Raw genomic sequence first — 72,089 nt, 5'->3', positions numbered from 1 at the left:
TGGTCCGGACCCAGGCAGCGAGTGCAGATAATGTGACGATCCCCGTCCGGAAGAAGGCCTCGACACGAGGCGCAGGAAGGCATTTGAAACAACGCCTAAATTTGCTCTTTTAGAAAAGTGTCACGGGAGCGAACACTTGATTTTAGCTTGTAAAGGATATGAGGTGATGCGCGCCGGATGGCTTAGCAGAAGGCGTTCGAAGGCGGCTGAAGGCGCCGGCGTCCTCGTAGCAGTCCTGCTGTAGGCTTGTCGACGGCGGCGGCGAAAAGACTCCAAAAATCCGGAGGATCCAGCGAAGAGAATGGTCTTTGCTGAAGGAGATTAAATCTAAAGAACTCAGACGACGGGGCGCCCAATATATAGCCCTTGGCCACGCCCATCTTGGCGGGCTCTGACGCGCCCGGGCGTGAAGCACGCTCATTGGAAGCGTGTTCAGAGTCGCCCCGTCATAGGTTCGTGCAGTTGCCGCAGCACAGCCAATGACCGAGCTGCCTCGCTCACTGCTGTATGCTGTGCAGCTGCAATGCGTTTTACATAAAGACTTCAATATTTCTCGAGAAAAGGAGTTTTCCCATAGCGTAAGCTACTTACGCAATAGGAGAGACCTCTCGAAAGGGAACTGTTCTAGGTTGTGCTGTCGAGTTACTGATGTTATGAAGTGTTAGTGCACCTGTCGCTCATATAATTTAAACTTATAAACTTATTACATAAGGATCATGGAAAGATACCACAGTTGTATCTAACAATGAACAATCATAATGACAAAACAGAAAACATAAAGATCATTGGTTTGTGTACATCATATGATATTTATACACAGGAAAAAAGAACAATAACAAGGCTAAATATCTTTAAATAGTTCTTCATAATACATTAAAAATTGTTTTGTTGTTATAAGTCTAAGGGATGAAACGAGAGGTAAATTCATCAAGAGAAGAGGAAAACTTAAAGGAGAAACTTTTTGGGTATAAAATAAAGAAATTAACGACATATTCAAGAGATGACGATTTTGGGGTTTCTTAAAAAAAATATATCGTTATAAGGATAAAACTGTGGGTCACATTAGTAGGGTTTAAAATATAACAACTTAAATCAACCCTAAATGTATTCACAAAATAAATTGGCAGCTGTTTCTTCAACAATACCACAAGATGAGATAGTTTCATCAATATCTAGATATTTACAGATAGATGAATTAAACGTGTCGTTCATCTTTTAAGTTGTTGCGCTTATGATAACGCGTCGTAGGTCACATGATAACGTCAACATGGCAGATGATGTTCGGATCGCATTCATACTCAACGAGATTTGGCTATAAAGTACCTACTCTTTTAGCGCTCGTTAAGTAAGTACTCATTGAAATTAAGTACCTACTCATTGAGTATGCGATTCCGAACGCAACCACTGGCTCGGCGGTGGCCATCTTGTCCGGAGACACTGGCTCGGCGGAAGTGATGCGAACGGTCTCTGGATCGGCAGACGTGAGGCGAACAGTCTCTGGATCGGCAGAAGTGACGTGAAGCTCAGGCTTGGCAGGACTGACGTAAAGCTCAGGCTCGGCAGGAGGGGATATGGTGGGTTCACGGAGCTCCTCCTCCTCCTCTACCACGCCCACAGTAAACGATGAGCTGCTCAACAAAAGGGCCAAGTCAATAGTGCTCTAAAGTCCAGTGAGGATCATGCAAGGGCGTGAATGAATTGAGTTACCAGTTATGTGCATCCCTGATTATATAGTTCTGTTGTGTTTGTTTTAAGTTTGTTCTGAGAATAGAAATTACTTCCTTTTCCAATATTCAGAGGCAATAAATACTACATTAAGACAAGATAACATTCTATGCTTGCCTGTCAATCATTAGAGCGCCACACTCATAAACTAGGGCTAAGACCCAGAATCTGCCTCTACCTAAATTTACGGTCAAATCCAGGTCTGGTATGAATGAACCGCAGCAGATCAAATAATAAAGCGGATGAGATGACTAAACTTGATTTCTGGTTTGTCTGTCTTTTCAGGATTGTAGATGTCGGTGGTCAGAGGGGAGAGATAAGGAAGTGGATCCATTGCTTTGAGAATGTGACATCAGTCATATTTCTAGCCTCCCTCTGCGAGTCTGACCAATTTCTGGAGGAGAATAACCAGATAGTATGTTTTTATCTCCTTCCCCAAGGAAAGTCAGTTTATCCGGCAGCCATATTTTCCAAAGCTTCCGGGAATCTATTTCAGCCACACTCACATTTAAATAACATTTCAAATCAGCAACAAAATTAAACGTGAACTTTCCCATAAATGTTGTTTCTTATGCTCAAATAGCAGGTGCTTCTGTGGTCTCCCAGCGGTTTACATTTTGCAGTTTAGCATTATGTGATTAATTTACAACAAAACAAAACAATGGCTTTATCTCCAAAATATTTTTTTTGTCTTGCATTATGTTGTGAAATTGAACAGTGTCCATTCATTCTCTGCTAATTCTTTTTTTGTGAATTGGAATGTGTGCAAAGGATTGTGGGTGTTTGGAGGATGTGATGGATAGACTTGATGCATCCTTCAAAATAGGCTAAATTCAGGACGCAGGATCCTTTAAATTGAGACATCCTTTGACGGAGCTTGACGACGTGGCAGCCGAGATATGCAGCCTTACTAGGACGCATCCTTCCGACTGAGAAACAGCCAGCGTATATTTCAAGTTGGTCCAGCGCATTGCATGTGCAGTCCTAAGTGTGAGTCTCAGGACACTGGTTATTTCTATGGCCACCGGAGCTTCTAACGGCAGTTGCTCTTTCTCCCATTGACAATGGCATTTCGAAATTCTGATCAAATAAAGATAATTTTATTAGTCAAATTTCAAGTTGAGTGTATTGCATTGTGTACACTTCACAATTTGGCAAATATAGCTGGCCATTGGGGTAAACTTAAAAATAAACTATAAAATACCCAGATGACCAACTACTTATCCCATAATGCTGTGTGCTAACCAAAAATTAAGACCATAATTCACATGTAATGAGGTGGCAATCCTACTATTTATTAAAAAAAAGTATTCAGCAATCAGTACACTAGTATTCCATTCCAAAAATAGTCACACTCTGAATTGTGAATAACATACTAGCATACTATAACAGTCAGGTTCCGAAAATAAAAACTCCATTCATTTTCTGCATAAGGAAATTGATTTTGAATAGCAGACTTACGGTTGGAGGGAAGTGGTCAAGCGTTTTCAACCCAAGCTGTCACACGGACATCTTTGAAAAAGGAATGCCGTTCCAGACCGGAAGTAACTTTTCAGATTTTGATTAAAGATTACTATGACAAACTTTGTTTTAATTATTCACCTTAAGACCAGTAATGTGTGCTAACAAAGTAAATATTGTCAATTTTGATTTCATGAGGACTTTAAATGCTTATATATATGCATATTTTACAATACATTTAAAATGTATTGTTTTTTAAATATAATCAACATTTGTAAATGAGTAGTTTTATATTTCTCCATCATTTTTAATTCTACTATGCTGTTTGCAATGCTTGATGGGATTGTAGTTCTTTTCCTCACAAAAACAGTTAAGTAGCCTACACAGTCTTGTACCTTTGTATTTTGGTCCAATTTTCAAAAACTTTTTTTCCTTTAGATCAAAGATCATGTTGTGATTCACTTCACTACAGGTTGGCTTGGTTCATGGCTTATAACTCTTTAACAATGACTATTTTAAAATCCCTTTGGGAAAAATGAATGAAAAAAACAAACACTTCTGGAACCAGTGCTGCTGAAAAAGGGCAATGTTGCACTCTATTACCTCTTGTCAGTTGGTTCTCATATGCCTCCTGTCCTTCCTGTGTAATACATCTGTTAATCTGTGTACTCTTCCTCTCTTTGGCTACAGAACCGTATGGAAGAGAGCTTGTCACTTTTCTACACGACCATCCACTCAACATGGTTAGCTCATTCCTCTGTCATCCTGTTCCTGAACAAAATGGACATCTTGGCCGAGAAGATTCAGTTCTTGGATTTAGCAACATATTTTCCTGAATTTGAAGGTATTTTGGTGCACATTAAATTGAAAGGAAAGGCAGCATTATCTGTGTGATCTATTTTCTTTGTTGTACCTGATTCACTCTTCCTTTACCCTCATTTGTGGGTCGGCGCCACCTTCAGGCAAACGTCGGGACTCGGGACGATCAAGATGCCAAGCAGTTCATCAGAGAGTTATATACACTCACCGGCCACTTTATTAGGTACACCTGTCCAACTGCTCGTTAACACTTAATTTCTAAGCAGCCAATCACATGGCGGCAACTCAGTGCATTTAGGCATGTAGACATGGTCAAGACAATCTCCTGCAGTTCAAACCGAGCATCATTATGGGGAAGAAAGGTGATTTGAGTGACTTTGAACGTGGCATGATTGTTGGTGCCAGAAGGGCTGGTCTGAGTATTTCAGAAACTGCTAATCTACTGGGATTTTCACGCACAACCATCTCTAGGGTTTACAGAGAATGGTCCGAAAAAGAAAAAACATCCAGTGAGCGGCAGTTCTGTGGGCGGAAATGCCTTGTTGATGCCAGAGGTCAGAGGAGAATGGCCAGACTGGTTCGAGCTGATAGAAGGGCAACAGTGACTGAAATAACCACTCGTTACAACCGAGGTATGCAGCAAAGCATTTGTGAAGCCACAACACGCACAACCTTGAGGCGGATGGGCTACAACAGCAGAAGACTCCACCGGGTACCACTCATCTCCACTACAAATAGGAAAAAGAGGCTACAATTTGCAAGAGCTCACCAAAATTGAACAGTTGAAGACTGGAAAAATGTTGCCTGGTCTGATGAATCTCGATTTCTGTTGAGACATTCAGATGTTAGAGTCAGAATTTGCCGTAAACAGAATGAGAACATGGAACCATCATGCCTTGTTACCACTGTGCAGGCTGGTGGTGGTGGTGTAATGGTGTGGGGGATGTTTTCCTGGCACACTTTAGGCCCCTTAGTGCCAATTGGGCATCGTTTAAATGCCACGGCCTACCTGAGCATTGTTTCTGACCATGTCCATCCCTTTATGGCCACCATGTACCCATCCTCTGATGGCTACTTCCACCATGTCACAAAGCTCTAATCATTTCAAATTGGTTTCTTGAACATGACAATGAGTTCACTGTACTAAAATGGCCTCCACAGTCACCAGATCTCAACCCAATAGAGCATCTTTGGGATGTGGTGGAACGGGAGATTCGCATCATGGATGTGCAGCCGACAAATCTGCGGCAACTGTGTGATGCCATCATGTCAATATGGACCAAACTCCCTGAGGAATGCTTCCAGCACCTTGTTGAATCTATGCCACAAAGAATTGAGGCAGTTCTGAAGGCAAAAGGGGGTCCAACCCGTTACTAGCATGGGGTACCTAATAAAGTGGCCGGTGAGTGTATACAGAAAGCAGTTAGCAAGGAGAACTCCAGTCGCATTTACTCTAATTTCATCTGTGCCACGCAATACATTGACGGCCGGATACTCCCCAACGTTGTGAGAAACACGATCTTGATGCACTGTTTGAAGGGGTATAAGTATATATAATATAAAGTGCTATTATGAGCCCAGAACACACCTTCAGTTGCACTCACTCAGTCTTGATCTCAATGACAATCAATCTACATTTAAAGAAAGACACTACTATTTTATAAAGCAATGTTTGCATGATCAACGTTTTAACATCATTGATGACAGAGCATGCTTGAAAGAAATGTAATTAAGGTTTTCACTATACTTTTGTTAAAAAATAATATATATTTACATGCTCACACTTTTGGGGTCCATTTGCAGAAGCAGATCTATTGTATAACTATAACCTCATAGCCTATTCAACATACTGTAAAATGAAATAGTGATGCGACAATTTTGAATTTCACTAACATCAATAAGGAAGGTTGGGGAAAGGTTTCTTTATTTGAAAGCTTCCATTGCAATAAGAAAAAAAGGTTATTTTTAATTCATGTATGTGCCGCCCAGTGCCACAAAATATTTGAAAACTGTATTATTATTATTATTATGTACTTTATTTTTATGTGTATTATTATTATTTTTACATGTGTATTATTGTTTACACGTAAACAGGTCCAGACAACGTGTTCTCGTTTTAATTAAGGTATATAACTAATATTTTATTCTAGCTAAATATTTTTTATTGTAGTAACTATTTAAAAGTTGCTAATACCAACCTGTAGTTGCTATTAGTACTGGGTCGATCATGACTGATTTGTTCATTTTAAACAAATCTTTGACTTGGGAACAAGGAGTTAGCTGAGTCCCGATTCAGAGGCTGTATCCTTCAAAAGGGCACAGACTTAAATTATTCGAAGGCCACGAAGGTCTGAATGAGCATTGTTAATAGCAATTGTGACAGCTGCCATTGATGAGTGACTGTAACGTTTGTACTGCACTTTTTTGAAAGTTATATTAAACTGTCTGAAAAAAAAACAGTGTTCACTAAATATGTTCACCATGGTCCATTTCTGTATATAATTAAGAGTATAAACTATACTTCATTCATTCATTCATATTTTTTATTTCATTCTTTTGAAAAGAAATGAAAAGGAGCAAAAAGAAGATAAATGTATAATATCTGCCCCTTATCAACACAAATCAAATTACAATTCCAAGGAGGTACACTTACAACACACATCTGCTTTGCAGCACCTATGCAAAGTCATAAATCAATTATCACATTTTCCTACTAAATAGATGCATTATATTTTTCTATTAGTAATGCTTTTACACTCTTCTTAAAAACATAAAATGATATTGAAGTTTTAATTTCACTATTTAGATTGTTCCACAGACTGACACCCTGTATTGAGACACATCTTTCCTTTAATTTTGTTCTAAACTCAGGTTTCTGAAAGACTTCAGTTCCTCTTAAATTAAATTAACTCTCTTGATGAATCTATTTTGCAATTTTTCAGGTAATGTTTTCAAATGAGCTTTATACATTATTTTTTAGAAGACTATATTCTAATAAGTCGTTAAATTTTAAAGTTTTTAACTTTATAAATATAGAATTTGTGTGGGCCCTATATTCGCTTCCATTTACAACGCGAATGACACGTTTTTGTAATTTAAAGACAGGTTCTATATAAGTCTTGTTTGCACTTCCCTATGCCTCAACACAATAGGTCAGATGTGGAACAATCAATGAATTATATAACAAAATTAAGGCAGATTTATTAACAGATTCGTTTACTTTATGTAACACAGCTATAATTTGGGATACCTTAGATTTAACATAGTCAATATAGAATTTCCATGTCAACTGTTCATCGATAAGAACACCTAAAAACTTAAATTCATGAGTCCTTGCAATCTGTACTCCTTGTACTGTCAATGCTGCATTTAAATCCACATTTATACAACCAAAAGTCATACATTTTGTCTTACTGATATTTAAAGACAGTCTATTGGCGTTAAACCATCTTATAATTTTCCCAAATTCGTACTCTACAACTTGTAATACCTCATTTATATTTTTGCCAGCATAAAAAAAAGTAGTATCATCCGCAAACAAAATACATTTTAGTAACTTAGAAACATTTACTATATCATTCACATAAAGAAGAAAAAGTACTGGACCTAGTACCGATCCCTGGGGTACACCACAATTTATTGGACAATTTCTTGATTTTATGCTATTGATTTCAACAAACTGCTCTCTGTCTTTTAAATAACTTTTGACCCACTGATGAGCTATACCTCTAATACCATATTTATATAATTTAATCAATAATATTTCGTGGTCTAAAGTATCAAACGCTTTTTGCAAGTCCACGAAGTTCTTAGTAAGATCAACATTTGAACTGCTTTAAAGTTTATTTTTACATTTGTGTCATTCGATTTTTGAGTAAGTTGAAACCCAATACTTACGTTTAAAAGTGTAATTCGGCAATTTCTTTCAAAAAAATCCTGTTGTCACTGGCACGATCAAACTATTGTATCCTTCATTGCACGGGAATCGAAGGACCCATTTGAAGGAGCCTTCGAATAGAGTGGTGAAGGGATGATGCATTTTTGTAGGCCAAAACCTGGAAAAGAATTAGCATTCTAGCATTTCCAGTTCCATAATCATCTGGGGTTTTTTTAATGAGTTTTTGGTTAAATGGCAAAAAGAAGGCCTGTGGGCAAAACAAGCTCAAGATGCCTTGAAGTCTTGACTACAAAGAAAACCCTTTTCATTTCCACCATTATTGCCAAGCGGAGGAGAGATCCCCTGATATGATTGTAAAGAGCTTTGGGTGTACAGTAGCCACATATGAAAGCGCTATATAAATGCCTCATTCATTCATTCAAGGGGAAAAAAATATACAGTTCAGTTCAGTAAACAAAGTGTTTCAGACTTTTGTGACATGCCCAAATAGCGGTGCTGTAAGAAATAGCGGTGCTATAAGAAATAGCGACCACTTGTGATCGGATCACTGAAAACGCAGGAAACGGGGCCAATGGGAACCTGCCATAACACAGCTTATAATAGACTTTTCTGCTACATGTATACAGTACAATGATTTTAAATCAACAAAATATGATAAATAATTTAAACCACAGTAAACCTGTCAGGGCTCACAGAACGAACAGACGGAATGGTAAGTTTGTAAAGTGTATTTGTGCAGATGGTAATTCAGTCGGAGATTACAGGTTAGGATTAGAAAGATGTTGAAACATGAAACAGTCTTAGCTGGATGGATAATGTCCTCTTTGCTCTCTTGCAGAAGGATAGGTAGCAGTCACACCGAAGATGAATGGATGGATAGATGGATGAATGGACTCAGGATGATCGGGAAGCAGGTAATGCCGAGTTCAGACTGCACGATTTTCAAAATAATCGGGTCACTGTCACTGATCTGTATAATGATCAGTCTTTCTATACAGATCAGTGGTCACTGTTGTTTTCACACTGCATGACTATCTGGGGTAACATTCAGTTGCTGCTGTGTTCACACAGCACAATGGATCGGCGACAGGAGGTTTCACACTGCATGACTTTACAAAAGAAAGAATTGCCGACAACTTCTGCCTGGTCCCCAAACTACGTTTCACAACCAAACAAACGCGAGAAGTGATAAGGAAATAACGGAAGATCACGCGTGCGTGAGACCGGAGTTCTCGCGCGACACTGAATTTGTTATTAAAAATGATAGCCTGCAAGAAGATTGCGATCCAAATTGGCTGTGCACTGACTTGTAGTGAAAATGGACAAATAAATAAACAGTTTATGCAGGAAATGGTTGGGAAGACGAGGGGAGCAAGGACTGTGTTTTGCAAAGAGAGTTGGGGGTAAATAAATAATTTTGTAAATGTCCTGCTGTTGCTGCTGGTCATGCAAATGTTTGTGCTTTGTTTCTGTTTGATATAATTTTAAATATAGGCCTTTCTATTAAAATACTGGTATTCTGGTCTATAACTCCTCCCCGAACAGCCTGCTGTCCTGTATCTTGCTCTCTCACTGGCTGTCGGTCATCGCCGATGTAGTTTTCAGTCAAAACACTTTTCACACAGCAGGATTGTGAATCGCCGACAGGTCCAGATATTTAGCATGCCAAATATCTCACGGGCGTCGGCGACTCGTGACTGCGTGATTGTCACTCGCGTGAACGAGCACCGATTTGCCTGTGATTTCGGGCATTTGTCGGCGATTTCTCAAAACCTGTCGGCGAGCCAAAATCGTGGCTAAAATCGTGCAGTCTGAACTCGGCATAAGTAGCAGGTAGGTTGACGGAGAGTCTGTGAGTCATGTATAGACGATACCAGACAGTGACTGCAGGGAGAGTGAGTGTTTTATAGTCCATGCTGGTGATGGGACACAGGTGACGGTGATCATGATGAGGATGATGAGGTGCAGGTGCAGGTGATGATGACCGGGAATGCTGGGAAGTGTAGTGAAGACACAGATGAAGGAGGTGAAGACACAAATGAAGGAGGTGAATGTGACATAACTCCCCCCTGTTATGGGGGTGGGCATCCTGGAGTCCGTGACGGGAAGGTGGACCGGGTGCAACTGGATGGACTCCAGGATGGTCCAGGCGGAGCAGGACGAGCAGGTGGCCGTGGTGGAGTAGGACGTACAGGCGGCCAGGGCGGAGCAGGACATGGGCGTGGCCAGGGCGGAGCAGGACGTGGCCACGGCGGAGCAGACGAACCCTCGGGCGTCCAGGGCGGAGCTGTTGGACCCTCGGGCGGCCACGGTGGTGAGGACCCTTCGGGCGGCCACAACGGTGACGGATAGCCCCCCCCCCCCCCCAAAAAAATTTTCTTGGGGAGAACTGACACCGGTTCAGGAACAGACACCGGTTCAGGAACAGACACCGGCTCAGGAACGGGAACAGACACCGGCTTAGGAACGAGTGTGTGCGCAGCCCACTCACACCACATGGCAGCGGCCACAATGGCCAGCGTCACAGTCCATGAGGACTCAGGCATGGCGGTGGCCATAACCGCTGTGGGCTCAGGCGGCGCATACGTGGCGTGAACCGTCTCTGGCTGGACAGGAGTAACGTGAACAGCCTCTTGCTCGGCAGGTGTGACGTGAACAGTCTCTGTGCTGGACGGGACCAGCGGTGAAGGAAGCTCTGGGCTGGACGGGACCAGCGGTGAAGGAAGCTCTGGACTGGACGGGACCAGCGGCGAAGGAAGCTCTGAGCTGGACGGAACCAGCGGCGAAAAGGGCTTTGAGCTGGGCAGGACCAGCTGTGAAGAGGGCTTTGAGCTGGGCAGGACCAGCTGTGAAGAGGGCTTTGAGCTGGGCAGGACCAGCTGTGAAGCGGGCTCTGGCGCAGGATCAGCGGGCTCTGGCGCAGGATCAGCGGGCTCTGGCGCAGGATCAGCGGGCTCTGGCGCAGGATCAGCGGGCTCTGGCGCAGGATCAGCGGGCTCTGGCGCAGGATCAGCGGGCTCTGGCTAGAGGTCTTCACAGGTCCACTTGGATCCAAAACTCCGACGAGTGTCTCGGACACGGGTCGGGTTCGGTATTAGTGGCCTCGGGTCTCGGGTAATTTAAAATAAATATGCTTTTTCCAAATGGACCCGAGAAGATCCGAATTCTTTTAAACTATGTTGGGCATTTAAGAAAATTGAAGTATTTAAAACAACTCTATGACACCGTTCTCTCACTTTTTCCAAGTGAGAGAGCGAATCCGCGCTTCTACATGCAAATGGGCTATAAGCATAAGCATGATTGCCTCCGCATTTATTTACTCAGTTGCTCGCTCCACATAAACCAACCCCTCCCTTTGCCAAGAAGAACTAGTGCGCCATCGTGTGAATGGATGTTTGACTAAATGCAAGTATTTGAATTGTCGTTAAGCCAGGCCTGTCAATCAATTTTAAAAATACGCGACACTGTCAGAAAAGCATGGAGGCGATAACAGAAATAGTGAAAAATGTCAGGGAAAACGAATGGTGGTTCTAATCATCATATGGTCCAGTAAATAACATTATGCCAAATTTTATAGGACGTAATGGGTTACAGTGATGTGTGATTGACATTTTAGCACTTCAGCACGCTTACACTTGCGCGTCTATGTTAAGTGCATTTTTGAGAAACGCAGGGCTGCAGGCTGTGCACAATGTACATGCCGTTTACGTTCGGGTCCAGTCGGGTTCTAAAGGAAATGGCGTCAGGTCGGGTCAGATTCGGGTCTAATTTTATCGGGTCTGGCTCGGGTCGGGTTTTTCTTAAAAAAAAAAAAAAATGCACGTCGGGTACAGTTTTTAGGACCCGAGAAGACCTCTAGCTCTGGCGCAGGATCAGCGGGCTCTGGCTCGGTTTCAGCGGGCTCTGGCTCGGATTGGCTGCACGGAACCAGCGGTGCAGGCTTGGCTGGACTGGACGGAACCAGTGGTGCAGGCTTGGCAGGGCTGGACGGAACCAGTGGTGCAGGCTTGGCTGGGCTGGACGGAACCAGTGGTGCAGGCTTGGCTGGGCTGGACGGAACCAGTGGTGCAGGCTTGGCTGGGCTGGACGGAACCAGCGGTGAGGGCTTGGCTGGACTGGACGGAACCAGTGGTGAGGGCTTGGCTGGGCTGGACGGAACCAGCGGTGAGGGCTTGGCTGGACTGGACAGAACCAGTGGTGAGGGCTTGGCTGGACTGGACGGAACCAGTGGTGAGGGCTTGGCTGGACTGGACGGAACCAGCGGTGAGGGCTTGGCTGGGCTGGACGGAACCAGTGGTGCAGGCTTGGCTGGGCTGGACGGAACGAGCGGTGAGGGCTTGGCTGGACTGGACGGAACCAGCGGTGAGGGCTTGGCTGGACTGGACGGAACCAGCGGTGAGGGCTTGGCTGGACTGGACGGAACCAGCGGTGAGGGCTTGGCTGGACTGGACGGAACCAGTGGTGCAGGCTTGGCTGGGCTGGACGGAACCAGCGGTGAGGGCTTGGCTGGATTGGACGGAACCAGTGGTGAGGGCTTGGCTGGACTGGACGGAACCAGCGGTGAGGGCTTGGCTGGACTTGACGGAACCAGTGGTGAGGGCTTGGCTGGACTGGACGGAACCAGCGGTGAAGAGGGCTTGGCGCTGGACGGAACCAGCGGCGAAGAGGGCTCAGAATGGACGGTCTCTGGCTGGACGGTCTTTGCGGAAAGAGATTTAGGACGGGTGGTGACGGAGACTGTTGACGGTGGTCAACAAAAGCACGTAGTCCAGATACCGTTCAATGGTCATACCGGGATTTCCTGGTGGCATCCATGAATGGAAGTGTGGGTCTAATCCACTCCAAAATAAATCCACCAACTGCTGATCAGTAAGCGTGGTGAGATGGCTGTACTCTATGAATTCCTCTAAGAATGATTCGATCTTACGCCCATTCTGGAAACTGGAACACAAGATCTGACCCGCTTCGTCCATTTTGCAGTCGGTCGTTCTGTCACTTTTTTAGGGTCTGGTATTCTATCAGGGCTCACAGAACGAACAGACGGAATGGTAAGTTTGTAAAGTTTATTTGTGCAGATGGTAATTCAGTCGGAGATAACAGGTAAGGATCAGAATGATGTTGAAACATGAAACAGTCTTAGCTGGATGGATAATGTCCTCTTTGCTCTCTTGCAGAAGGATAGGTAGCAGTCACACCGAAGATAGGGATGGCTGCCGCGAAACAGTCGTTCCGAAGCTTTGCGAGATCCCGGCAGATGTTTCGAAACACTGATTCGAAGCGTGATTCAAAACACCCATGTCACGTGACTATGGCCAAACGAAGCCTCGAAATGTTTCACTAAGTGTTTCATCAGGTGTGATCCGCCGAAACAGCGTTTGATTGACACGGTCGGAAACAGACCACACAATCGCACATCTGTATAAAAGTGAAATCAACGCATATTGACCTCGTGGGTTTTTGTGAGAGGAGTTTGATTTTGAGATAGCGGATTTTTGGTGATATAGTGCGATTTGTTTAGTTATATTTAGGCTTACATTTAAATTTACACAACACATTGACTGATAGGCTAGAGACACAGAGTATACATATTGTGACACATTAATAGATACATATATAGATAGATTAAAGATAGGCTACATATATAAATACATAGATTATAGATACATTTATAGATACATATCTAAATACATAGATTAGATACATATTATATACATATCTAAATACATAGATAGATTGTAGATACATATATCTAATTACATAGATAGATTAGAGATACATATCTAGATAGATTTGGATGGATAGATAAAATGGAGGCTCCCCAGAAGAGATGCCGTACATGTGTGGTGTGGGAGCATTTCCATTTAGAAACCCCAAATAAAGTGAGATGTGTGTATTGTGATCGGCAGCTCGCCTACTGCAATACATCATCTAGTAAAAACACAGGACAGTTTATGGGAACTTTTTGATACTCGTATCCATCAAACCCAGATGATACACAATGCTACAGCTGATGCCACAGTGGAAGTGAAAAAATACATCAACGATGCGTATTTGCCCAGAACTCATGATCCATTAACTTACTGGAAAGAGAGAGCAGTAATCTTTCCTCATTTGTATGTATTAGCTAAAAAATATCTTTGCATGCCAGCAACAAGTGTCCCTTGTAAGAGGATTTTTTTCAAAGGCTGGAGAAATTATCTGTAAAAAAGAGAAGTAGGCTAAGTCCTTCCACAGCAGAGAAATTAATATTTTTGAATAAAAATGTGTAAAAAAGTGAGACATTGTGGCTTGATTTATTTTATTAATATTCATTTTGCAGGACCAAAATAACATTATGCACAGTGAGGAGCCTATAGGTTGCAAGATTCACATATAAGAAAAGTACAATAATAATTAAAAAAAAAAAAAAAAATCATGGCTCGTCGAGGTTGTTTCAGATCAACACCTGCAAGTGACCACTAGGTGTCACCGTGGAGACAGGTGTTGGATTGATTCGAAGCCTCGAAACAAAATGGACCATTTGGTTCAACTGTTTCATTGCTTCACGAAGCCTCGATCTGCCCATCACGATGGATGGATGGATGGATGGATGGATGGATGGATGGATGGATGGATGGATGGATGGATGGATGGATGGATGGATGGATGGATGGATGGATGGATGGATGGATGGATGGATGGATGGATGGATGGATGGATGGATGGATGGATGGATGGATGGATGGATGGATGGATGGATGGATGGATGGATGGATGGATGGATGGATGGATGGATGGATGGATGGATGGATGGATGGATGGATGGATGGATGGATGGATGGATGGATGGATGGATGGATGGATGGATGGATGGATGGATGGAGAAGCAGGTAAGTATCATCAGTTAAGTTCACGGAGAGTCTGTGAGTCATGTATAGACGATACCAGACAGTGACTGCAAGGAGAGTGAGTGTTTTATAGTCCATGCTGGTGATGGGACACAGGTGACGGTGATCATGATGAGGATGATAAGTTGCAGGTGATGATGACTGGGAATGCTGGGAAGTGTAGTGAAGACACAAATGAAGGAGGTGAATGTGACATAACCATTGTTTAGTTAAAAAAACTGTAGTTAATAAATTGTGGCACAAAAAAAAGTGACAACCACTCCCATATAGCTTTTAAGACTCCCTTTGTGACAACTAGCCCCGTTCTTCCCTAGCAAGTAACTAATAAATCAACATAACAGATAATAAACACCATGGAAAGAGCTACTTTTAGTTAAAAAGATGTGTCAGTCACTTTAAATAAAAGCAGGGAGGAATTTGCCATGGCGCATTCCACTGACTTCTCATTGGTTCTCTTCTGCTCTGCAACATACCTGACATATCATGTCAGACTTTCGGGAAGTGCAACTGGTTAATAATCTGAAGTGAACGAACGTGACGTGATTGACAGAAAACTGCGTTCAGGAAAACTCCTTCAAGGTGCCACGGACACTGTTTGTTTCAAGGAAGATACTACTGTTGTATGAATGAAGGTGAGTGATTCTCTTTGTTACCCCTATTTCCCTAGTTTTTGCTGTTGTTAAATAGGCCTACGATATATGACTGTTTATTTGTTGTCCACAGAAAAACTTTCACATTTTCATTTAAGTCAGAGACTAGTTACATTTACATTTTATTACAGACTTGTAGAGCTGTTTTTACACTAGTGGTGATGTTAGGATCTACACATTACGTTAAAAAGTTTGGCTTATTTTAAGCAAGAGTGCTTAGCCTATGTTTTGAGTGCAGCCTAATATCGCTTTAATTTAGGCTATAACAATTCAAATGTATTCCATAATTTTAACTAAGCAATATCAAACAACAAAGCATACAATGTTTACCTCAATGTCGTTTTTGAAGTGGGGACAAAATTATATTTTCTTGTTCTAGTTTGGGTTTAAGGATTAAAGTTCTAGTTAAATCATTTAATGTCCGTTTATGTATTTTGTCACGTTACATTTCAAATTGCAAAATGCTCGGCTCAAATTATATTTTCAATTCAAAACGGCTAAATTTAAAAACAAATCGTGTAGTTTGCTTCACTAGATATTACCGTCATCCATTTAACATTTATATTGTTAAACAATTGGCAAATATTAAACGTTTAGCTACTTCTTACCTCGGCTCGCACTGGCCGTTAAAACTAAAGAGCCCTGAATTCGCGCGCTGCTTCTGTTTACATTTAGCTGCTAGTAAAGCCCGCCTTCTTGGATTTGACTGGTCATCTAGTCATTTTAGTATTGACGAGCGCTAGACATTAGACCACCCTAAAATGTAACTTTTTCAACCTTTTCTAAAGAATAACCCGAACAACACACTATGGTGGTTATACAGCCCTGATATCGAGTTATACAGGCTTTACGTGTCACCTGGCAACGCACAAACTAAAAACCGGTTTGTATAAGAGTGGTTTTACATCTCTACCGCATCAAAACGTTTTGTAATTACTCCGCTCAAACTCCACTCTGGGTTTTCCATTTCCAGCTCCCCGCACACTAGTGACTAGTCCAAGAAACCCAAACTGCCAAATTTGCATTTACGAACATAGGGTGAATTCAGGGGGATTGCGTCACTTTTTGCAATTGCGAAGTGTCCCTCCCAAATTAACAACATGAATTCACCCCAACTACATGGTCAAAATATAAATATGGCTAATGCTGAATGGCTATAATTATTTATTTATGTTTTTGTAGTTACTCAATTTCTGTTGGAGAAATGGGGAAGTACTACTACTGTAGATGTTGCACCTATTTCTTGCCTGAAGATGAAAGGAACGCCATCGCCATAAATAAGGAAATCAAACACATCCTTGCAGAGCAGAGGAAAAAAGAACGGAGAGAAATCAAGTTGCTTTTATTAGGTGAGATGATTCTGTCAGTCTTTTATCTGAATTGTATTAAAACTTAAACATGTTGATTCATTTTAAGTCATCATGTGGAAAAAGTATAAAATAAGCACACAAAATAGAATTTATCTTGGTGAAAAATTATTTGAAGACATTTCTTTCTCTGAAAGTGAAAGTAAATTTAGTCAGAGCATGAAAATTTGTTTTTAGTAAATACCATTTTGGGCCATTTCTCTTGAGGGACTTTCCTGAAATGTGATTATATAAGAGCTGATTAAACCTGTGACTCAAAGATAACTTCAATTTCCTGGTCCTGAGGTGATTTTAGTGGATGTTTGTTGTCAATTCCCCTTCACTCAGGTGTCATGACTTTTTTTGTGAAATAAAAGAAGAAAAAGAAAAAGCTTTTGCATTTTGACAAGCAGGAATCAAATACAGTTTGGTGTTTTTTTACTCTGTGGTGAACATCAAGTTTTTAATGTTGTTTATGTCTATGTGGTGTTTTTATAATATGATTCAAGACAAACCATGTGCAAATTCATAAGTCAGCAACTGAGCGATCGGGGGAGAAGGGCCTTTCCACCAACTGCAGAACGGCTGCGGATCGGCTCCGCTGCGCGTCGGATCCGTGCTCCGCCGTCCTTCAATACCTACCAGATACGGATTTGTTGCGGAACGGCTGTGGCCATGAATGACAGCTGAAGTCACGAGGACACACGATATCTCGCGAATTTACGTTTGATCGCACGATATAACAGGATGTAGTTTCAATAAACAGAACCACAAAACCAGCAACATTTTGTTTCCATCCAGAGGTGTACAGGGGAAACAACTATGTGCTGACCTGCTGATCTCCCCTTTTTGTGGAGATTATTGTGATTCTAGTACAATATTTATAATTAAATATAATCAACTTATAAAATGCTAAATGTTTATTTGGGTTCCTTTTTGAATGTATTGGGAAAGTAGTAGGCTGTGTAAATAAAGTTAATTATTGTTCTTGTTGGAAAAGGGAAAACTATATTTTTATTTTGGAAATTACCGGATGTTTTATTTAGTTTCTGTGCTCGACTTCCTGCGGCGCTCTCCGGCATCCGGCAAAAATAGAAACTCTGCGTATCTTCTCCGGAGGGCTGCGGTCGCCGGAGCTGGGACGGAGTCGGAACGCAGCCGTTCCGCAGTCAGTGAAAATGCACACATTGACTTTAATGGAAACCTATTGACTCCGCCGTCGTTCCGCAGTTGGTGGAAATCCGGGGTTAGTCAGGGAGGTGACCAAGAACCCGATGGTCACTCTGACCAGAGCTCCAGCGTTTTTCTGTGAAGAGAGGAGAACCTTCCAGAAGAACAACCATCTCTGCAGCACTCCACCTGTATGGTAGAGTGCCAGACGGAAGCCACTCCTCAGTAAAAGATACATTACAGCCCACCTGGAGTTTGCCAAAAGGCACCTGAAGGACTCTCAGACCATGAGAAACAAAGATTGAACTCTTTGGCCTGAATGGCAAGCATCATGTCTGGAGGAAACCAGGCACCGCTCATCACCTGGCCAACACCATCCCTACAGTGAAGCATGGTGGTCGCAGCATCATGCTGAGGGGATGTTTTTCAGCGGCAGGAACTGGGAGACTAGTCAGGATCGAGGGAAAGATGAATGCAGCAATGTACGGAGACATCCTTGATGAAAACCTGCTCCAGAGCGCTCTGGACCTCAGACTGGGGCGACGGTTCATCTTCCAACAGGACAAAGACCCTAAGCACACAGCCAAGATAACAAAGGAGTGGCTACGGGACAACTCTGTGAATGTCCTTGAGTGGCCCAGCCAGAGCCCAGACTTGAACCCGATTGATCCTCTCTGGAGAGATCTGAAAATGACGCTCCCCATCCAACCTGATGGAGCTTGAGAGGTTTTGCAAAGAAGAATGGGAGAAACTGCCCCAAAATAGGTGTGCCAAGCTTGGAGAATCATACTCAAAAAGACTCGAGGCTGCAATTGGTGCCAAAGGTGCTTCAACAAAGTATTGAGGAAAGGCTCAACAAATACTTATGTACATGTGATTTTTTTTTTTTTTATAAATTTGCAAAGATTTCAAACAAACTTCTTTCACGTTGTCATTATGGGGTATTGTTTGTAGAATTTGTAGAGTGCGGATATGCCGATTTCCAACAGAAGCTTTGACACCTGGATGCACTGTTGGGCGGACAGGGCGGTGTTATGCTGTGGGTGATGTTTCCTTCCCAATAGCACAATCCCTGACAGCTGTCAGGAATCTGAACATTGTTGTGGACCAAGTGCACCCATTTATGGCAACTGATGCCCTGCTGGGGATGGCCATTACCAACAGGATAAAGCCATGCCACGCTGCTAGTATCGTCAAGGAGTGGTTCGAGGAACCACTGTTAATGCCTTGGCCTCCAAGTTCACCTGACATTTACCCAATCGAACATTTGTAGTTCGACTTGGAAAAGCAGGTTCGCGCTACATCACCACCGCCCTGCAATGAATGGGAACTGGGAGGACCTGCTGTTGACATTATGGTACCAGATACCCAAGGAGACCTATCGCCACCTTGTCGAATCAATACTTTGCTCTTTTAGGTCCTAAAGGAGGTCCTACAGGTTATTAGGTAGGTTGTCATGATGTAATGGCTCATCTGTGTATTTTCTGAATTCATAAAACTTAAGGAAGAAATATCAAAACACACTCAGTGCTGATATTTCTGAAAAGACAAATTAATGAAAAATTAAAAAGAAATTATAAAAAAATATATATATTAAAAATGTTTTGCTTTCATTTAGGCACAGGAGAAAGTGGAAAGACAACGTTTACGAAGCAGATGAGGATTATTCATGGCAAGGGCTTCTCAACTGACGAGAGGCGTAGCTACTCTAAACTGGTTTTCCAGAATATCTTCCAAGCTATGAGTGCAATAACAGAAGCCATGAACACGCTAAAGATTCCCTACTCCAACCCAGAGAACGAGGTGATCAAGAGGCCGAGTATGTTTCTGTTGAGCCCGGAGATTCATGAGGGCCATTTTATATCAACTATCCTTTGGGTAGTAGTGGGTTTGGCAAATGTTAATAAATTACAAAAAAAATTGTAGTATAGATTATAAAAAATATTAATTATTAAATTATTTATACATATATAATAACACTAAGAAAAACTCACAATTTTTAGGTGCCATTTAGGACAGGGCCATTGTCTCCCAAAACAAGAAAGAACCGATTCTGAACTGCCTGAAACGAGTCGTCAGTAATTCCAGTCTTACTTCTTGCACAAACCTATGTAGGTTGTAATTGCATAATGCCAGCCTTTGGTACAGTGGCCCAGTAGTGCACAATACAACGAAAATATAAGTTAACTTCACAACAGACCAAAGAAACAGACTAGGCCATCTGACCAATCAGAGCAGAGTAGACCAATCACATAAAACTGGGCCATTTGACCAATCAGAGTAAAGGATGGGTTTAAAAAGACAGAATCCTTTATCGAACCGTTTCAGACACCGTGAGAAAGAGGAGATGCTGCAATGTATATTATGAGAAAATTAAAGTTTTTAACCTAGGATGCATGTAAACCTTTTTTGGAGGAGAAATTTAGGAACCTTTAAAATAGCATAATAGGGACACTTTTTAATAAAGATCTTGCACTGTAATTGTATTTGCAGTCTCATGAGTCTGTGATATCTGTAGGTTTATTCCCAGTGGTTCCAGGATCAGGACATACATCAGATAACACAGCTGCAGAGAAATTACGTAGAGGCTATTCGTCACCTATGGGAAGATCAAGGCTTTAAGATCTGCTACGGACGGCGCAGAGAGTATCAGTTACTAGACTCCACTAAGTAGTAAGTGTTTTCAAGACAATTCCTGTCTTTTAGTAACTTCCTTCATGTTTGTCTATTTCCTCTGGTCTTTTCCTGATGCCAATGACAATTCATGAAATGAATCATATGCAAATAATTTTGCAAACAATGCCTTCATAACCAATTCTATGGCACATGGTATGGTTTTCAATAAAAGTGTCTGAATTACGTGTTTCTTAAAGCTTTATTGGTGACTTGGATCGCATCACAGCCGAAGGCTACATCCCAACAAATCAAGATGTTCTTCAAGTCCGATTCCCCACTTCCGGCATCATAGACTATTGCTTTGAATTGGAGAAGATAACTCTCAGGTAAGGCAATGGACAACCTGTCTTAACATTATAAGTTATGCGGGCATTGAAAGAGACCGTTCACCCGAAACTGTCATGACTTTCTTTCTTCTGTGGAAGTAGAGGTGAGCAATATGACCAAAATCACATCATGAGTCATTTTATAACACAATAATGACAATGTATCATGGTTTCCACTTAATAAAATGAATGTTTACTTATTTTTTGTAAGAATACTTAAGTAAAGTTCAAATATATTTTAAGTATACTTTATGTAGTAAGTATACTGATATCAATGTACTAGTATGTAAACTTGTATGTGTACTATTTCAGTACTAAGGATTAAATTGGCCCACTTTTTAGTGTATAGTATACTTTTAAGTACACAACTAGTTTACAATTACATTTATCATTTGCACTGCAACTACAAGTGAACTTATAGGTATACTGATGGTTTACTTTTGAAATACTTGTAGCAGATTTTTTAGTTTATGAAAGTACACTTTGAAGTATACTCTCAGTAAACTACTAGTTTAGTAGTTTTACACTGCAAGTACACTTGTAAGTTTTCTTGAAGTGAACTTAACATCATACATACTGCATTCTACTTCCTGCTCTGCTACTGTTCGGACGCTCTTGCTTACCGCTCCGCGCTTTGCTCTATCGCTTTTATATTTTTATATTTTATCTCCTTTTATCATCTAATTTTAACTTCAGCTAATCAGCACAGTGCTCAAACGCTAGGATTACTACAAAAAAAGCAGAATACTTTTATTCAACCAGCCTCCCACTGCTTACATTCCGGGGAAGAAAACACAACTGCCTACATTCTAAAGGATAAGAGAAAATGCCTCTTCTGGAATCTACTTGCTGCACTAACTGCCACAGACTTTTACAAAGGATTGTAGCTCTTGAAACAAAGTTACTTGTGGGACCACCAAACCAGACGGAACACACAACAGAGCTTCGTCATGGACGCCCTCAGCCTACAGCCGGTGAGTCCCATGAATCTAGTCCTCCTCGACAGGCCATACTGAGTGTAGAGAAACAAGCCGATCGACCTACAAATCGGTGGCACAAACAGGGAACGAGATCCAAAGGCACTCGAGACATCAGATTGTCACGAGCATCATATATTGCCGCAGTAGCCTCCTCTACCCCAGATACGGCTCTGACAAGGATTGCAAACAATGGTCTCCTACCACCGCCTATACATCTTGAGAAAAGATTTGAAGTATTAGTGAATGTAAATGAGGAATCCCCAAACGTGATGAATGTGATCGAACAAAGACTGAATCAGCCAGTAGCTAACACTGCTAACTGGCGCTCAAGGTCAAGCAGACAGCGGCACTCAGCTCAGAGCGCAGCAGAGCACAGGACTCTGATAGTGGGTGACTCCATAATCAGAAACATTATTAGCAGGGATACAACTACGTGCTGCCTTCCACAAGCAACGACTTCTGATGTAAACAGGGAACTTGAGAACATTCTGACGAAACATAAGACTGCAAATCGACTCATCATTCATGTGGGGAAATATGATATTCATAAAGAGCAGTCAGAACTCCTTAAGAAGGATTTCAATTAACTTTTTGAAACACTTAAAAGACTGAAAGTACAAACATTCATCAGTGGACCACTCCCAGCAAGAGGAACAAACAGATTTTCACGGTTGCTTGGGCTTAATACATGGCTCCAAAAAACCTGCAATATAAAAGGAGTAAACTTCATTGACAACTTCAATCTTTTCTGGAGTCAGAGGCAACTGTTTCAACAGGATGGCCACCACCCAAACAAACTTGGTTCAAGAGTGCTAAAGGACAATATCTACTTCTCCCTCAATCATCCTTCTGCAGTGTGTGCCAATACACTCAACCTGAATGGCACACACACACCTGGACACAGTATGAATGACCACAGGACTTCACTTCAGCACCTGAATGGACATGCGGTTGACACGTCACACAAGGACAATGATAACACCACTCAGCCAAAACAGCCTCTGCTCACGGACACAATCTCAGCAGAGCCCTGCCCACAGAGCTCACCACAGACAGACTGTGACATACTAGAACTGCTCCAACATTCAGCACCCAAGGACGACTTGCTGGAAAACCAGGACAGCATTTTACAGCCTCCAATAACACCAGAGAAACAGCCCCCTCCAGCCTCTACCCTCTCACCAGACACGTTATCCCTATCTCCAGCTTCTCCACAGCATCTTCTGTGTTTCTCAGAGAAAATGGAAAAACGTGTTCGCTGGAACCAAACAATCTGCAAGCCCCCAGACATCAACCAAAAAAAGTCAGGCCCCAAAACCACGAAAGCCTGCGGGCCCAGCTCGCTCTCCGCTTGTGAGAGCTCTTCGGCCTCTGCAAAAACGCCAGGGCACACACCCTCCTCCATCGGCTCGAGGTGAACCAAAAACAACTGATACCAGCTCTCAGTGATATGTGTCAGGTCCCCGCTATGAGAACAGTAACTTTCTCAAATGTTTACAAAACAAGCGGGAACCCAGTGTGCCTGTATCTTTCTCTATTGCTGTTCGATTACATGATAGAAAGTCTAAGGCCTTCAAAAGCCATACAGCAAACCCATCTAATCTGGTCCCTATTACACGCCAAACTAAGACAAAAGTAACAAAAAGTAAGACTGTTAAGTTAGCACTTTTAAACATCCGCTCACTTAAAAATAAATCACTTCTAGTCAATGACTTAATAACCACATACAACCTGGATTTTATGCTTCTAAATGAAACTTGGCTAGAAGACAGCTGCAGTGGAACAGTCCTCAATGAAACATCCCCTCCTAACTTTACTTTTATGAGTGTCTGCAGAGCTGTTAGGAGAGGAGGGGGAGTAGCTGCTCTTTTTAAAGATGTCCATCAATGTAAGCAAACATCATTTGGTAACTACCCCTCTTTTGAATATCTGGGTATTGTGTTAAAAGGTGCCCCACGTATTTTACTTATCATTATTTACAGGCCTCCAAAATACTCTCCAGCCTTTGCTGAGGACTTTACAGAACTGTTATCAACAATTTCCTCAGAGTTTGACTGTTTTGCTATTACTGGAGATTTTAACATTCACACAGATAATGCAGAAAACAATATGGCAAAAGAAATCAAAACTGTTTTAAAAACTTTTGATCTAACTCAGCATGTACATGGACCCACACACAATCGTGGACACACTCTAGATTTACTTATCAGTAAGGGTTTAAACATCTCATCGATTGTTATTAAGGATGCAGCACTGTCTGATCATTTCTGTATTTTCTTTGATATATTGATCTCTCCTGCCATTGAAGCTAGATCTGTGTCTGTCAAGAAGAGATGCTTAAATGAGAACACTAGTGTGCTATTTATGAAGGCTATATCTTTAAAACCAAGCATATCTGCTAACTCTGTTGATTTTCTCCTTGATTCTTTTAACTCAAAGGTTAAAGGTGTAATAGATTATATTGCTCCTGTGAAAGTCAGGAAGAGTGGTAGACAAAAAGCACCTTGGAGAAACACAACAGCTGTGCAAAATATGAAAAGAACATGCAGAAAAACTGAGCGCATGTGGCGGAAGACAAAACTTGTAGTCCATTATAACATCTACAAAGACAGCATCCATGCTTTCAATATGGAACTAGGCAAAGCTAGACAGACTTTCTTCTCAAATATTATAAACCGCAACTTAAACAACACACGCACTCTTTTTGCTACTGTAGAGAGACTGACAAACCCCCCAAGCCAGATTCCCAGTGAAATGCTCTCAGACGGCAAGTGCAGTGAGTTTGCTTCTTTCTTCTCTGAGAAAATTAATAATATCATAAAGGTGATCAGCGCATCATTGAGCCGCACTGGGGTCAGACAGATCAGACCACAACCTGAGAATGTAGTTACTATGTCTGATTTCAAAGAAATTGATGGCAAAATTTTGGAAGAAACCATACAGCACCTTAAAACATCAACCTGCGCCCTTGACGCACTTCCCACATCTTTCTTCAAAAGTGTGTTAAACAGTTTAGAAGCAGATCTCCTAAAAGTGGTTAATGCCTCACTTCTTTCTGGTAGTTTTCCAAACTCCCTGAAAACTGCAGTTGTCAAGCCCCTCCTGAAAAAGAGCAATCTGGATAAGACTATACTAAGCAACTATAGACCGATCTCAAATCTTCCTTTCATAGGCAAGATCATTGAAAAAGTTGTCTTCAATCAGCTGAACAAATTCTTAAGCTTGAATGGATACTTTGACAATTTTCAATCTGGATTCCGATCGCATCACAGCACAGAGACAGCGCTCATAAAGATAATAAACGATATTCGCTTAAATACTGATACAGGCAAATTATCAGTGCTGGTACTACTCGACCTCAGTGCTGCATTTGACACTGTCGATCACGACATACTTCTTGACAGGCTGGTAAACTGGGTGGGGCTTTCTGGGATAGTCCTAAAATGGTTCAGATCATACTTAGAAGGGAGAGGTTATTATGTGAGTATAGGAGACCATAAGTCTGAGTGGACATCCATGACATGCGGAGTCCCTCAAGGCTCAATTCTTGCACCACTCCTATTCAACCTGTATATGCTCCCAATGAGCCAAATAATGAGAAAGAACCGAATCTCTTACCACAGCTATGCAGACGACACACAGCTCTACTTAGCCCTATCGCCTAACGACTACAGCCCCATTGACTCCCTGTGCCAATGCATTGATGAAGTCAACAGTTGGATGTGCCAAAACTTTCTTCAGTTAAACAAAGACAAAACTGAAGTCATTGCGTTTGGAAACAAAGAGGAAGTTCTCAAGGTGAATGCATACCTTGACGCTAGGGGTCAAACAACTAAAAATCAAGTCAGGAATCTTGGTGTGTCTCTAGAGTCAGACCTTAGTTTCAGTAGTCATGTCAAAGCAATAACTAGATCAGCATACTATCACCTGAAAAATATTGCAAGAATTAGATGCTTTGTTTCAAGTCAAGACTTAGAGAAACTTGTGCATGCTTTTATCACCAGCAGGGTGGATTATTGTAATGGACTCCTCACTGGCCTTCCTAAAAAGACCATAAGACATTTGCAGCTCATACAGAACGCTGCTGCCAGGATTCTGAGCAGGACCAGAAAATATGAACATATCACACCAGTCCTCAGGTCTTTACACTGGCTCCCAGTTACATTTAGGATTGATTTTAAAGTATTATTACTGGTATATAAATCATTTAATGGGCTAGGACCTCAATATATTGCAGATATGCTCACTGAATATAAACCTAACAGATCATTCAGATCATTAGGATCACATCAGCTAGAAATACCAAGGGTTCACTCTAAGTGTCATGATTCTGCCATCATGTCTCTGTTTTCTCTGGTCTTGTGGCAGGATCATGGCAGACCCATGTTTTATGTACAAGCGCATGGTCTGTTATTTGGACCATGTGCTTGTGTTGTCTCGTAACCCCGCCCCCTTGTTATCCTCGTCTTGTGATTAGTGTCTAGTCAGTTTCACCTGTCCTCGTCATTAGTGTTCCCTATTTAATCCCTGTGTATTTGCTGTCCTGTGCGATTCATTATCATACGTTGTGTGATTCTAGCTGTGAGTATCTTATAGAAAGTCTTGTCTAAAGAAGTGTTTTGTTCCTGTCATAGTTGTTATTTTCCGTCTGAGTATTTATCTTTGTCAAGTCGATCCTGTCTTGTTTTGCCCCATCGTGGGTTTTGTTTTCTGTTTTGTCTTTAATAAACCTCTTGTTTAAGTTATCTGCTGTCTGCTATTGGGTTCATCTGCTGCCACAAAACACTAAGCATGGAGAGTCTGCTTTTAGCTATTATGCCAGCTGCAGCTGGAACCAGCTTCCAGAGGAGATCAGATGTGCTCCGACAGTAGTTACATTCAAATCCAGACTCAAAACACATCTGTTTAGCTATGCATTTACTGAATGAGCACTGTGCCACTGCTCGTCCGACTGTTTTTACTGTACTTTATTTTATTTTTTTATTCTAAACTGTTTTAATTATTCTTATTTGTTTTGATTATTTTAATTTCTTTATTCTAACCTGTTTTAATTATTGTTATTTCTTTAGATTTTTTTTTAAATTTCTTCTATGTAAAGCACTTTGAATTACTATTGTGTATGAAATGTGCTATATAAATAAACTTGCCTTGCCTAGTCTTGCCTACTTATAGTTTACTATTTATTTATTACTTTTGCACTTTATGTATACTACTTTGTTCCTATTTAGGTATATTTTTTTTTTACTTGAAATATACCTTTAAATGTATATTTAACTCTTTCCCTGCCAGGTTTTTTTTTTTTAAGTTGCCAGGCAGCGCCAGCATTTTTTATCTTTTTCACAAAACTTTTATCATTGGAACATCAGAACGATGATCAAAACATAGATGGAGAGTAGATTAAGGCCCTGTCCCATTTCTCCCCCCTTAAAACTTCCACTTGGTTTTGAGTGCCCTCGAAAGTAAAGTCCCCTCAACGAGGGAAGTGGAGTTGAAGATCTTTCCCTATGAAATGGGACACCACTATATGCAAATTAGCGCGGCAATCCTCAATACGTCACGCGCAGCGTCAAAGTGTCTACTACTTCTACTACTATCTTCATTCATAAAATTGCCGGTTCCAGTTGTTGTGTTGCCTGTTGTGTGGGCTGTTTTCGTTTATCTACATCTGATGAATCAACAGAGAAGACATGTGGAATATAGAAGACGCATTTCCGGTAATTTTGCCATATATTTGTTTGTATCTGATCGTTTAGAAGCGCACACAAAACCCAAAGTTTGCTTGTCTAACGTTAGTTGCAATCCGTTTCCGAACGCGCGCGCCATGGGAACCGGGGCAACGTCTCTTGCGCGGATCATTGTGCTTTTAGTAGCTGTTTTTACCACCAACGTCCCGCAATTTAGAAACCGCAGACACTGCACTTTACAACAATCACCGATTGTGCTCAGTGCTGATTCTGACGTTAGGTTTGGGTTTAGAGAGAAATGACAGCGCGCTGTGAAGGGAAGATGATGCGCTAGACGAACGCGGCTAGTTTTGAATAATTTTACCTCATATCTTCTTTTTATAATCCTTGGAAGCCAAAATCGAAAATAAAATTAGATTAACTAACTTACCCAGATCAGATGTATATTTGATTTGCTTTTGAAGCACTCGGCAGATATCATATGAACATCGTCAGATAGCTTCGTGAAATATTTTCTAACATTAGTGTTGAAAATTGGATGTGCATCAAACTAACATATTCCAACATATTTCGACATTTTAACATGCGTATTTGCGAAAATATACTTAAAATAAAATTGTTCCTTTCAAGCGGTGTCCGCCATCTTAGTTGAAAAATTTGACCGGCTCGCTGAGTTCGCAAGGTATCCTGGGTAATTTCATCTTCCACTTCGTTTTAAGCCTGCATCGGACCGCACTATGTTTTGAGGGTTGATTTTAAGGGGAGAATAGCACTCCCCCTTGCTCTTTGGAGTATTGGGACACCCTACCCCTACACGAGAACGCGCAAAAACAAGGGTTAGGGCAGAAATCTAGGGTAAGGGGAGGTATTGGGACGCAGCCTATGTCCATCAACACCCCCACATATTCCTGAGGTGTATTCCAGAAAGCAAGGTTATCTTACAAACATACCCTGAACTCCCGGTTGATTAACCCAAATCTTGTTTACTTGAGGTATGCGGGTTCCAAAAACATGTCCGGGAGCAAGACTTGGCTGCCCTCCAAAGTTACTGAAGGTGATCACTGAGTTTCATGAGGGCATGAAGGCAACTGTACAGTCTGAAGGCATTCGCTCTGACAAGTTCCAGATAAGGTGTGGGGTAAAGCAGGGATGTGTCCTTGCTCCTACCCTCTTCGGAATCTTCTTCTCTGCCCTACTACGCCGTGCCTTCCCTGATGACTCGGGTATACTTCTACATACCCGCAGTTCAGGAAAACTGTTCAATCTGGCCAGACTGCGGGCGAAGACTAAAGTGCGCCATGTTCTAGTACGTGAGCTGCTTTATGCTGATGATGCTGCCTTTGTTGCCCACTCAGAGGCAGATCTACAACTACTCTGCTCATCTTTTGCTGCTGCATGTCTAGAGTTTGGTTTGCAGATTAGTCTCAAAAAGACAGTTATTCTTGCCCAACCTGCAACCCTAAACCCTACAGTATACATTAACAACACATGTCTATCTGTGGTAGACAAATTCACCTACCTGGGTTCCACAGTATCAAACAACAATCACCTTGACTCAGAGCTTGACATGCGCATTGGGAAGGCATCATCAATGTTTGGAAAATTGAGCAAGCGTGTCTGGCACAACAAGAACCTCTCATTGCTCCTCAAAGTCCGTGTGTACCATGCATGTGTATTGAGCACCTTACTATATGCAAGTGAGACATGGGCAACATACAGGAGGCACGAACATCGCCTCAACGCCTTCCATTTTCGCTGCCTTCGTTCCATACTGGGTGTATGCTGGAAGGATCATGTGCCAAACTCTGTCATACTTGAGAGAACTGGTTCCAGTGACCTGTACTGTACACCATCCTTCGTGAACGCCACCTCCGTTGGACTGGGCATATTTATCGAATGAATGACAGTCGCCTTCCAAAAACTTGCTTTATGGCGAGCTGGCAAATGCCCCCCGCAAACATGGTCGCCCCCGTCTACGTTTTAAAGATGACATTAAGAGGGATCCTTAGGCTTTCTCCATCAACCTGGACAAAGGAGAGGCACTTGCAAATGACAGAACCAAATGGCGCACAGCAATTAACAACGGCCGCAGTGACTCTCAGTAGGCCTACAAGTCATTTCTGGAAGAGAGACACTCAAAACGGGAAGCAGTTCGTCGCACTCGACATGAACGGTCATAGTAGTAGCTCCACCCCCTGAGGATTTAAGGGAAGGATGCACCTGTGTATCCTCGCTCATGACTCCTCAGGAAGCTTTCTCGCTCCTCGTTTCTCACCTCCTCGTGGTGCAATTAGAAAATTGAGAAGCCCTTAAAGATGGCTGAGTCCGATGAGTTTTCGAGTCACAGGCTGGAGGACAAAGCAGTGAAGAAGCATCAATTTGAGTATTGAGAAGCACCCTACTTCCTTCTTCTTCTTCTTTTGTTTAATGGCTATTTACATACTTAGTGCATATTGCCACCTATTTGGTGGTTGTGCAATCATTTTTCAAACTTTTCGTTTAATAATCTTTAATCACTGTGAATAAGAACTATATTGTTTGTTTGGTGTTGCTAGTTAATATAATAGAAAGGCTGATTAAAATAATAACAGTCTGTGCTAGCAAAGAGAACATGGCTGTATAAGTTTATTTTTTTATGTTTAGTTATTTTGCTTCCACATTGCTGAAAAGGTAAGATATATCATATGTTTTTTTTTTTTTTATAGAATTACATTATAACATAGAAAACAGTCTTTTGCACAAAAAAAACCTCAATACAGATCAGCAACGTGTGAGATGAGAATTAAGATGAGAATAAAATAAACATTACCTTGTTTTAATAGTGCTTTATATATCGATATAACTATATATATAATATTGTGCGCAATCTGTCACGCCCACTGGAGCCTCATCAATAGATCATGCATGCGCTGAACACATCTTAAGTAAACTAACCCTGAAACAGAACCTGCTCTGGTTATGTTCAGAGAGGAAGTTGCAATGGCTTCTTACATACCCTGAAAATTACCTCATAAATAAATAAAGTTTATAAAACTTTGAAAATAAAGTTGAGTTTGTTCGCTTACTTACCCTTAAACATATCCGGGTATGTCACATAACCTGCTTTCTGGAATACCCCCCAGTTCAGTTTCCTTTGTCTCGGGCATAGTTTAGTCTTGTTTAGTCTCTAACTGCGTCCCTATTCGCATACTATCCGTCCTAAATAGTATTCGAAAATAGAATTAGTACATCCCAAATCGTAGTATGTTGAAATGAGTGTTCCAAAGATACCCGGATGGTCTACTATATCCGGTCAGATCCGAAGTGCAGATCAATGCGCACTTTAACGGCTAATATTGCCCACAACCCAGTCGGTTAGAACTACAAACACGAGTGAAAAGTGTTAAAAAACTACAGACATGGAAGACGCGCGAGTCCGGCAGTTATGTAGAGAGGTTTAGATAAAGGGGTTTGAGTGACTAATTATCAGTATCTAACCTGACGAAAATTTATTTATTCAATGTTGGCTACATTATATTGCATCTGCAGCAGCATTGTGAACTTTTGTAAAGATACGTTTAGCCATTAACTTTTAAATGCATCATTATATTCAAATTTCAAACACATGAGGTGAGTCTCCGCATGAAAGACCCACGACTGGCAGGTGAACGTGCTACAACATTTCTCTCCGAAACAGTAAGAAATTAAGATTTAATTGAATTAACAGAATTAGATTGAATGGAGGATTTTAACTGTGACACGATGATTGACAGGGCAGTTTACGGTGACAGGATGCACGTGACAGAGCTGTCCGTTAAAGATGACGAAGTAGTATGTCCCAAAGCTTGCCTACTCTTTTGCTACACACTCAAAAGTATATACTTTTAGGGCGTAGTATAAGTAGGCGAATTGCAGCCTCTATGTTTATTGGTGTATATACAGTATAGCCCTCATTTTCAGTTGTTGTTTGTCAGATCTCATCTCTGGTTGTTCTGTTTCCTGTGATTTTGATTGTTTCCTGTGTTTTGTCTAGATTTCCTTAAAGGGATAGTTCACTTTGAAATTAATTTTTGATATGTTTTAGCTTACCTCGAGGGCATCGAAGATGTAGGTGTCTTTGTGTCCACAGTATTTTCAATTTTGTTATTTTTAGGTCAAACCGTTCTTGTCTGTCAGTCATATAATGCAGCTCTATGGGGTCCACCTCAAAGAGCATGCACAGAGAAGTCCAAATTAAACATGATTTAATGACTCGTAAATGTAAGTACACATTGATGGCCCAAGACACGAAACGAGCGGTTTGTGTGAGAAAACGAACAGTATTTACATCGTTTTTACCTCTTGTAACCACAGCCACGTCCAAGTGATCTGAGGGCGCGGGCGCCTCTGTCTGCGCAAGCGCCGGCAAGCGCCGGAAAGCCCCGCCCCGGTGTATTCAGGTTCAAATAAATATGGTTTTGAAATAAATTCTACGTTGTCTGTTGATATACCGAAATCGTCTTCCATTGCGATTTCCTGTATATCTAAATATGTTTAGATCTTCACAGTGAAAGGTAAAATGTCCGAAATCTCTGTGTAAACAATGAGTGACGTACACGCACGAGAGATCACTTCCGGGGCTTTTCGGCGCTTGCGCAGACAGAGGCTTCCACGCCATCAGAGTACTTGGACGTGACTGTGATTACAAGAGGTAAAAACTATCTAAATACTGTTTGTTTTCTCACACAAACCGCTCGTTTCGTGTCTTAGGGCATCAATGTGTACTTACATTTACGAGTCATTAAATCATGTTTAATTTGGACTTCTCTGTGCATGCTCTTTGAGGTGGACCCCATAGGCCTGCATTATATGACTGACAGACAAGAACGGTTTGACCTAAAAATAACAAAATTGAAAATACTGTGGACACAAAGACACCTACATCTTGGATGCCCTTGAGATAAGCTAAAACATATCAAAAATTAATTTCAAAGTGAACTATCCCTTTAAGGAATGTAATTTTGAAGTTATTGTGATTTTACTGCTTGCAAATAGATCCAACACTTTTCCATTTTTTGCAAACCATTGCTCACAGAAGATCATACCTGAAAAAATACAGCAGTTCAGATCCTCCTCCTCTCCCAGCGGGATCTATCCCTCGAGGTGCACATCACGCAGAAGTTCCTAGATCTGGTCCCCTTCGTGCACTACATCCGCCTCTGCATGTTTTTCCAGGCAGGTATGAATCCAGAGACCAAGGCACGCCTGGCCAGAGACAGCCCTCAAGGGACATTCCACGATTTTGTCGAGTGGGTATTACAACAGTGCAGATCCCCCAACACCATCAGATAGAGTGAAGAGGATTCAGCCCATCTTGTGCCAGCAGCACATGCTGACCAGCAGCCACTCCTCAAATGGAGCGCCTCATGACAGAGCTCCCCGCAGACTCACCGCTCAGCCTTGCACTGAAAAACAGGCGAAGCCCCACGAGGAGGAGAAGCCTTAGCCCACTGCAGATCCAGAGCCAATGAAGCCCAGTCTGTTATTTCATAGAGGAGGATTAGCACCAAGCCTGTTTCGTCGCCCAGCACCATGTCAGTGTTGTCTATGATGCTACCACCATGCCTCCCATTCCCATCTCCTCTGCCTGTCCTGGATCAAACAAGGAGGTCGTTTGTCTCGTCTGCCAGCTCTGCGTCCTCCTCCTAAGCCCCCGCCCGCCTTCCTATGTTAGACTTTTGTTGTTGTTTTAAGGTGCGGGGACATGCATTTTTGAAAGGGGGGCAATGTCAACATCAGATCTTTGTTAGTGTTTTGCTTCAGTTGGACTTTGAGTTAGTTTTTTGCAATGTTCCTAGTTCAGTTTCTTAGTCTCGTTCATCTGTTGCCATAGTGTTTGATTTGCCCTCGTGTCTCAACTGTGTCTTGTTAATAACCTCGTTTGGTCCATAGTGTTTCTGTAAATCAAAAATCAAGCTGAGAAGCCATCTGATTCAGAAGAAATGTGATAAAGGAATAAGGAACAGATTTTGAGGACAAATCTAGGCCTGGTGCAAATTCACCACACCAGATAAAATATAGAAGTGGATGGAACTAAACTTGATTTCTATTCTGTCTGTCTTTTCAGGATTGTAGATGTCGGTGGTCAGAGAGGACAGAGAAAAAAGTGGATCCATTGCTTTGAAAATGTGACCTCGCTCATATTTCTAGCCTCCATCAGCGAGTACGACCAACTTCTGGAGGAGAATAACAAGGATGTATGCTCCTAATATCTCTCCTGTCCTTTCAGTGTAAAATTGACAAATCTCTTAATCTTTGTACTCTTCCTCTCTTTGGCTACAGAACCGTATGCAAGAGAGCTTGTCACTGTTCTACACGACCATCCACTCAATGTGGTTTGCCAATTCCTCTGTCATCCTTTTCCTGAACAAAATGGACATCCTGGCTGAAAAGATTCAGTCCTCAGATCTAAAAACATACTTTCCTGGATTTGAAGGTAGTTTGGTGCACATTCAATCAAAGTGAAAGGCAGCATTACCTCTTGTTTGTCATACCTGATTGACTCTTTCTTTCCTTTCCTCTGTGGTTTGATGCCATCTTCAGGTAAACGTCGGGACGTTCAAGATGCCATGGATTTCATCAGAAGTTTATATATACACAATGCAGTTTCCAACGAGACAAAGAACTCCAAACAAATCTACTCTCACTTCACCTGTGCCACAGACACCAAAAACATCCGCAAAGTCTTCACCGACGTCAAAGACACTGTCCTTGTCAAGGCCTTAGACGACTTTGGAATTATCCAATGAGCCCTAAACGCACCTTCAGTTTGCATACTCATCAGCCAAATGAATGTTTTATCATTATTTATAACAGAGCATTCCTGGACAAAATGTAATTATGAGTTCGTTTTATTGGCCTGTTTGTATGCTTGGGCTGTTTTTAAAAATTAAAATTACACAAACAAATATGATAACAATACAATAAATTATAACTGTAAACAGCCAGCTTAAGGTAGCTACAAGTATGTTGGTTAAGTATGTTGTTAAATGTCAAAATAACTCCAATATCATACACTAGAGTTATGTGGGGTGGGGGTAAATTATGCACGATCTGATGTGACGTCACAACCGTGTTGCATTGTGGTCTATGAAGGGTTGCTGCGCTCACGCCATGTCGTAATTACAATAATTTCGAGATGACAACACGTTACGTTCTCAGACTGGAAATAATTTGTTTCTATGGCAACAATTTCAACGCCTAAATAAATCTGCAGAGGTCAGGTAGTACATGCTGAAATCTATGGTAATTATGAAATACACCTTATACATTTTGAGTAGACTCGCTCCCTCAGTCAGAATTGCCTACTTGACAAGGTTGAAAACACTTCAAAATGGCTGCAGGGATTCCACTGAGGGGATGTTCTTAGGAAAGTTTGTGAGTGTTTGTCTAAAAGTGGAGTTAAATGCAATCATGGTTGCATTTTGTATATATAAGGTATATATAAGTTGTATATTGTATATATAAGGTTGAAAACACTTCAAAATGGCTGCAGGGATTCCACTGAGGGGAAGTTCTTATGAAAGTTTGTGAGTGTTTGTCTAAAAGTGGAGTTAAATGCAATCATGGTTGCATTTTGCAACCTTTTTTCGTGCCAGTGTGACTAAAACGTGTTTGAGGACTATGCACTATGTTGGCCACAAAAATAGTTCCAATCAAATTTGACAAAACACACAAGGCTTAAATAGGCAAACATGACAGAGATAAATCATACACAAGTGGCAGGAATCAGAACATAAGTCCAGGCAATGAATCATGGGAAATGCAGTTCATGATATGATCAAGGAGACAGGAGGTGTGCCCTCTGGTGGCTATCATGGCCACTCCATCTGACAGACGGGACAGTTGCTCACTATTGCTGTCTCATTTCGAAGGCTGCGTGGGCTGCATACATCATTGAGGATGCTTCATTTCAGTAAACAGACCACTACATTCCAAAGTCATTAAGAAATTACAACAATTTATGCTTCACTAGGAATATTTTATAATGTTATGGTTCTGAAATTATTAATTATTAATCTTGTAACATTATTTATGCAATTATAATCGCTGTAAATGCATCCGTGCATTACAGTCTTCTTCAGATGCAGCTTCTGTTCCACCTATGCAGTGCAAGCATGGATTGTGTAGATACTGATTTCATTTGATTGGTAACAGCCCTATAGTGTCTTATTATTCTAAATGAATTTGATTAAATTTAAGAATGTGACATAAAAGATGACAGTTATACATTTAATAAGATGAGTGATACAAACAGTGAAATGTCCTAGTGCTGTTAGAACACTGCTCAGCTAATCAAATTCGAGAAACCAAAACTAACTGTTTTATAACAGACTGTAGCACCAGTGTGACACTGACCAGTCAAAAATGTTAAATGAAATACAATGTCAGGGATTTCCAGGAACCCTACACATACACATTATCACACTATCCTCTATTCATAGGGCAATAAGGACACCGTGTCTTTTTGTAACCAAAAAGCCACAACATCTCATGACCATTTAAATCTATAACACAAAAATAGAGGATACATTTCCCACTGAAAATAGGCCACTGAACAAAAGCAATAAAAAGTCATACATATTCTTGTAAATCGAAGCACATGTTTCGATTGGATGTCATTTAAAGCAGCTCAACAAATCCAACACATTTGAATGGTTTGAGAAAGCTAAATCATTCTTGAATGCCTGAATCTACATCTATATTGCATTGCATTTGGAGTGAATAGCAATTCCACAACTACAGCTCTCACAACAGATGGTCCAAATATGCTTCACAAATAGCAAGCTATACTACTCCAAAACATAACCTCCTCATCATGGAATTGAAATTATTTTTTTATACTATTATAACTGAAAGTAACAGCATGCTGACCTTTACAGGGCACAAAGCAGCCAAATTTACTCTAAAGTATGTTTTGATTCTTCTTGCCTGCATAAATGCAAGTTGTCATCTTCCTTCAAGTCCTTTCCAGGTCACTTGTTCAGCTGATATATATATATATATATTATTATTATTATTATATTTATTTATTTAAAAATATATATATTTTAAGTGTATTTGAAAATGAAATGCATTGGAATGGGACTATTCGTAGGTCTTTGATGGCACCATGTGGCAACTGACTGGAATAACAAAGCTAGAAATAGGTGCTATTTGCCAATAGGTAATTTGCCAACAAATTACACTTGTTCTAGGTTGGTATAGATTCTCTGTTTAAAAATATAGGCCTACCGAAATCATTCTGACTTTCTCAAGGACTTTGACTTACTTACCTGGTTCCCATGGCGATATGTGGACTATAGGCAATCTCGATATCTCACAACACTGCGAAAGGCCTGATAAACCGGTTCCTGCCTACGAATACAAAAGACTGACATCCACAGAGCTCGAGAGAGGAGTGTCAAATACCTGCACAGCTATTCAAGAAATTAACACCACTTGTGACTTAGAACAGGTTTTGTATAATCTATAGCCTTATGTAGGCTATAATCTTCAGCCTACTCGATCCTCTTGGGTCAGTATCAGTAGCCTAGGCTACTATTCTATTCATTGTCTATATGGGTTAATACAGCTTTTAGGTTTATATTCACTTTAGCGTTCATTCCACTTATTAACGGATGTGTTTAAAAACTTAGGAAGCTGTCCAGTGTCCACTAAGACGGCATTTCTAGGAGATATGATGCTTAAAAATGCTGACTGGTGCACGCCTAGGGGGGCGTTCACGCGGGCGCGTACTTTTTCGTCTATACGCATGCGTCAGTCTTGCGTCGCGTCTCGAGCGTTTTTCGTCAAGCTAAAAACTATTGAAAAGCACCTCGAGACCCCTCCGTTCTGTTCCGTTGCACTCCGTTTAGCAGCATTTAAACACAAGAACGCTTGGTACTAAATGCCTCAAACCACTGTCTAAGTAGGCAGCCGATTTAGGTTTTGAGACAGCGCATATTCACAGAGTTCAAGAAGGACTTTCCTGAATTGCAGGTAGATCTGTCTGAAGCCAGGGGGAAATGATGTAAAGATAGATGTACAGATAAATCTGGATTTTTTTATTTTTTTCGGGGGGGAAACCTCTGAGAAAGCTTCTACAGGAGATTGAAGTTAGTTCAGATCCAGTTCGGCTCAGGGAGGAAAATGGATCGTGTTTCGTTTTACTGACTCCGTACAGGTGTGTCGACGAATGCAGGTAAGTGATTCAACGCATTTATTATAGTCTCTATTTAAGTACATTCTCAACTACATACATTTAAGTACAATAAAAGGCACTGCCAACCTGTAATTATAAGTAGCCTATAGCCTATTAGGTTTCATCTTTTTCTTCTTAGGGGAAGTCCGAGATTGTAAAATGTATTTCTTTCAAATTAAGCTTTAAAACAATATCATAATTAAACTAGAGTTGATTTTCCCCAGAATAGTCCATTAATACATAGCCTAAGTATTCATTCGAATAGAATTTTATACATTTAAGGCTAGGCACTACACTAATGATGGAAGTTCGGCTCATTTCGCGAATCGGTTCTTTCGAGCAGTGAATAAAACGATTTAAGTGATTATTTTATGTCACAACGCAATTACCTCAGTCTCTAGCATATTTCAAGCTCGTGTGTCTCAGTTCAGTTTGTTGCAGCCAACATGGCTCATAAAAACAAAGTAGCCTATAGGCCTATATGTACATAAATACAATTTGATATAATTCATTTACTTTTTTTTTTAGCTACAAACATTTCTCCACTTAAATGCTACTTACTTACTAATCAATCATTCACTGAAGAACCTCTCGGACCGATACAGTCATGAACAAATTGTTCAGACGGTTTTGTGAACCGGTTCAATTGATTCCTTTCGAAAGATTCGACTCAAAACAACCTTGCAATTGTAACCTATACGTTGTACATTTCTTAATTCCCCATTTTCTTAAGAGCCATTATATTAAAAGGGTAACTGAAATCAAATGTGGTCTTCATAAAGTTTCATTCTGCCCTATAGGAGAAATGGGGTGCTGTTGGAGATGGTGGTATACGACGTGCACCTGTTGCATGTCTGAAGATGAGAAGAGTGCCATGGCCGTTCACAATGAAATCAAAAGAATCCTTGCTGACCAGAAGAAAAGAGAACGGAGAGAAATCAAAATACTTTTATTAGGTAAGATCTTTTTGCCTATTAAAATATATTTAAAGTGCAACTATAGACATTGAAGAAATCACCCAAGGAGATAAGATCAGGTGAGAGGATCTGGAGTCATCTTAACTGTAAAGGGAGTAAACCATTATTTGGAAAATACATGTTTATGCATGTTCTTATTGACAGGGAAATGGGCATTGTAAACTTAAATTAAGTTAACTGGTTGCCTCAATTTTGAGTTCATTGAAATTCTAAATTTTAGTTAATACAGTGAAGGATATTACAACATGCATTAATATGTTTTTTGATATAATATTGATCATTTTGAACTACATTATTGTTGGATACAATCAGCAAACAAGAATGACATATTATTTTTGTGACAAATTAAATGGAGGTAATAAGGGTGTTGTAAAGAATATCACAGCATGTGTTGAGCCACCTACCTGGAGGAAGTTGTCAATAGCAAGTTAGTATGATTTCAAATTTGTCTCGTGATGTCTTGAGGGACACATTCTTAAAGTGCTCAAGAACATCAGAAGGCCATGCCGGAATTTATTTTTCTTGCTCATCGTAAAAATTCGCATTTTGCAATACTTCATCTTTCGATTCCCTTTCTGTCACTGCTCACACTGATTTGATGATGTGATGTGTGATTGTTTGCCCGTCAAATATTTGCAGTTTGAGTTACCGATAACTAGTTAACGCTTATCTGCTCAAATCCATCAAATGAAAACAATAAGAGAGAAATAGTTTTAGACATTACAGCACAGAAAGTCCCCCGATGGTGAAGGCATCCAAACACGTCCGGCCACATGCTTTCTTACACGGCAGGTCTCCGAATGTCAGTCTGAGATTCAAACATCTCGCTTTGTTAACAGGCCAGATAACATTCTTTTGTGCATGAGAAAGGCCTCATATGCTATCATCTGCACCTTGCATTCCTTTCGGTTCTCTATTTTTGTCATGCCATGACCTGGTTTCAGAACTAGTGTTTGACATCCCTTTTCTGTTTCATGTAATATTTACTTTATTTTTTTTATTCGGCCTGACTTTATCTTAGGGTGTCTTTAGATACTATGTACTTATGTCAATGCACTTATTTTTTTCCATCTTGTATTGCAAAACACTTTTCCCACCTTAGAGTGCATCGGTCGGGTTCCGGAAGTAATATCTCCATTCATTTTCTCCATAAGAAAATAGATTTTAAACGATAACTTATAAACCTTTAAAGACAGACCTACTGTGAGCCACGAGGTTGTTAATCCATGGTATAAGCTGCCAGCCCGCATTATTTCAGCTTATTTTTAAAATAAGAGTTTAACAGTGGAATTCCTGATGAAAAACTACATTACCCATGATGCAGTACAGAAAATTCCACCAATCAGAAAAAAGCTAAATGCGCCAAAAAAGCTCTTTAGCTCTGCCCACTCCCATGAAGCATTGCGAATGACATAATCGAGTCGGTCTCCTTACACTCTCAAAATACTTGATCCCCCTTCACACGGATCCAAGAAAACGACAAAAAAAAAACTGTATTCTGCCGCCAGGCCAGTAGTTAGCAATGTCACTTTGTAAATAAACACTACAGTACACGCATATAGACTGAACACTTAATACACACGTGCATGGCGTCAGCGTTTTCACAAATGTATGTTTTTGTTGTTTACACTGAGACTATAACGGTATCGTTTTCAAAAACGTGCGCTTTGAAACCCGTTTTCAAAAGTTTGTTTTTTCAGGCCCCCAAAACACAGTTGTCGTATAAATGAAGGGCTAAAACGCATAAAAGGTTTTAGATTTTAAGTTGAAAACGTTGTCGTGTAAATCAACATTTGTAAATGAGTAGTTTTATCTCTATCGTTTTTTATTTGATTACGCTGTTCGCAATGCTTCATGGGATTGTAGTTCTTTCCCTCACTTAAATCCGTCAAATACACAGTCTTGTACCTTTGTATTTTGTCCGAATTTCAAATACTTTTTTGCTTCAAATCAAAGTTTGATTCACTTTGTTACTGGTTGGCTTGGTTCATGGCTTATAACACTTTAATGGGGGAACATTTTGGGGATAAGGGGTAAGGAAAGGGTCAACAGTATAATTATGGATGTAATTACAGAATTAATTACAGATGTAATTACATAAAACATGTACACAAATAAGTGCATTATATCAAATGATTAAATTAAATGTTTGTACATAGTAGTTAAAGGCATTTAATATGAAGTAGGTCATTTTATTCTTGTGGATTTCAGGCACTGGAGAAAGCGGGAAGACGACTTTTATTAAGCAGATGAGGATTATTCATGGCAAGGGCTTTTCGGAAGAAGATAGGCGTGGCTACACTAAAATGGTTTTCCAGAATATCTTCACAGCTATGAAGGCTCTGACAGTGGCGATGAACACCTTAAGGATTCCCTACGCTAACCCACAGAACGAGGTGAGCTGCCAAAGAAAATCTCTTAATTGTTTTTGAACCCCTCCCATTTGTAAAGTTGAAATAAACTGCACAACGTTCCTTGAAACGCCCACCGAAGCAAAAAAAAAAAGAAGTAATATACTGTAAATAATTTTTTTACTTTATAAAAATGTATAATAGTTACTGTAAAATTATTATACATTATTGATATGTAAAGTATTAGTATTACTAATATAAAATATTTGTATTTGTTTTTATTTGTTTATATTTAAATATTTAAATTATGTACATTTAAACCAATCAATCTATATATAATATATATAAATATAAAAAGGTATAATTATAATTTAATACTATAAATATATGATACTTACACGTATATATTCATGTACAGTATATTGAATATTTATATATACATGAATATATATATATATATATATATATACTTATAAAATATATACTTATGAATATGTATATTATGTACATTAAAATAAAAAATATGAAATTATATAAAAATGATGTAATATATTTATAAATATAAAATGTATAAGCATTATAAAAATACTCTGTGTGTGTGTGTGTGTGTATATATATATATATATATATATTGTTAAAACAGAATAACTGTAAGAGTTCTCCTTTCAGACAAACCAGGATTACAAATTACAACCACACTATATTCTTATAAACAAGCCTCAATTGTTTCCATTTATATCCTTAGGTATATGGGCAACAGTTTCAGGGAGTGGAAATATGTCAGATAACACATTTGGACAGAATGTATGTGGAAGGTATCCGTCGACTTTGGGCTGACCCGGGTATCAAGGCCTGTTACAGTCGCCGTAGAGAGTACCAGCTTCTGGACTCGACAGAATAGTGAGTATCTCTATCAAAAATTCTACTTGGACAGGGTGATCAGGGCCCTGACATGAAGTCTTATATCATTCTAAAGGGTTTGATTTTGAAATGATGACCAGTTGACTGTACATTAGCATGTTTATTACATGAAAATAAATAAATAATATGAACATGAAATATTCATTTAAAAGCCAGCTGTCACATGTATGCTGTGTTTAGTTTAGTGTCTGTGTTCCCGTTTCCCTTGTTAGTCTCCCGTTTTGAAACCCTCAGTTTCCTGTGTTTCTTTATCTGGTATCGTCTAAGTTTAATGTGGTTGTGTTTGTTTATTCTCCTGCGATCTCCTGTGTGTTCCCGGTTGGATTTATTAAATAATTTTGACTATTTTTGTTCCGTCGTCCGCTCTTTACAGCCAGTTCGTGACACCAGCAGAGTAATACATATTTGTAAAACATATTGACCACATAATGTGAACAACACTGACCTATCAGAATCAATTATTTTAACGAGCTGTGTAAAAAATCTAGACATAATTATTATTATGAATTATGAATATAAATAATTAAGATATTAATTATTGACATATTTCTTAAATCTAATATAATAATCAATATTATACTAACCTTTTTTAATATATTATTATAATAATAATAATAGTTATTTTCTCATATTAAATTCGATATAAATAAAAAAATCTATTTTATATACATTAAATTGAATATGCATTATTATTTATTAAATTTTTACTAAATACATTTTTATCTAGATTTTTAAAATTAGAATTATATTCACAATATTATCTAATATAAACAGCTCATTTATTTTTTAAATTACATTATGATATTAATTCGCATTTATTAAATATTAAATGACCAACATTAGAATTGCATTTATATTATTACATGAACTAATATACTTCTAACATATATATATAGATATATACAAATATTGGTATTGTATCAATAGTAACATATCATGTTAATAATAAAATGTTAATATTAACAATTTTAACCGTTTATTTTAAAATTGTCTAATTAAAAAGCCACTTTAATTTCCCAGTCAAACCGAGCAAAGAATTTTTGTGTCAAAAGCATATAATGTTGAAAAACCCCTGAAATAGTGTGTGCAGATCCAAATGGCACCATTGGAGGGCAATACAGCTATATCTTTAGACAAGCATGCGAGTCAGTATTTCCCTCCATTCTCTTATATTGACGATTGATGCTTTGATGCTTTTCAGTTCTCAGATTGTCATAATGTTTTTTTTTTTTTTTGTTAATGCCGATGACAGACCTGAACCCCTTTAAATTAAGTCAGTGCTGCATAATGTTAAGCAAATTTCCTGTAAAGTACATCAGGGCGTTCTTGTTAATCGTTACCTAATCACTCCTTTACACAGTTCTGCGTGTCCTTCTCATTCTCTCCTCCTGCTTCCCCGATCCTGTTTTCAGTTCTACAAACCTAGCCATGATAAGAAACACAAACAAACCTGGATGTTTAATTAAACTGCCGTTTAAAGCACAAACACCAATAAAGCAAAAGGCAAACATCGTGGCACTTTATCACACTCGCACAGTTCTGAAATGTAACACTCAAATATGTTGAATTTTTTAGCTATATGACAAATTTGGAGCGTATTGCGGCCCCAGACTACATCCCAACAGCCCAGGACGTGCTGCGAGTCCGATTCCCCACCACAGGCATCAACGATTACACCTTCAGCGTGGAGAAGATAACCCTCAGGTACCGTAAGCATATTTCCCCCCCGGTTTCACAGACAAGGCTTAAGCTAGTCCCAGACTAATGCATGTTAGAGCTGTTTTAACTGAAAGCAACTTGCACTGAGATATCTTAAAATATGTAAGTGCCATTGTTTTGTCTCAAGATGCACACCAGTAATGCTTTTTTTTCTCTCAGGCACGTTTATAAAAGCTACTTAAATGTCCTAATTGAACTGAGGCATAATCCGGGCTTAATCTAAACCCTGTCTGTGAAACCGGGCCTTCAAATATTTACGTTTTTATTTTTCAAATTATTTATTCATTTTAATTAGAAATTTTTATGATTTAAAGTCACCATGAAATTAAAATGGAAAATTCTTATTTTTCTTATAGAATATTGCGGTATGTATTATAATTGATTTATCCACATATATATATATTTTTTATTCATGCGCACTCGTAACTGTTTACTGAATGTTTGCTGTCGAGAGAGTGGGACAACATGTCACTCACATGAGATCGACCAATAGCAAACCACAACCATCCAATCAATTCCCGATGGACAAAATCAAGTCCCACCCACAATTTTGTATTGTTCAAGAAGCCATTTCATAAAAAAAAAAAAAAGTCACAATAGGGAAGAAAAGACTGTGGCAACTTCTGTTTAATGCCGACTTTAATTATTAGCTTTTCATTAAAGGGATAGTTCACCCATTAATTACCCCATGATTTACTCACCCTCAAGCCATACAATCGGAGTAATATTAAAAAATGTCCTGGCTCTTCCAAGCTTTATAAAAGCAGTGAATGGAGGACGAGATTTTGAAGTGCATCCATATATTAATAAAGGCCTTCTGAAGCGATGCGTTTGTGTAAGAAAAATATTCATATTTAAAACTTTAACTACTGAAATAACTAGCTTCCGGCATACGCAAGTCAACTTACAAGTAACCGCTGATGCGATGTATGACGTAGCGAAAGCTTTGACGCCTCTCGCGGTTCAGACAAATAGGGCTGGGCAACAAGCTCCTCCAACATTTCTTTTTAAAAGTTTTCGTTTTAGACTTTTATTTCGTGACCGGTGTTTTGTTTTGCTCTATCCTCTGCCTTTATTAACCCCCCGGAGCCGTGTGGAGTACGTTTATGATGGATGGATGCACTTTTTTGGGCTTTAAAATCTTGTCCTCCATTCACTGCCATTATAAAGCTGGGAAGAGCCAGGACTTTTTTTAATTATATCTCCGATTGTGTTCGTATGAAAGAAGAAAGTCATATACACCTAGGATGGATTGAGGGTGAGTAAATCATGGGCTTATTTTCATTTGTGGGTGAACTATCCATTTAAATCGTGAATGCCCTGCAATTCCGTCACAAACCTCTAGGGGTCACGAATCCCAGTTTGGGAAACCCTGGTGTAATAAAAGTGTTGCACAGTAATAACTAAGATTTACTTTCTGCCTGGCAACCACCTATAAAAAACACCTTAGCAATAGCAATGATTTGACAACCAACGTTCCAGCCTTGTTGTGGCAAGATTCAGAAAATGTAAATTGTGTTGAAAAAGTTTTATAAACAAGACGTGAGTTGATTTCCTGATGCTGTCCAGTATATTTTGAGGTAGACAGGTTTGATGACAGCAAGGAAGTAGGAACAAATCAATAGGGGTTTACAGTTAGTGTTGAATGTTTTTGGTTTAGACAAGAACGTTTCAAGAATAAACAATTTCATCTCAATCTTACCACTTTTTTCCCCCGAAGGATTGTAGATGTTGGTGGCCAGAAGTCAGAAAGGCGGAAGTGGATCCATTGCTTTGAGAATGTGACATCGCTCATATTTTTAGCCTCCCTCAGTGAGTTTGACCAGGTGCTGGAGGAAAATAACATGGAGGTGAGCATCTCCATCGCCCCAGTCTGTCTGTATCTCTCTTCTTACTTCTAATACTAATCAATGGCTTTGATTAGCATATCTTGGGTAGGTTTCGCCCGAGTCCTGAGTCATATTTTGCTGCAAATACAAAGAAAAAAATGTATGCGCAAAACGCTCAAAATCAGTGTTTCAGCTGCAGAAAGAGGTCAATAAAACAGTTGGAGAACAATATGTCGCTTAACGTTATTTATCTTAGGAAAGCCATTTAATTACCATAGCATGTTAGTTAGCTATAAAAATGACCTATATAGAGGAGTATTTTGCTAAGTATATACACTATATTACATATTATACTTTTACTCATATCATTAAAATGTATTATACTGTTATTATTATAAAATCCACATCATATTAATTTGAGTTGTTCATTTTAACCTTTAAAAATAATGCCAGGTTGTTTAGAGCATTAGTTGAGTTTTTTTTTTTTTTAGAAAAATTAACATGCAGCTGCTGTACCTGATATTTATCCAAATGAATCGATATTGAATCAAAATCTGAATCAAGCTTGTGAATTAAAATTGTGAAATTTGTGTCAAGCACTAATTCAAACAGTAGCCTACCAGTCATTGTACCATGTAAACATTCTAACATGTTGTCACTAAACTTAATGAAATTCCAAATGTTTTGACAATCACAATACACTTATTGTAATTCAAGTTTTTTTAACACCCCTTCCTTGTATTTCACTCCAAGCTAAACTCAAAAGTTGGCAGGCCTGTATAAATCAGTACTGTTAACTAAAACTAGAATATACAAACAAAAATTTTGCTATAAAAAATTTGTAGCGAAATTTTTGTTAATTCAAATAAGGCTGAAATAAAATAAAATACAAACATTAGATGAAAAACTTAAACCAAAAAAAGTGTCAAATAACTAAAATTACTGAAACTGATATAAATAAAGCTAAATATAAATATATAAAAACTAAAATATAAAAATGACAAAAACACACAACAAAAGGACTAAAACTTAAAATAAAATTATTTATTTTTAATTAATAAATTACATAATAGTATATAAATACTATAGTACTACTTACGTTAACATTACTTTAGTATTATAAATAATACTAAAATGACACTTATCACTTATCTAGTCTGGACACAAGATTTTCTTTCCATGATAAATTAAATAAAAATCCAGTTCAATAAATATGAATGTATTTATTTTATTCAATTGGATTATCATTATTTAAATAAAATTAAAATCAGCGTAAATTAAAGTCGCCATGAAATCAAAATGGGGAATTCTTATTTTGTATGGAATATTGAAGGGAAGATTTCATGACAACTTAAAATTCAGTACAAGCAATACCAAGATTTTACAAATACAATTGAATTTTTTTTCTGTGTAAAGCAGTAATGAGAATGACATTTTTTATATATATATATTAGAATAAGCCACTGACAGCATTTAATTGTATAATGTCACAATGCAAAACATCTCAATGGTCCAAAAAACAGGCTTCATTTTATTTTTATTTCAGCTCTCTAGATGAATTTAAAAAGCATTTATTAATTACAATGGTATGTACATAGGTTTAGTCTTGGCAGACTAGATCTGCTACGCTGCTGCTGCATGAGTGAAGGTCACTGCCGAAACATGCAAATAAATACGGTGAATAGAATGTGAGCTGCTGCAATGAAAGTAGGGAGAAACCACTAGCAGATCTAGGCAGGTGGTGCTGGGGAAGGAGGAGGGCTAGGAAAATTCCCATGACACGCTGATTAACTTTTTGTCTGAACGCTTCCTCTCTCCGGCTCCAGAACCGCATGAAAGAGAGCTTGTCGCTCTTCTACACCACCATCCACTCGCCGTGGTTCGCCAGCGCCTCCATCATCCTCTTCCTAAACAAGATGGACATCCTGGAGGAGAAGATCAAGATGTCTGACTTAAAAAGTTACTTCCCAGGCTTTGGAGGTATGGAAAGAAGGGTTTGCGCACTAACAACTTAGTAAATAGGCCCTGGCCTGCCCCTTAGGATGGGAGTATGTAGGAAACGGAATTGATAGAGCCGTTGGAACAGGTTTTGCTTCACAGAAGATGGGTAGGACAGATATAGTTCCTTAGTGCTAATATGGAGCACTATTTGTGGAAATGGCCCCAGTTTGATTGCTTTAGGTCTCTCGCCCTCTACCCCCGTTACCAACAGCAATTCTGTGCATTTACAGGCGGAAAGAGCTGCAAACAGACTCCTGATAGTGGTAATTCCATCTTTGAGATTTAAAGATAGACAGCATAGTTGTTATGGTTATATTTATAGAGACAGTACGCCTAAAAACAAATAATTCTGTCATGATTTACCTTATATACACATGTATATATTATACAATTGGATTATCATAATTCAAATAAAATAAAAATAAAATAAATTAAATTCAGGACAACACAATACCAACATTTTACAAATACAATTGAAATAATATTTTTATTTACATTATAGTAAAGAGAATATTATTTTTAATTTGTACTTTTACTCAGCAAGAACACAATAAATTGAAGTGACAGTAAGGACAAAAGTTGGTACAAAAGTCTTGTTTCAAATAAATACTGTTCTTTTGAACTTTCTATTCATCAAACAATCCTGAATTTTTTGGGGGGGGATTGATAATAACTAGAAACACTCCTTCTGCATATTAGAATGATTTTCTAAGGATCATGTGACATTAAAGGTTCGAGTAATGGTGCTGAAAAAATCATTTTAATATATATATATATTAGTATATATTTAATATATGTAATATATTTTGGGTGTAACGGCTCAAATTAACATTAAAAACACAGACAGCAGGACTATTAGGCTGCTGTCACTTTAAGACTGTTACACATGTGTTGTCTTTCTTGACTGTTTACGTTCACTTAATGCCCGGAACACATTGTGTGATTTTGGGCTGTCCCAGACGAAAGATGACCAATCGTGGCGATTTCTGTGGTCGTTGCTCCTAAACGTCGTACAGTGAGAGAGGTTCAAAGACGGACAGTCAGAAATTAGCATGATCATCTCAGTGTTTGCTGCTACGACCTACATCCACTGACTAGCCAACAAAAATGCAACATGAAATGGCGTATTGATTAATGTGACTTGGCGCTGAAACTTAAAACTATTCCCTCAAGCTCCATTTACAAAATTGGAATGCGAAGTTGGCCTCTTTTCCATAGCCATGGCCGCATCCATATTCTCCTCTTTCACTTCCTCCTCTTTTTTTCAGCGCACATTAAAAACCACAATGCCCAAAGTGCGATTCATCTGGCTCTATTTGTTTACCACTAGTGCATGCTGATGACATTTTATCTCTCTATACTAATTTGCTTCGTAGTCTACGATTCAGTGGGTGTCATCATCGTACAGTCTACATACATGTCGTACCCAAGTTGATCCATGTCGTTCAGTGTGATTTGTAATGATCTTATAGGATTGCTGAAACCGCACAGTGTATAGTAGGCATAAGGCATTTTGACATTATTTTTGTGTGAATTTGTCCATTCAAGCGCAAGACTTAAAAGAGAACTTAATATTCTGTCTGAGACGCGGCTTTCCATGTACGCACTTCGGATGAGTGCAGACACAAATCTTCACACAGCACGCGTTCTCTTATGTGTATTCTTGCGCTTGAATGTTTAAATTGGCGAGGCAAAATATATTTTTGGTTTAACCTAAAAAGTTGAGTTACCTGGTTGCCTTAATTTTGAGTTCATTGAAATAAAAAAAATTTGTAATGGAGATTGGTTTAATCAACAGAAACTCAAAATATTATGTAATCTAAACTAAACTACACTACTAAACTAAAGTAAATTATGCATAATAACAAGTAACCCTAAACCAAACCCTAACCGTAACTCTGTAGCAAATAGCAACATGTGCTGTTCAGGTCTCACCTGCGCTCGCGCACTATCAACAAATTCTGACCTTAAATGACTGGTCATATTAGAGCGTACGGCACTCCTATTGAACAAAGTCAGGGAACTACACTAACATTTTCCACTGGTGGCACTTGCGCTACTTACTTTTTCAGTTACTAGCGCAAAACATGATTTGGTCGCACAAATTATTTATAGTAAGCTACTCTGGATAATAATGACCAATAATGAAACTGTATTGCATACAGATGTGCTTTTTATTTTACTTGCCATCTTTTAAACCAAATGCCTTCTTGTTTTCTTTAAAATTGGTTGGGATAGATTTACTGCAATAGAAAATACAGTAGGCCTACACAATAAAGTGCTAAATGAATTTCTTTTGGATTTCAACATGCTATTGCAGGCACAGATGGGTAGACTTCTGAACTCTTAAGGAAAAATAAAATAAATATAATCCACTTCACGTGCTTCATACTGTCAAAGTGAAGCTTCAATGATTTGTGTTTGAATTGTTTTGACGCAGTTACAAATTTGGACAGTCCTGAAGGCCCACAGAATTTACAGTAGGGCTGCACGATATTGGTAAAAAATGACATTGCGATATTTGATTTTTCTGTGATATATATTGCGATATAAAAACAATTTCAAACCAAAAGCTCTATTTGGAAAGAATGAATCATTCTAGAATGACTGGGGTGGTTTTGTCATGGAGTAAATCCACATAGAAACTAATATTAATAGAATGTTTTAATGTAGTTAACTAGACTTTAATAAATGGAACCTTATTGTAAAGTGTTTCTGATTTATGTCTCTTGAGTTCAGTGTTGGACAGATCAGTTGTTTTAACCATTCAGTAAAGTGAATCGGTTCAAAGGAGTCATATTAGTTCGCGAATCGGACGTGTCATTAACGGACCACGGCACACGTTGTGTGATTATCCAGGCAGTTTAGGACATCGCACAAGATTTGTCTCACTCTCAACACAGAAAACATTTCATCACTAGATAGATTTTTTTGTTTTGTTTATTGAAAGTGTGGTTTATGTCATATTTGTGTGGAAAGCTTTTCAGAGAAGATGAGGCAACGTTATTTTAGCACAATTCACAACCAGTGGTAGTTCAGGAAAAAAATACCATCGTGTATTCTCAAAGATATTCAGTCAACTCAATTCATTAATATGAGCGAGGGCGGGAGAGAGAGCAAGACAGTGTGAAGACGGCGAGAGAGTGCGCGCGCGCGGCTTTCACTCTCTCTCGTTCTCTCAGTTAAACAAGCGCGAAGCCAACTTGATGTGTTGAATGCTCAGAGAACGTTATAAAACGTATTCTTAAAATACACATTTCTGTTTTAATAAATGCTCATAGTAAATCATAGCATATTGCCTAAAACATATAGGTACAAAAATAATCAAACGGTGATACATTTGCGACCCATTAAAAATTAGGGTCGCAATGGCATTTCAAAAGGTCGCATATGCGACCATTTTGGTCGCAGTGTAGTTCCCTGAAAGTTTACAAAGAGTTTTTTTTATCACGCTGTTGTAGTGTATTGGGAAGCCAGAATGCGTATCCATTGACAGAAACACACATTAGCCGAACTCTGTCTGTCTGTTTTACTCTTAAGGCGGGCGTACACAATGCGGTTTTTGCTGTTTTACGAGCTCGCAGACAATCGCGTGGAAAATCGGTGATGCTTGCATGGTCGCGGCTCGCAGCATGTGAGAGGAATGCCAAGCACTTTACGAGCACCTCCCGATAATTTTTAAACATGTTTAAAAAATTCGGGGAGTCGGCCTGATTTTCACAGTCGTATAGGCTGTCCCCTATTGCCAAATCATACACAACCACGTCACAGGCTAGATCGATGGGACTATAGCTCAGTGGCAGCAACCATACAGCGTGCGCATACACTGTCACACACACACACACACACTTCTCTCTCTCTTTCTCTCTCTCTCTATTTATGTTGAAAGGAATGGCTACTGTTCTCTGCTTTTCAACAAATCATTTGCACATACATTTCTGTCATTTTTCTATCTGAAGCTATAGTTGCTTGCAACATTGAAAGCTCGGTCTCTGTGTTTAGCGTGAAAGCTCACGTGATTGCCGCCGGCTCGGGATAAAATTTGTGCAGGACAGTCATGCCGTGTATCAGCTGCTTTGACGCGATTATCAAGTTAACTGACTCGTACCGTGTGCAATATCTCACGACCTCCCGAGTGTCCGAACTCGCACCGTGTACGCCCGCCTTAATTATTTATAACAAACCATATTATAGATGCGTCATCAGATATTAGATGAACTGCGGTGCAAGTGCATGCCGAACCGTGGGTGGAGAATGGTACTGTTCTTCTTTTTTTTTTTTTTTACTGAGAATCATTTCACCCCTAATATATACATATATTACATGTTTACAAACTATTATTATATGTGAATAATTGCGATTAATCGATTTTATATATACACTGAACAAAATTATAAACGCAACACTTTTGTTTTTGCCCCCATTTTTCATGAGCTGAACTCAAAGATCTAAGACTTTTTCTATGTACACAAAAGGCCTATTTCTCTCAAATATTGTTCACAAATCTGTCTAAATCTGTGTTGTGTTAGTCCTGGGCTGATGTGGTTACACGTGGTCTGCAGTTGTGAGGCCGGTTGGATGTACTGTCAAATTCTCTGAAACGCCTTTGGAGACGGCTAATGGTAGAGAAATGAACATTCAATTCACGGGCAACAGCTCTGGTGGACATTCCTGCAGTCACCATGCCAATTGCACGCTCCCTCAAAACTTGCGACATCTGTGGCATTGTGTTGTGTGATAAAACTGCACATTTTAGAGTGGCCTTTTATTGTGGCCAGCCTAAGGCACACCTGTGCAATAATCATGCTGTCTAATCAGCATCTTGATATGCCACACCTGGGAGGTAGATGGATTATCTCGGCAAAGGAGAAGTGCTCACTAACACAGATTTAGACTGATTTGTGAACAATATTTGAGAAAAATAGGCCTTTTGTGTACATAGAAAAAGTCTTAGATCTTTGAGTTCAGCTCATGAAAAATGGGGGCAAAAACAAGTGTTGCGTTTATAATTTTGTTCAGTGTATATAGAACTAATATATGTGTGTGTGTGTGTGTATATATATATATACACTGTATAATTTAAATTTTTGTTTTTATAAATCAATTTACATAATATTAAATATAATTATCAAATATTATTTGTGTTATATAAATAAAAATACATCAAATATATTTTCACAATATTACTGATCAAATAAACGTAGAAATAAAATTATATTTGATCAAAGAAAAGTCATACAGGGTCAGTTTAAGATGACAGCATTTTCCTTTTTGAGTGAACTGCACCTTTAATGCAAACGAACTTTGAGCTCCACTGACTCTAAAAGGGTTAAATATTAATTTTCAAGCAGAAGCTCTTGACAATAGTGATTTTAAAAATGTTTGCCTAGTCAGATTCTCTCTCTCTCTCTCTGCTTACCTCATTAACCCCTTCCCCCCTCTTCATTTCAATCACTCATACCTTTTCATGCTCGTACTAACCCCTCCCCTCCTCTGTGGTTTGGTGCCACCCTCAGGCAAACAGCGGGACGCACAAGACGCCAGGAACTACATCAGAGAGATGTATAAACAGAAGGCCGTGAATACAGAGTCAAAGGAGTGCAAAAACATCTACCCTCACTTCACCTGCGCAACGGACACCAATAACATCCGGATGGTTTTCACAGACGTGAAAGACACGGTCCTGATCAAATCTTTGCAGGAGTACGGGGTGCTTTGAGCGGCCCATGAAGCACCAGTTTTTGCCAATCTAATAAAATGACTTTGGAGGGACGCACAAAGGATGGCTTGAATTCATTTTTCTTGTGCATCCCCTATGGTTTTCTTTGTCTTTCTCTCCATCTTTTCTTATATACCTACTTCTTGTTTGTCTCGTCATTTTGGTGGATAAAAACATCTGCATGTCCTTAAGGTATGACACACTTCCCCCTCATTCCAACACTGACAGTCTGATTAAAGTGACATCACTCTGAAAGTATGAGGATATACAGATAAACAGCTGATTTTCAGTGAGTTCTGGTTTCGAGGGGGAGGCGAGAAGAATTCAACACCGTAGCTGCCAGCGAGACTGACCTGATATTTGACTTTACTGATTACTGAAATAGAGCAAGAGTCACTGCACTGCTTTCTTTTCGAAAAGAACCAAAAACAAAATAATATTTCCTTTCTGTAACATGATCTACTATTTTTATCACACAAGCAAAAATGTAAGTTAGGGTCTTAAAGTGGAAATGTTTCTATTTTGCTTATTTCCGTAATCTAAAACAATTATATTATTTTAGAGCAATATAGTATCTCAAAATGGAGCGTATACTGTTACTTTCCTGTCATGCAAGTTTAAGTTGTTATAAAATGTGTGACTTTGTTTATATATACAGTAGGATGGGTTACACTTATTTAAATGTGTCATTGTTACAGTGTAATTAAACATAAGTACTGAGTAATAAAGTAATATATGAACTATAGGGTTTGGTTCAGGGTTGGTTGCATGTAAATCCATAATTTATTGTAATAACTCACTGTAAAAAGTGATTAGGTGACTTAACTTAAAAAAATGAGGAAACCCGTTGCCTTAAAATTATTGCGTAAATTAACTTCATACTTAATCGAAGAAATTAAGTCATGTGGAATTGTCAAGTTCACATAACTTATTTTTTTCAATTAAGCATTAAGTTTATTTACATAATGATCATTTTAAGGCAAAAATTTAAGTTAAGTCAACTGATCACTTTTTACAGTAAGAACATGTAACAAGGACTCTGTAAAATAAAGTTTATATATACAGTGGTGTGAATAAGTTATTACCCCCATGCTAAAGTTGCCTAAAGAGGAATAAAAAATCATCTTTTGGAAATTGATCTTAATGCCTTAATTAGAAAAATGCGGAAAAATCCAACCTTTAAGGACACCAATTTTCTTTGTGTATGAATAATGTATCATAAATAAATAAATGTTCTTCCTTAAAATACAGGGTGCATAAGTCAGGCCCCCCCTATGTTAAATTCCCATAGAGTCAGGCAGATTTTTATTTTTAAAGGCCAGTTATTTTATGGATCCAGGATAATATGCATCCTGATAAAGTTCCCTTGGCCTTTGGAATTAAAATATCCCCACATCATCACATTCCCTTCACCATACCTAGAGATTGGCATGGTGTTATTTCAGTTAGCCTAATAGCTGGTTTGATTTGCATTGAAAGATGATCTTATGGAAAGTACCCCATGCCAATCTCTAGGTGTGGTGAAGGGTGTGTGATGATGTGGGTCTATTTTAATTCCAAAGGCCAAGGGAACTTTATCAGGATGCATATTATCCTGGATCCATGAAATAACTGGCCTTTAAAAATAAAAATCTGCCTGACTCTATGGGAATTTAACATAGGGGGGGCCTGACTTATGCACCCTGTATTTTAAGGAAGAACATTTATTTATTTATGATACATTATTCATACACAAAGAAAATTGGTGTCCTTAAAGTTTGGATTTTTCCGCATTTTTCTAATTAAGGCATTAAGATCAATTTCCAAAAGATGATTTTTTATTCCTCTTTTTAGGCAACTTTAGCATGGGGGTAATAACTTATTCACACCACTGTATATAAGTATAGTTCTGCTGAAAGTTCTGATGGTTTATTTGTTGTGTATAAACAAATAGTATCTTTAAACATAAAACTCTTTTATTAGTTAAACTGCACTGGAATATATGTATTTATTTAGTATTAATACATAGAAATCCCTACTAATTAGGTAGGGTTAGCTGTTATTTAAGCATTTAAATGAATCCAATCAGTCCATCTGCTGTCATTAAAATTTGAAATAATTTCTAATATTAGTGTGTTCACTGTGAATCGGTCAGGAAAGATGAAATTTGTTTTTCAATATGTTTATAATTACTGATAAATAAAAGAAAAATGTTATGTTCTGAATTATTATAACAAAAACTGGAAGTGCAACAAGTCTAATATTTATGTTTATAATAATCACCAGCATTAAAATAGAAATGAGGCATTTTCCATGAATAGGGTATTCAAAATATACAAATACAAAAGTTTTTTTGTTCCTCAACAAATGGTTGATGAAGGAGGTGGTTGATCTTCAGAAAATACTTATTGTGAACCTCAGAAGGTAAAAACTACATTTTACATTTTTATTGTCTATTTATTTTATATGTAGTTTGCAATTTTTGCAACAACATTGTTGCAAAAATTGCAAACTACATATAAAATAAATAGACAAAATTTGGCAACCCTGTTACCAATAAATTATATTTAAATTGTGTCTAAAAACTATTTGAATACAATTTGTCGCTGCAATTTCATAACAATAAGCATGAAATAAACATCAAATTTGAAGAAGAAAAAAGAATGGGTAACAGGATTGCACTAAATGCCTAAATGAAGCTGTTACTCAGTAACTACATTTTTGGGGCTACATTTTAGGTACTGATCAACATATTTCCCATGAATCAAATGAAACATTTTCGCACAAAAACATGGGTAACAGTTGTGTGCTTGATGACTGAAGTCAACACTACAATTTGTATTAAAATTTTGGAAATTGAATGAGATAATTCACTTGTCTTCTCTGCATGCTGTAGAAAGACTTAGATATGTTGTGTAAAAACAAGGTTACACTTTAAGGTGCCTGTGTTACAGTGTAATTATACAGGACTGAGTAACGAGTAATAATAATTAACTTGATGTACTTACTATGGTTTGTTTTAGGGTTAGTTGCATGTAAGTATGCCTAATTTAAAGTTATTATAGTAACGTGTAAAAAGGTCATATTAAAATAAAATAAAGTGTTACCAAAAGTAGTTTGACAATATTAATTCTGCAAAAAAAAAAAAATTTGCCTTCAATGCTAAAAAAAACTAAGTGTACCATATACATGGAAACTGCCTTTAACTTTAACATCATTAAACTGGTTTTCTATGGTGACATTTTAAATATTTTTTGTTCTTTCCCTTTTTTTCAAATCCAAATTTCGGTTGAATTTTATTTCTCTTTTCCTTGTCTTTTTTATCTCAATGTTTTCCAACTCCACCCTATTATGATGCCAGGCCAAAAGGAAAACAAGGATGAAGCGATGGACTACATCAGTGATCTGTACCTTAAAGAAGCTTCAAGCCGTGAAAAACGAGACCGGAAACAAATTTACAAACACTTTACCTGTGCAACCGACACTGACAACATCCGCAAGGTCTTCTATGATGTCAAGAAAACGGTTCTCATCAAGGAATTGCAGTCTTACGGTATGCTTTAAGATACTGAGGGGCTTCATCTGAACTGCTTCCTGGAAAGACAGATAAATTGTGAAGCTCACCAAATAAGTTATAACAGGGTTGAATGGATATGCCTTGTAAATACATACAGCTCTTTTGCTACATTTGAACTCTACGGACTGATTCATTGGAGTTGCATTCAGAAATTGTTTCATTTTTTTAAAAGCAAAATGGGACTGAAATCATTACACTGAAATAAATTAGCATATTCTGTTGAAAAAGAATATCACAATATATCAATAACTGAAAATAAAGAGGCACTACTGGTTATGCGTATAAGACAATAAGACAAGGATTTCAAGAAATGGACAAAATGTCCCCTTGTTATGGTATAATGTTAGATTGTCCCTGAAATTTATACACTGCAAGTCTCTTTGAATAAAACGGTTCGCTAAATGACAATTAATCAAGTACTCCATGCATTTATTCCATTCCATTTTTAAAATGAACGTATGTCTTGAGACTACAAGACAACAGAAAGAAACACCTGTATGAATGCGGAAAGTATCTGTGTGGTCTGTTTCCCGAGGGATCCGCTCAGCTCAATCATAACCCACTCAAGCTTGAGGATATTCCCGCTTGTTTCACTTTCTCCTCTACACTACAATAACTTCCAGAGCCATAACCTATATTTTCTGAACCTACCAGGGGTCCAAGTGCACTCTAAGCAATCTACAAGCTCTTTTCTATGAGTTTTAGACAGAGAACAGTAATAACAGGGTAGTTTGTAGGCCTTTAACTGGAATAACTGGAAAAATGACATCACGCCAAATTTCACCTCTTCTCCTTCTCTCTATTTATTTGATGAATGGGTGAAAGTACTTGAGCGCACAGGGTGGTTTGATACTCATTACTATAGAGTCCACTTGTCACACTTGTACAGGCTCTGTGTGACCCGAGTGAGAGAAGAGCCTCTAATTGCTTATAATTTTAGCAGGATGCAGAGCACAATCACATGCAGACCTTTTAGAAGGTGTTTGAAAACAGACACTCTCACTTGCTGTGATTCACTACTCTCTATTTGTCTAATGTGAATGTCTAACAAACATCACAGGAGAATTTTGTCATTCTAAAAGTCATGAACATCATCATTTTGAGCATATCTCAAATTATGTACTTGTGTTTAATAGCATTATGTAATAGCATTCTGGAAATAACAACGCTAGAAATTACATTTTTGTTATAAAATGGCAGATTCCTATTTTGCCCTATGTTGGCTTTTACTAACCTGCTAAATCATGCTAGCAACATGTTTAAACATGCTAGCAATGTTCTCAATAATTCTGAAACATGCCAGCAACGTGTTAAATCATGGTAGCAACATGCTAAAACATGTTAGCAGTGTGCTAATTCATGCTAGAAACATGCTAGCAGTGTTAAATAATAGACTAGTAGAAAAACATGCTAAATCATGCTAGCAATATGCTAAAACATGTTAGCAATGTGCTAAATGAACTAGAAACATCCTAGCAATGTGTTAATTCATGCTAGGACAATTTTAAATCATGTTAATAACATGTTAAATCATGCTGGCAATCTGCTAATTCATGTTAGAAACTGCCTGCAGCGAGCTAAATCATGCTAAAACATGTTAGCAATGTGCTAGAACATGTTAACAAAACTTATTTGAGTAAAACCTTCTATTTTCAAGCTATAAGTTAATTTAAACTTTCAGACAAGGCATTGTCAAGCCAACATCAAAGTTTGTCATCAAACTTTACGCATCTAGTCTTATAGCTATTTTATCTACCCTAAATACACAAACTATTGAATAATTGATTCATACAGAACATGAATTTACAAGACATGAATTATTGAGCATTGAAGGAGGTGCTATTTAACAAATTGAATAAAATAAATATTTAAAAAAAATTTTTTTAAATAAAAGTAATTTTCTACAAAATAAAATAAATTGATGCAAATTTCAGGAACTTTTGCTTGGCTAATCACGAATGGCAAGTAAAGCTCAGGTCAGTTTCAGTACTCAGTTTCATTTCCCTGTGGGTTGCAATCACTTTGAGACCTCTAAAGAAAATGCTACTGATTGATTGGAAATGCTCAGTGTCATTTTTGTAATGAGCCGCCCCATACACTGCTCAGCTCATCTGGAAATGCATTCCATGGCCTGCTGACAATCACCCTAAGCAAGCTGTTCAAGCTCACATCTAAAATCTAGATCTTTTCCTAAAACCCCAGATCCAATTTAAAGCTGCAGTCCGCGGTTTTTCCTCTTTGTCGCCATCTCTGTTCGAAATCTGCAATAGCAGTCATTCGTGGAATTATCAACTTTACGTGAGTTGAGCCTCGACATGGCACAGCGCGGATGAACACAGTGTTTGAAGAGACTGTGAGGCTGTCAGTCACCGCGCTGGTGTCGATACTGGCATTCAGAATCATAGATCATTTTTTTTGGAAGTATGACCAACATAATAATTTTCACCGGAAAATGTCCTCTGAACAAGTAAGTAACATCCACTTTTGTTCTGGTACTGACATTGCAGTAAATCACGCTGATTAAATCTAACGATCGCTTATCATATCACGTAAAACCGCGCTAATTATACTTTGTTCTCACATTGTTAATGTTAACAACGTCAGCATTGCGTGACCACATGTAATGTCCTTCCGATATTATCCTTGTTTTCGCATGGGTCCGGTTGCAGTCTCTTTTTTTCTGTAGCCACTCCGAAGTCCGAACGAAGTCTTTTGCATTTTACAGCGGGTGAATCTGTTGTCACTGGTGATTGTCGTTTGAACCTTTCTGGATCCGCCATCAAATTGTTTAATTATATCAAGTGCTGTGAGAAAAGGCTATAAATCTCCACCTCCAGCATCCTCACACGCAATATAGCTTATACTAGCCGAGACTCCTTCTTTATGTGTACAGATGTGACGTAATGACTCAGTATAGCCTACTAGCTGAGACTCTTCTTTATGTGTACAGATGTGACGTAATGACTCAATATAGCCGACTAGCCGAGACTCTTCTTTATGTGTACAGATGTGACGTAATGACTCAATATAGCCGACTAGCTGAGACTCTTCTTTATGTGTACAGATGTGACGTAATGACTCAATATAGCCTACTAGCCGTGACTCTTCTTTATGTGTACAGATGTGACGTAATGACTTAATATAGCCTACTAGCCGAGACTCTTCTTTATGTGTACAGATGTGACGTAATGACTCAATATAGACTACTAGCCGAGACTCTTCTTTATGTGTACAGATGTGACATAATGACTCAATATAGCCGACTAGCTGAGACTCTTCTTTATGTGTACAGATGTGACGTAATGACTCAATATAGCCTACTAGCCGAGACTCTTCTTTATGTGTACAGATGTGACGTAATGACTATAGCCTACTAGCCGAGACTCTTCTTTATGTGTACAGATGTGACGTAATGACTATCGCCTACTAGCCGAGACTCTTTATGTGTACAGATGTGACGTAATGACGCAATATAGCCTACTAGCCGAGACTCTTCTTTATGTGTACAGATGTGACGTAATGACTCAATATAGCCTACTAGCCGAGACTCTTCTTTATGTGTACAGATGTGACGTAATGACTCAATATAGCCTACTAGCCGAGACTGTTCTTTATGTGTACAGATGTGACGTAATGACTCAATATAGCCGACTAGCTGAGACTCTTCTTTATGTGTACAGATGTGACGTAATGACTCAATATAGCATACTAGCCGAGACTCTTCTTTATGTGTACAGATGTGACGTAATGACTCAATATAGCCTACTAGCCGAGACTCTTCTTTATGTGTACAGATGTGACGTAATGACTCAATATAGCCGACTAGCTGAGACTCTTCTTTATGTGTACAGATGTGACGTAATGACTCAATATAGCCTACTAGCCGAGACTCTTCTTTATGTGTACAGATGTGACGTAATGACTATAGCCTACTAGCCGAGACTCTTCTTTATGTGTACAGATGTGACGTAATGACTCAATATACCCTACTTGCCGAGACTCTTCTTTATGTGTACAGATGTGACGTAATGACTATAGCCTACTAGCCGAGACTCTTCTTTATGTGTACAGATGTGACGTAATGACTCAATATACCCTACTTGCCGAGACTCCTTCATGTGTACAGATGTGACGTAATGACTCAATATAGCCGACTAGCTGAGACTCTTCTTTATGTGTACAGATGTGACATAATGACTCAATATAGCCTACTAGCCGAGACTCTTCTTTATGTGTACAAATGTGACGTAATGACTCAATATAGCTTACTAGCCGAGACTCTTCTTTATGTGTACAGATGTGACATAATGACTCAATATAGCCTACTAGCCGAGACTCTTCTTTATGTGTACAGATGTGACGTAATGACTATAGCCTACTAGCCGAGACTCTTCTTTATGTGTACAGATGTGACATAATGACTATAGCCTACTAGCCGAGACTCTTCTTTATGTGTACAGATGTGACATAATGACTATAGCCTACTAGCCGAGACTCCTTCTTTATGTGTACAGATGTGACGTAATGACTATAGCCTACTAGCCGAGACTCTTCTTTATGTGTACAGATGTGACATAATGACTATAGCCTACTAGCCGAGACTCCTTCTTAATGTGTACAGATGTGACGTAATGACTCAATATAGCCGACTAGCTGAGACTCTTCTTTAGGGCTGTGTATCACCAACAATGTCACGATACGATACGTATCACGATACTAAAGCCACGATACGATATGTATGGATAAATTTGGAATTTAAATTTCTTTTGAGCTGAGTTTAGTAACAGTAATATCTGCTTATTGAATAACCAGTGTTATAACAGTTGTGATAACTGAAAAACAATGAGTTAAATGAATAAAAAAGCTTAGAATGGCTCTTCCTTCTGCTTTTAAAGTCTACCTCAATAACTGAAATGACAGTTATAGTGACACTGAAGCATGTCTACACTGCTCAATGACTAAACAAAACATTCCATAAAAGCAAAAACGGTAACAACTTAAATTTAACTTAGTTTTCTCAAACTCTTTTAAACACCTAGTATTTAACAGGTCTTAAGTGTTGGAATGTGCACCAAACAAAGTAATTTCTTCTACGTTGAAATAATTTTAAATGATTACATTTTCAAATTTTTATGCAGAAACAACAATTGATTGACATGCTCAGGGTTAAGAGAGTGACAGCAGAATATCTCGCTTAACTTCATCATACAACCGGGGAATTGCCGTTTCTGTTAAAAACCTGTATGCTTATTTAAGACATAACCAACTGTGTTTAGAGGATACTTACCAAGAACGAAATTTTTGACATCATTTTGCGTGTTTTAGTCTGTTAAAGCGATATAATCTCGCGAGCTGTATGTGAGGCGGCTTTACTCTATGTATGCACGCAGAGAAAACCAACTCTCAGAGAGCGCGCAAGTAGGCTACTGAATAGTTTAAAATCGTTTGAATGTTTAAACTGGTAAGACTTAAAGACATGCAAATGGTAAACTTTAGTCACGATGGCCCGATTATGCAAGTGAATATTCCGTCATGTCCCTACTCCTAACCGTGAGCTTGTAGTTTCACCGGCTGCAGCGCTGGATGCTTGCCCGAGACGAGAGAGAGAGAGAGACGCAGCACTGCATTGAACTCACGCTGTTTGTGAAATTGCGTCTCACAGAAAGTTTTAAAATGACTGATTTGATTTTATAATCTGTGTGGATTCATTTACTAATACTACAACCTACATGCTAAAGTGAATCAATGTTTCCGGCAATTTCCAGCATAATAAACTGCGGGAATTATTCAAATTATGCGCAATCCCGCGCCGAAATTGGAGCCCTGAATTGGCTACATTCAAAAGCACAAAAGTATCGATACGGCAGCTGCTGTATCGATACGCGTATCGCCAGGAGTTCATGACGATATATCGTTGTATGATATTCTGAGCACAGCCCTACTCTTCATGTGTACAGATGTGACGTAATGACTCAATATAGCCTACTAGCCGAGACTCTTCTTTATGTGTACAGATGTGACGTAATGACTATAGCCTACTAGCCGAGACTCTTCTTTATGTGTACAGATGTGACGTAATGACTATAGCCTACTAGCCGACTCTTCTTTATGTGTACAGATGTGACGTAATGACTCAATATAGCCTACTAGCCGAGACTCTTCTTTATGTGTACAGATGTGACGTAATGACTATAGCCTACTAGCCGAGACTCTTCTTTATGTGTACAGATGTGACGTAATGACTCAATATAGCCTACTAGCCGAGACTCTTCTTTATGTGTACAGATGTGACGTAATGACTCAATATAGCCTACTTGCCGAGACTCTTCTTTATGTGTACAGATGTGACGTAATGACTATAGCCTACTAGCCGAGACTCCTTCTTTATGTGTACTAGGGATGTAACGATTCACTCATCTCACGATGCGATACGATTCACGATACTGGTTTCACGATACGATTTTCTCACGATTTTTTTAACAAATGCGATTTAAGACAAAAGTGTCCCTTTTATTATTTCTCAGACAAAATGCTGCACATTTCTTTTTAATTTAAAATATATTTCTCAAATAATAAAACTACATTAAAAAAATTCCCTTCAAGGTTGTTTCAACTCAGTCTTTCTGTCTGTTTGGTCAAGAGGCTGGACACTGGTACCTTCGCACACTATGTAAAAGACTGTGTAAAATTAGTAGTACCAGATTGACAGGGGTTTTACATTGTAATAAAGGCAAGATTCTAATTTTGTTATAATTTGTATCATTACACTAGTAAGAGTAAAAAAAAAACACATTTAGAGAAAGAGATAGTAAAATAAATACAACACCTGGTTGCCACGGAAACACTGATGCACCTTGTGATCTCCGTGGCTCTCGCAATTGTAGTATTAATGACTTTTACATGAAAACGGAGGTGACTGGTGTTACTCACGGTGGTGATTATTATTAGTCTACGGAAAGTCAAAATGCCGCCACACCTCCGATTTGAATGAGTCAACGTCAACATCTACGCTTGCCGTCGCCAAAGCCATGTCTACTGTTTGACGGCACGTGCACACCAGTCTATGGCACACACTGGTGCGGCGCGAGCGGAGCAAACCGAGCGTTTTCAGTTCATTCCTATGGAAGTTGAGCTTGGCTCACACAAGATCAAGTTCCATGAATGAAGTGAAAACACTCGCTAGCTTCACGCCAGTGTGTGCTCGCTGCTATTGTGCTATTGTAAAGCGAGGTTCACAACTTCACAGTAGGCTATAGTAAACGCGCCCTGCTGTTTAAAACGTGTATCGCGATTCGTTTAACATTTCAACCGACTTGAATCGTCACACATTTTTATCGATTTTCAACCGGTTGCGAGTGAATCGTTACATCCCTAATGTGTACAGATGTGACGTAATGACTCAATATAGCCTACTAGCCGAGACTCCTTCTTTATGTGTACAGATGTGACGTAATGACTCAATATAGCCTACTAGCTGAGACTCTTCTTTATGTGTACAGATGTGACGTAATGACTCAATATAGCCTACTAGCCGAGACTCTTCTTTATGTGTACAGATGTGACGTAATGACTCAATATAGCCGACTAGCTGAGACTCTTCTTTATGTGTACAGATGTGACGTAATGACTCAATATAGCCTACTAGCTGAGACTCTTCTTTATGTGTACAGATGTGACGTAATGACTCAATATAGCCTACTAGCCGAGACTCTTCTTTATGTGTACAGATGTGACGTAATGACTCAATATAGCCGACTAGCTGAGACTCTTCTTTATGTGGACAGATGTGACGTAATGACTCAATATAGCCTACTAGCCGAGACTCTTCTTTATGTGTACAGATGTGACGTAATGACTCAATATAGCCTACTAGCCGAGACTCTTCTTTATGTGGACAGATGTGACGTAATGACTCAATATAGCCTACTAGCCGAGACTCTTCTTTATGTGTACAGATGTGACGTAATGACTATAGCCTACTAGCCGAGACTCTTCTTTATGTGTACAGATGTGACGTAATGACTATAGCCTACTAGCCGAGACTCTTCTTTATGTGTACAGATGTGACGTAATGACTATAGCCTACTAGCCGAGACTCCTTCTTTATGTGTACAGATGTGACGTAATGACTCAATATAGCCTACTAGCCGAGACTCCTTCTTTATGTGTACAGATGTGACGTAATGACTCAATATAGCCTACTAGCCGAGACTCCTTTATGTGTACAGATGTGACGTAATGACGCAAAGACATGCTCGAATCTCCCGCGGAAATCCACCAGTACCACTGGAATTAAAAACATTATTACAAGCTTACCGCTTTGAATCGAGCTAAGGCAAGCAGATAGTTTTGAACACAGGCTGGTTATGTATTTTCTCAAATATGTATTTTGAATCATTTTTAACCCAAAAAAAGCTACGGACTGCAGCTTTAAGATGAAATTAGGTGAGAGAGAGAAGTCCGAAGATGAAAGCAACGAGGACAGCAGTTCGGAGTGAACATGGATGTCTCGGATGCTTTCTTGGGTTTGGTGAAAGCCACACAAAGGATGGTTCACAATCTTGTTGAGTATGTACATTTTTCTAGATATATATTTAGGATTGTAAGCCAAATTTATGTAAAAACAACTAAAAAATATATATATATATATATATATATATATATATAAATATAGCTGCGAGCAGCGATTACGGGCCCAAGCCGGTGGCACCGCAACCCCGGTGCCTTTAGTTACCTAAAGGCACCGGGGTGGCGGTACCACCGGCTTTGGCCCTTCATCGCTGCTCGCAGCTATATTTATATATATATATATATATATATATATATATATAAAGCCGGTGGCACCGCCACCCTGGTGCCTTTAGGGTTATTGTGCACGACGTGCAAAAACGTAACCCTGCTTTGACTGTCGAAAAGAAGTGTGCTGTAGAGCTTGTATCAGTGTGGGCTCTGCAAAAGTGTGCATTGAGGGCACATATCAACCACAAAGTATGCGAGAGCAACCTTCTGAAAGGTCAGGTCTACATCCAGGTCTACATCTGCCGTGTGTTTACATCATAGTAGTGAAGTTTGAAGCAATCAGGTGATTTCAAAGCTTTTTGAAAGTGACAGACTTCCTGCTGCCAGTTGGTGGCGCTATAACCGGGGTGGCGGTGCCGCCGGCTTTGGCCCTTTCATCGCTGCTCGCAGCTATATTTATATATATACACACACAAACACACACACACACACACACACATATATATATATATATATATATATACATAAATATATATATATTGTTTTTTTAAGAGACAAGACAGAATATTACTTGCCTGATCTGATTAGAAAAATAGTGTTTGTGTGTGTGTGTGTGTGTGTGTGTGTGTGTGTGTGTGTGTGTGTGTGTGTGTGTGTGTGTGTGTGTGTGTTTGTGTGTGTGTGTGTGTGTGTGGCGTAATTGAACAATGTAGACATAAAAACATACTCCGTCCTTTTGTTCATACAGGACATTATTCAAACTGCAAAGTGTTTACTTATATTTGTGTACACTTGCAATAAAACACAACATTGTGCTTTTGTCAAGCTATAAACTCTTGTCAAACTGTAAACTACAACTGTCACCCAACCAAAATCTCTTACACACACACACACACACACAGTTTAAAAGCAAAAAATATCAAACAATCCTATTTAAAAACAGTCTGTGGGAGCCATCTTTTGGACATTCATCATATCGCATTGGTTTTCATTTCTTGTCATCAAACAGAGCCCTAATCTGTTTATTTTTTCAGTTACACATTCTACATTGATTAAAAAAGAAAAATCAAATGTGTTTTTATTTTATACAGAAATAAATAATCTATCATTCAGATGAGAATAAAGTTAGTGTTAGTTCAAATTTTAAGGAAAACAAATATATGATCTGAAATATAGCACATTCATTTAAAATTCATTCAGGTTCAATTACCAAACATACAATCTTAATGTAATTTAAAGCAAACAATACATTTAAAATATATGGGTTGTATGACTATTTTTTAATATAAAAAGATATATATCCAAAAAGACAAGGCCTAAAGTTTAACAAGGGTTAAACTCTTATCACTGTAACAGACACAATCACACACACAATCACACACACACACACACAAGTCAAATCACTTACATTTTACATGCAATATTGACTTTTTTTCTGTTTCAGCAGCGAAAATAGTTAAACAAAGATCACAGCAGAACCATCGCGCATCTCACAGCAACGCGTTCTCATTACTGAATGATTCAGCATTTTGAACGAATCGGTTGACTCAAAGATTCAATGACCAATCAATCCATAAACATCTATCTCATTCATGAATGACTCAGTCGTTCAAACGAATGAATCAATGACTCGCTCATTAAGACGGTCGCCTGGCGACACCTAATGACGGTTTAGTGTTATGTTTAAAAGTATCATTCTTTCCAACGATTGTTAATTAACTCATATTTGAAACATAAGCTATATTTATATATATACATACATATACACACACATACACAAAAATAAAATAAAAACACATTTGAAACGTGTTTGCTTACTAAATTGTGAGCTGAACGAAAGTTGCAGCAAATATCAGCAACAGGAGTCAAATTTCATTAATCACGAGAGTGAAGAGCTGACTGAAAAGATGATGATGGAATAGGCTATTTTATGTAAAAACGCCTATTTAAGCGAATCTGTCATTGTACTCTTTTATTGTTGTGTTTTCCGTGAAAAATAATAGACTATTGAACTCACAATTCAAGCAATCGGCCCCCGAAATTGCACTAATTTTAGTGACACTAAAAAGTATGCGGCTGCACTGGCATTCATAATGGTGCGCGTCCATGGCGACGAGCGAGCAGAACAGAGCGAACGTTTAGTTAATTTCTACTTCCATAGGAATTCATTCGAGCGCCACCATTTCAATGTCTGTGCGGACGTCCATATTATACTTTCGCTTTCAAGTTAGTGTTTTTAAACCCCCCAGCGGGAGGTTTACACAATTGGTTTACACAATCACACGTTGATTAACCGGTGGGAAAATATTCCCATAGTAACATCCCTAATATATAAATATTTATAAATTCAATAGGCCTACCTGATTTTGAACACAAGAGGGCAGTATAGCACTATATATGATTTGGATTATTATCATTTTTGACTAAACAACCATTCTGGCTGTTTTTAAACTTAAAAATAATTCTTAAATTGAAAAAAAGGAATAAAATGGGTTTAGTTCTAATATTTGTATAATTTTATATAAAAATAAATGGTGTATAATTACATTTTAGAAAGATATGAGACATGCCCTGATTCTTTTTTTGACATTACTTGAATCCCTCAACCATAGCAAAACCGTTTGAGATATTCAATATCTGTTCACAATTTAGCATCTTCAATGTATTTTCATCATGTTGAAAAAGTTTGGCATGAATAAAATAAACTACTTAGGAGGAGTAGCTAAAAACTCAGAATCTGAAATCCACATTCAAACCAAAATATCTGACTTCCTGTTGGTCGTAGCTAATTACGGTAAATTAGAAAGTTGTCCGGCTCGAAGAGTACAATATACATATCGAGTTTTGTTACTGTAGATAAAACTAACCCCCCCACTTTTGTCAAAAGCATTTAGAAAGTGACACACTTCCTGCTGCCAGTTGGTGGCGCTATAACTTTGACTCACAATAGTCACATCCATGTGATCGGCCTCTTACAGCGAACATACTGTTGAAGTTTCATCAAGATCAGTTAATGTATGCAGAAGTTATAACGCACTTCTTGTTTGTTGTTTCTCGCCATAAATTCGTTTCCTCGCCACGGCCAAACCGTTCGAGATATCAAAAATCCCCTCGCAAACTTTCATCCTCAATGTCTTGACTTCATGCTGACCGAGTTTCGTGCCGTTTGTTTGAATTCTCTAGGAGGAGTATTTCACATTCCATTGCGTGTGTTTTACCAACAACCCTAAATAGCCGACTTCCTGTTGGGCTGGGGTAAAAAGTAAGAGTGTGAAGTATATATGAAACGAGGAGATCTACATGTGTACCGAGTTTCATATTATTACATGCAAGCGTGTTTGATTTATGGACCATGTTTTCGGACCCCGTTCCAGGGGGCGCTGTCGAGCCCCCCTGCCACGCCCGGGTACCATCTTCAGCCCGGCCCTGATGGCCGCGGGTTCTGACATGTGTGCAAAGTTTCAGGAGTTTTTGAGCATGTTAAGGCCTCCAAAAGTGTCCAAAAGGTAGCAGAAAAATAATAATAATAATAATAATAATAAATATAGCTGCGAGCAGCGATTACGGGCCCAAGCCGGTGGCACCGCAACCCCGGTGCCTTTAGTTACCTAAAGGCACCGGGGTGGCGGTACCACCGGCTTTGGCCCTTCATCGCTGCTCGCAGCTATATTTTTATATATATATATATATATATATATATATATATATATATATATATATATATATATAAAGCCGGTGGCACCGCCACCCTGGTGCCTTTAGGGTTATTGTGCACGACGTGCAAAAACGTAACCCTGCTTTGACTGTCGAAAAGAAGTGTGCTGTAGAGCTTGTATCAGTGTGGGCTCTGCAAAAGTGTGCATTGAGGGCACATATCAACCACAAAGTATGCGAGAGCAACCTTCTGAAAGGTCAGGTCTACATCCAGGTCTACATCTGCCGTGTGTTTACATCATAGTAGTGAAGTGTGAAGCAATCAGGTGATTTCAAAGCTTTTTGAAAGTGACAGACTTCCTGCTGCCAGTTGGTGGCGCTATAACCGGGGTGGCGGTGCCGCCGGCTTTGGCCCTTTCATCGCTGCTCGCAGCTATATTTATATATATACACACACAAACACACACACACACACACACACATATATATATATATATATATATATATATATACATAAATATATATATATTGTTTTTTTAAGAGACAAGACAGAATATTACTTGCCTGATCTGATTAGAAAAATAGTGTTTGTGTGTGTGTGTGTTTGTGTGTGTGTGTGTGTGTGTGTGTGTGTGTGTGTGTGTGTGTGTTTGTGTGTGTGTGTGTGTGTGTGGCGTAATTGAACAATGTAGACATAAAAACATACTCCGTCCTTTTGTTCATACAGGACATTATTCAAACTGCAAAGTGTTTACTTATATTTGTGTACACTTGCAATAAAACACAACATTGTGCTTTTGTCAAGCTATAAACTCTTGTCAAACTGTAAACTACAACTGTCACCCAACCAAAATCTCTTACACACACACACACACACACACACAGTTTAAAAGCAAAAAATATCAAACAATCCTATTTAAAAACAGTCTGTGGGAGCCATCTTTTGGACATTCATCATATCGCATTGGTTTTCATTTCTTGTCATCAAACAGAGCCCTAATCTGTTTATTTTTTCAGTTACACATTCTACATTGATTAAAAAAGAAAAATCAAATGTGTTTTTATTTTATACAGAAATAAATAATCTATCATTCAGATGAGAATAAAGTTAGTGTTAGTTCAAATTTTAAGGAAAACAAATATATGATCTGAAATATAGCACATTCATTTAAAATTCATTCAGGTTCAATTACCAAACATACAATCTTAATGTAATTTAAAGCAAACAATACATTTAAAATATATGGGTTGTATGACTATTTTTTAATATAAAAAGATATATATCCAAAAAGACAAGGCCTAAAGTTTAACAAGGGTTAAACTCTTATCACTGTAACAGACACAATCACACACACAATCACACACACACACACACAAGTCAAATCACTTACATTTTACATGCAATATTGACTTTTTTTCTGTTTCAGCAGCGAAAATAGTTAAACAAAGATCACAGCAGAACCATCGCGCATCTCACAGCAACGCGTTCTCATTACTGAATGATTCAGCATTTTGAACGAATCGGTTGACTCAAAGATTCAATGACCAATCAATCCATAAACATCTATCTCATTCATGAATGACTCAGTCGTTCAAACGAATGAATCAATGACTCGCTCATTAAGACGGTCGCCTGGCGACACCTAATGACGGTTTAGTGTTATGTTTAAAAGTATCATTCTTTCCAACGATTGTTAATTAACTCATATTTGAAACATAAGCTATATTTATATATATACATACATATACACACACATACACAAAAATAAAATAAAAACACATTTGAAACGTGTTTGCTTACTAAATTGTGAGCTGAACGAAAGTTGCAGCAAAGATCAGCAACAGGAGTCAAAATTCATTAATCACGAGAGTGAAGAGCTGACTGGAAAAATTATGACGGAATATTTTGTGTAAAAGCGCCTATATAAGCGAATCTGTCATTTACTCTTTTGTTGTTGTCTTTTCCCTGAAAACCGGAAGCAATCGGTCCCCGATATGGCGCTAATTTTAGTGACACTAAAAAGTATGCGGCTGCACTGGAATTCATAACGGTGCGCGTCCATGGCGACGAGCGAGCAAAACAGAGCGAATGTTTTTTCATTTCTACTTCCATAGAAATTCATTCGAGCGCACTGTGAGCGCCACCACTATAAATGTCCGTGCGGACGTCCTTACTTTACTTTCACTTTTAACTTAGCGATTTAACACGTTTTACACGTCAAATAACCGGTGAGAAAATATTCTCGGAGTCACATAGGCTACCTAATATATTTAAATACAATAGGCCTACCTGATTTTGAACACAAGAGGGCAGTATAGCCCTATGTATTATTTGATATATTTATTTTTTTAACTGAATAGTGCATCCTGGCTGTTTTTAAACTTGTACATTACTCTTAAATTGAAAACAAGAATAAAATGGGTTTAGTTGTGATATTTGTATAATTTTATCTAGAAATAAATGGTGTATAATTAAATTTTTAGAAGATATGAGGCTTTTAGTGTTTATTTTTTTTTTACATGATTTTAATCCCTCGCCATAGCAAAACAATTAGAGATATTCAATAGATATTCACAATTATGCTTCTTTAATGTATTTTCATCATGTTGAAAAAGTTTGGTGGGAATAAAATAAACCACTTAAGAGGAGTGGGTAAAAATGTAGAGCCTGGTTTTGCAAAACATCCACATTAAGACAAAAATAGCCCACTTCCTGTTGGGCTGGCTTAAAGTTGTTTGGCCCGATGAGATCTATATACCGAGTTTCATAATATTACATGCAAGTGTGTTTGATTTATGG

General features: G+C 38.8%; 1 protein-coding gene and 2 pseudogenes across 1 annotated transcript; all 3 read left to right on the top strand.

Moving 5' to 3' along the window:
* The window catches only part of LOC130071955 (guanine nucleotide-binding protein subunit alpha-14-like), a 22,398-nt pseudogene extending 11,900 nt beyond the window's left edge, over positions 1 to 10,498 (top strand).
* A 4,799-nt stretch (positions 10,499 to 15,297) lies between these two features.
* Positions 15,298 to 34,866, top strand: LOC130071971 (guanine nucleotide-binding protein subunit alpha-11-like). The gene is made up of 8 exons (XM_056236835.1): positions 15,298 to 15,422; positions 16,623 to 16,789; positions 19,575 to 19,759; positions 20,475 to 20,629; positions 20,830 to 20,958; positions 33,708 to 33,837; positions 33,923 to 34,076; positions 34,184 to 34,866. Exons 2-8 carry the CDS (start codon positions 16,645 to 16,647, stop codon positions 34,387 to 34,389), a joined length of 1,104 nt encoding a protein of 367 aa, XP_056092810.1. The 5' UTR covers positions 15,298 to 15,422; positions 16,623 to 16,644; the 3' UTR covers positions 34,390 to 34,866.
* Positions 34,867 to 38,645: 3,779 nt separating this feature from the next.
* Positions 38,646 to 54,389, top strand: LOC130071972 (guanine nucleotide-binding protein subunit alpha-11-like; annotated as a pseudogene).
* Positions 54,390 to 72,089: the final 17,700 nt, after the last annotated feature.

Source organism: Rhinichthys klamathensis, unplaced genomic scaffold (genome assembly GCF_029890125.1).
Source record: "Rhinichthys klamathensis goyatoka isolate OS25496 unplaced genomic scaffold, OSU_Roscu_1.1 h1tg000467l_1, whole genome shotgun sequence".
In the NCBI taxonomy this organism is placed as follows: domain Eukaryota; kingdom Metazoa; phylum Chordata; class Actinopteri; order Cypriniformes; family Leuciscidae; genus Rhinichthys; species Rhinichthys klamathensis.
The sequence above is the reverse complement of the archived record's forward strand: the minus strand, read 5'-3'. Positions and strand labels throughout refer to the sequence as shown.

Excerpts from the sequence above, each read along its gene's own strand:
- LOC130071971 (XM_056236835.1), top strand. The coding sequence starts at position 16,645 with ATGGGGAAGTACTACTACTGTAGATGTTGCACCTATTTCTTGCCTGAA. Across the intron at positions 20,959-33,707 it reads TTGGAGAAGATAACTCTCAG|GATTGTAGATGTCGGTGGTC; the intron begins GTAAGGCAATGG and ends CTGTCTTTTCAG. Across the intron at positions 34,077-34,183 it reads ATACTTTCCTGGATTTGAAG|GTAAACGTCGGGACGTTCAA; the intron begins GTAGTTTGGTGC and ends TGCCATCTTCAG.